This window comes from Phycodurus eques, chromosome 10 (genome assembly GCF_024500275.1).
Source record: "Phycodurus eques isolate BA_2022a chromosome 10, UOR_Pequ_1.1, whole genome shotgun sequence".
NCBI lineage: Eukaryota > Metazoa > Chordata > Actinopteri > Syngnathiformes > Syngnathidae > Phycodurus > Phycodurus eques.
This window is the reverse complement of record NC_084534.1, coordinates 20,420,705-20,492,793: the sequence shown is the minus strand read 5'-3', so window position 1 is coordinate 20,492,793 and position 72,089 is coordinate 20,420,705. Positions and strand designations below refer to the sequence as shown.

Sequence of the window (72,089 nt, the reverse complement as noted above, 5' to 3'; positions counted from 1 at the left end):
CCCCCCCTGACTATTCACTTCTGCCAGTCAATCAAATATTGCCTCAACCAAGTGTAGACACAGTGTATTTTAAGAACATTCTTGCTTTGCGGTCCCCCCTTTTTTTTTTTTCCTTTGGTCATTTTCCAGTGGTTACACTCAATTCCTAGAGGAAGCGTTGGTATGAGAAGCGTCTGCCAGACTCGTGGCCTGACGAGTCACTTTGAGGTATACGTGAAAATACTGTCATGGCCGAAGGCACTGGCAAATTGTCAGCCGTGCAGTCTTTAACCATAGAGCTGCAGGAAGGAGTCTTCCCCTCTTTCAAATTAAATGACAGTGCATACATCACTTTTATTGTGGCGCTGATTTATTCAGGTCTCAAGTTAGTGAATCATTACCATCACATTTAAGACCAAGGAGCATGTGGAGGTATGCTTGGAAAGCTAAAAGAACAGCACGATTGATAAATGCATGCTTTAGACATGGCTGATACGTTGGAGTATAAATTATAGTCATAAGTAGATGATCAGGATTTTTGGGGCCGATCACCGAGTTTAAAAAAACGATAACCGATCACCGATCCAATCACAAGATGGAGCAATGTGTCTATTTAAATGACTTGTTAGTTTACTGTTTATACTTGTGTACTGTATACTGAGTATCTTAAAGTATTCATTCGCTCGTCCAGTGATTCCCAGCCAGTGTGCCGTGGCACATTAGTCTGCCATGAGCAATCCTCTATTTATGCCAGTGAGGCATAGTGACAGACAGAACGAATAAATGCTCTTCTATTAGATGGCAGGAAGTACATACAGTAATTACTGTGTATCTATTTTTTTGTGACATGTTTGTTTGTTGGTATGCAGAGAGATTTTCCAATTGTAAAATATGTGCCTCTGCTCCATAAAGGTTGGAAATCAATGCTCTAGTCAGATCGTGTTGTCTGCCATAGTGCATTCATTCATGAAAGACCAAATTTGTCTTGTCTCTGATCCACACATTACATGTTATCTGTCTCAGACGTGTTGTCTATCCCACACCGCCACGTTTTTTTTTTTTTTTCTTTTTTAATAACTTTGTTGGTTGTCAGATATTTACAGTAATACGACCAAAGACACGAAAAGGCTAAACATAAACTAGCTTTTGAATTCAACTATACTGTACACGATGGCGACGCGGAGTAAATGTCTTTTGCGGATTGATCGGATCGGCAAATTATGACATTAAAGCTGATCAGGTGATCAGCATAAAATGCAAATTATCGGTAGATACCGATCAAGCTGATCAGTCGGTGTAAAGTCTAGTCATAACAGAATAAAATTATATGAGATAAGATGTTCTTCTTGGAAGAATAAACTCATACTATCAGGACAGTAAAATTAAATTTTACAAGGATAAAGTTATGCGACACGGTGGACGACTGGTTAACACATCTGAGGACCTGGGTTCAAAATCCAGCCTTGCCTGCGTGGGTTTTCTCCAGTTACTTCTGTTTCCTCCTACATCCCAAAAACATGCATCGTGGGTTAATTGAAGACTCTAAATTGCTGTGGTCTGAATGTGAGTCTGAATGGTTGTTTGTTTACATGTGCCCTGCGATTGGCTGGCGACCAGTTCAGTGTGTACCCCGCCTCTCGTCCAGAGTCAGGTGGGCTAGGTTCCAGCACGCCCGCAACCCTAGTGAGGATAAGCGGTACAGAAAATGAATGCATGAATTATATATATATATATATATATATATGAATTAATAAAGTTATCATTTACTAAACAAAAATATAAATGCAAGGCACACCGCCAAGGCATACCTGTGCAAATTTCATGATGTCTAATCAGCATGTTGATATGCAACCCCTATGAGGTGGATGGATTTTTCTCCGCAAAGGAGACGTGCGCTATAACACAGATTTAGACAGACTTGTGAGGAATGTCTTTTGTGGGCATAGAAAAGTCTTTGAATAAAGATCATGAAAAATATGAACGGAAAACAAAAGTGTTGTGTTCATATTTTTGTTCAGTATATTAGGAAAAAGACATGAGAAAAATGTCAAAATAATATGACAATGAAAAATGCAGCAATTTTAGGAGATTCTTTTTTTAACAAAGTTGTAATGTTATGAGAAAATGGTTAAAATCTTAGGAGAATAGTCTCATTTTACAAGAACATAGTCAAGATGGTGATATAAGGAAATTATTGCAATATTACACGTCACTTTTTTTTTTAGAAGGCACATTTTCAAGAAAAAGTTTAGAAGAATAGGTCTAATTTTATCAGAATAAAAAAATGTGAGAAAAACTATTCTCACACGAATTAAGCCTTTTTTCAAAATAAAAACTTTTAACCTTACATAATTAAGCATTAATTTTTTTCCCAGTCTATTATCAAAATTATGAGCATAAACATTTACTGCTGGTAAAATGAGGAGTGGTGATGATTTGATCACTTGAAACAGTATTTATTTTCTTTTTAGTGTGGCTCAAATACTCATTCGTAGGTGACTCAGTGATAATAACAAAAAATATTTGAGGCGTTAAATATCTCCAAGCAGAAAATGAAAGGGTTACTGTTGAGTGTTATCTTTCTGTGTGCAAGAAATTACTTTTTTTTTTTTTTTTTATCATGGAGAGTGGAAACTGATGAACTAAATGCAGTGCAGAAGGTCTTCTAAGCAGAGCGAAAGATTACCTTCCTCGATTATGCAGTCATTTCAAAGAGTGGTAAAGGTTAATGATGAAAGGAGGGCCACCGTCTGTGGTCTAAGGTCTCATACTGGCAGAAAGGGGATCGCTCACTAATGTTTTATAGGAATAACTCAGCACCCGAAACTGTCTCTATGCTTTCTGGATCTTGGTTCCTTGGATTGCCTTGTGCAATTAAAAAGAAGCTAATGGACCAGAAGGCCCGCTCAGCTGGCAAGGCCGGAATATTTCTTTTCATTAACAGTCCTGATGCTGTTTTTCTTCTACCACTCACCTTATGTTCTTAGTGCCTGCCATTTTGTGTTTCAAAGCTTCAAGCCTAATATTAGCAGACCTTTGCCATATTGTCCACCTGTAATTAACCTACATGCTTTTGTTAGTACCTTCTTCATCTCATGTCCGACTGTCCATAGATATATTCCATCCATCCATTTTCTACCGCTTAGCCGAGGTCGGGTCACGGGGGCAGTAGCTTTAGCAGGGACGCCCAGACTTCCCTCTCCCCAGCCACTTAACTCCAGCTCTTCTAGGGGGATCCGAGGCGTTCCCTGGCGAGCCGAAAGACGTCTCTCCAGCGTGTCCTGGGTTGTCCCCGGGGTCTTCTCCCGGTGGGACTTGCCCGGAACACCTCACCAGGGACGCGTCCGGGAGGCATCCGAATCAGATGCCACAGCCACCTCATCTGGCTCCTCTCGATGTGAAGGAGCAACGGCTCTACTCTGAGATCCTCCCGGATGGCCGAGCGTCTCACCCTCTCTCTATGGGAGAGCCCGGACTCCCTGCGGAGGAAACTCATTTCGGCCGCTTGTATCCGGGATCTCGTTCTTTCGGTCACGACCCACAGCTCGTGACCATAGGTGAGGGTAGGCACGTAGATCGACCGGTAAATTGAGAGCTTCGCCTTTCGGCTTAGCTCCTTCTTCACCACAACGGACCGATACAAAGTCCCCATCACTGCAGATGCTGCACCGATCCAACTGTCAATCTCCCGTTCCATTCTTCCCTCACTCATGAACAAGACCCCAAGATACTTGAACCTCTCCACTTGGAGAAGGATCTCATCCCCGATATGGAGAGGGCACGCTACCCTTTTCCGACTGAGGACCATGGTCTCAGATTTGGAGGTGCTGATTCTCATTCCAGCCGCTTCACACTCTGCTGCGAACTGCTCCAGTGAGAGTTGGAGATCACGGCCTGATGAAGCCAACAAAACCACATCATCTGCTAAAAGCAGAGATGCAATACTGAGGCCACCAAACCGGACCTCCTCTACGCCTCAGCTGCTCCTTGAAATTCTGTCCATAAAAGTTATGAACAGAATCCGTGACAAAGGGCAGCCTTGGCGGAGTCCAACCCTCACCTGAAACAAGTCCGACTTACTGCCGGATATGCGGACCAAACTCTGACTCCGGTCGTACAGGGACCGAACAGCCCGTATCTACAGCCGAGGGTGTAGAGCTGGTCCACTGTTCCACGGCCAGGACGAAAACCACACTGCTCCTCGTGAATCTGAGATTCGACTTCCCGACAGACCCTCCTCTCCCGCACCCCTGAATAGACCTTACCAGGGAGGCTGAGGAGTGTGATCCCCCTGTAGTTGGAACACACCCTGCGGTCCCCTCTCTTAAAAACAGGGACCACCACCCCAGTCTGCGAATCCAGAGGCACTGTCCCCAATGTCCACGCGATGTTGCAGAGGCGTGTCAACCACGACAGCCCCACAACATCAGGAGCCTTTAGGAACTCTGGGCGAATCTCATCCACCCCCAGAGCCTCGCCACCGAGGAGCTTTTTTTAATGTCATGAATGCTGTCGTTCCTATTAGAACTAAGACAATCTTGAAGTGACGTAGAACACCGTGGAGGAGCACAATGACAGGAAAGACCTCTAAATCAAAGTGTAGGAAAAGTAAGTGGAGAAAAAGTAAACTTCAAATTGACTATGACCACTACAGACAAAGTTTAATTTTAACCAAGACTTAGTCAGGGCTAGACAGCAACACTTTTCTGAAATCATCAGTAAGAACTTCAACATTACACGCACTCTGTTTGCTGTGGTTGACAAGCTCACCCCCCGAATTAGATAGCTCCAGAACTCCTAACAGTAGATAAATGCAATGAATTTGCTTGTTATTTTAGTGAAAAAAAAATACAATCCATCAGTTTAAATATCAGCACAAATCAGGAAAAGATAAAAGGATACTACATCTGAAACCACCAAGGAAAAACTCTATTACCATGTCAGAATTTGATAGTAAAAAACTAGAGAAAATGGTTCAGCAGCTGAAACCATCAACGAGTTGTCTTGACTCAATACCATCGGACTTTTTCAAAGCTATTGTGAAGTCTGTGCTAGCTGATTTGCAGCAAATGATCAATTGATCACTTCAGTCAGGCGAGTTGCCTAAAGCTCTTGAAGTAGCTGCCATTAAGCCTCTTTTAAAAAATAGAACGATGGATGCTTCCATGTTAGCAAGCTATAGACCGATCTCAAATCTTCCTTTCATAGCAAAGATTCTTGAGAGTTATTTTTAATCAAATCAACAATTTCTTGAACTTAAATGGACTTTTGATACATTTTAATTAGGTTTTTTCGAACTCATCACAGTACAGAATCTGCTCTTATCAAAGTGCTAAATGATATAAGGTTGAATGTCAGTTCTTGTCTTTTCGTGTACATACATGCATGTTTATGACAATAAAAGGTCATTCTTCTTCTTCTTTTCTTCTTGAGCAACCACCGCTAGTTTGTTGCACGAACCCACCACCTGTTGATTTCTGCGAGGTGTCCATGTTAATGCTAAAACACGATTGCTAATGAATCGACCACAATAGAACTGTCATTGCGGAGTGATAAATTTGATGTGTTGACATTGCCAAGTGTGGGTCTGTGAAACACTTCGAGACTCTTTTGTGATTAAGGGCTATACAAATAAACTTGACTTGTCAACTTGTCAGTTCCCCTCTAAACTTAACTTTGATAACAAGCTAGAAAATTCATGGTGAGACTGTCAATGTAACTCTCAGTATTGTTTTTTCTTCTTTTCATATCTCCTGTTATGGCTGCTTTTTTCGACTGTCTCAAAAAGCTTTCAATGTGCACTGAAACTGAAGTCAAGTGAGGTACAGTACACTGAGATGCATGACGTCATCCATGACGGTGGTTCGACGTTTTGTGCGAGGGTATCTAAGTGAAGCAAATGAAAGCCTCTTAAGTACCATCCCAGAACCTATAGTTTTAGTTTAGAGAAGGTATACTCATTTGTCAGGAATCTTTTTCTACAATAATTTGTGTGTCTGTCTCAGTGTACTACGCAACCCGAGAACAAATAAAAAGAAAAGATCCATGTTCCAACAAGCAAACAGGACTAGTTTGCACAATTTGCAGATTTGTGCAAGCAAATCTTCAACATGAGCAGGCATTTGTGTGATTAAAAACCGCCAGTGATCAAGTCAATCTTATTTAGTACTTGCACTTGCAATCAATTCAGAAAATACAATTAACATGATGCTTTTCTTTTTATGGTGAAGTTGCTTAGAAATTATGTATATATACACAGTATATATATTCTGACAAACTCAATATTAATCGATAAAATAAATTGTTCACCTCTAGTTCAAAATCCACAAATTGTTTAAACTTGAGATATTTTTTCCCTTTTAGTAGACTTAGAATTTGGGAATATTTTGACATTACGTTTTTTGTTTTAAACATACTGTATGTTGTTTAGTGGCTCATCTCAGCTCTACTTGTCATGGTTCTAGATGATCACTTTTCCACATCAAACAATACAGCGAGAAGCTGTGAAAGCCATGCATCTTTGAACGCATCATTCAGAACAAGACGCTAATGAGGCTCTGCTTTATTTACTTCTCAGCATGTAGCTGGCCATGGTAAGGAGAAACATTTTATCCAAGAGGAGACTGAGTACGGCTGATGACTGGTTAGCACATCTGCCTCACAGTTCTGAGGACCCGGGTTCAAATCCGGCCTCGCTTGTGTGGAGTTTGCATGTTCTCTCCGTGCCTGTGTGAGTTTTCTCCAGGTACTCCGGTTTCCTCCCACATTGCGAAAACATGCACGGTAGGTTAACTGACTCTAAATTGCCCATAGGTGTGAATGTGAGTGGTTGTTTGTTTCTATGTGCCCTGCAATGGGCTGATGAGCAGTTCAGGGTGTACCTCGCCACTCGCCCGCAGTTAGCTGTGATATGCTCCAGCACACCCGCGACCCTACTGAGAAGCGGTTCCAAAAATTTATGGATGGATGGAGACTGAGGACAGAATGAAAACAGAGCCCTTCAAATGAATCAGTATCCAAGAAGTAGCTCTTGGTTTAAAAAAATGTTGGTGAGTCCAATATAACTCCCTCGTGTGATATTGCTGAATTGTTGCTCATTTGGTTTGGTTTAATCATTAAAGAATACCAAATAAACAACAATAATTGTTAATAAACAGTAATCCGAAAAAAAATATTTTGCAATAAAATTCAATGCAAAAATGTTTTTTATTAAAAATACGATTATTCGATTTTCTATAGCATAATCAATTCTAAAAAATATTTGATAGTGGCAGCCCTACTTACTTCCCACCACTGCTGAATAGATACAGTAGTGTGCAGTAGAGTTCCTAGGATAAAAGATACTTTGCACAAAAGTGTCTTTGAATCAGCACACTTGTCCAAACCTATCCCTAATGACTTTAGACAATTGTTTGTGGTCCAGCCTCCCTTAAGGGGAGATCACCGTCTGCCATCAGCCCGCCTCCCTCTGACCCGTGGCTCATCCGGCCCGGCAGGCCCAGCAGGACACTCTGGACCTCGGTGCAGCATGTCGGCGCTGGCCCTGCAGGGAGTGACCGGCGCGCTTCAGGTCCTGTCGTGCAGCTACAGAGAGAGCCGGTCACAGCTTCTCTCTGTCGAGGCCGGTCTCTCCTCCTGGTTTGACGGATGACCCACTGCTCCAGGCAAAGGCGCCTCCTCTTCCTCCTATTGTTCTTCCTCCTCCTACTGCAGGTCAAACATGGCCTGGTGTGATAGTCACTGTTGCTATTTTGTTTTTCATAGAAATCTGCCATTTGTAGGCTGTTGTTCAATGGACTCTATGCACGCAGTACTTCCGTGTCCAATGTAAGGTGGCATATTGACATGCGGTTGGCATATTCAGTACATTCATGGCAACAACATGGGAAATGTGTTAAAACTCCAAACTGGGTTGAAGCTGCACATATTGGCACACGGCAGACTCCGCAGGGGTGGCGGGAGAAGCCATACTTTCGTCTTTGAAAAGTAAAAACTTTTGATGTCATTTTGACCTTGAAAAGTACCAGCACTAAACAATTGAATATACCCATTACTCAACCACAGTTGACGACAGAGGTTATTTTTCAGTCACATGGTGTCCCAGTAGCCATTACCTTTTCACCAGAAATGCTTAATACATTGCCATGCATATGAAGACAAGATTTCCAACAATGTCACCAGCTTGCATTGTATACCAACAACAGCTTGCTTGTTAACCAATTCAATCAAGGGCGATTATGATTGTTTTTGCAGTAGGGGAAAGTGTGGGTGTTGAACTCTTTCACTGGAAAAATTGGAGTGTTTTCCTCCATGGTTGCGATACCCTTGCTGTCTTTCCAGTAAAAATGTTGTAATGTTAAGAGAAAAAAGCCATATTACAGTGTTCCCATGCTGTATTGTGGTTCATCGTTCACGCCGCCCCTATACTGCATTTTTCTAAGCAATAATTTTTTGGATGGGTTTTTACAATCTATTTATTTACTGTCATGTTTTGATTATTTTAAGTGCGTTTCAGTAAGTTGAAATTTAAGTTTAAGTTTCTTAAGCCCCGTGGGAGGGATACAGTTTTATTTTTAAAAGTTTTTTTATATGGTCTTTACAAAGAGCACATTTTCTCCTATTGCCGGTGGGTCCAGAACATATTCCCCGCGATAAACTCGAGTTCACTGTAAAAAAACAATTTAGCTATTTTAGGAGGGAAAAAGTTCAGAGAAAAAGTCAAAGTTACAATAACAAAAGATGTGCAGTTCCGAGAAAAAAGCCATAAAGCTATAAGAATAAAGCCATTATGATATGAGGAAAAATTAAAAGATCACCTTTACAGGAAAGAAATGTAAGCAGGAAGAATTATAACTGTTATGAGAACTAAGTCGTAAAGCCTGAAGAATTTGTTTTTCTGAGAAAAAAAACACCACGCCTGTTATGAACTGAATGGAACACATGCAGACCAAACCGAAACAGCCAAACCGAACCATTTGGACGGTTTTCAAAAACCAAAAAACCTATTGCCCCTGCGAGCCAACATCTGATAAGTGGAAGAAAATGGATGGATGGATGGATATATACACACCATCCATCTAGCCATACTGTTAAATTACCACCTCTCTGGCAGTGTAATTGAAAACAGATTATCGTTGTAAAGAGAAAAGCACTTACAATGGCCTCCATTTTGATCTCATTCAACTGTGAAGGTGTACCTAATATTGTGGCCGAAGAGTCTACAAATATGTATGTATTGCCAGGGTTGGAGTTACATGTAATCTAATGGGAGACAAGTCCCCAGGAAGCGCACCTGAGTGCTGATGAAGTGACAAAAAAAAAAACAGTGACGGAAAACAATTAAACGTGCGACCATAAATTTGATTCTTCAGACGCTAGTGAGAGACTGCCAGCAATGAAAATGTGCAAAAACACTTGAAATTCTTTCATTTATCTGTCTGTTTACCAAAACATTAAGTCCTGACTTTAGCTTTGCCAACACAATCCTTTGGCAGCTGCCAGCACTTGTCATGTTGAACGAATTTTGGGAGAGAAAGCCATGAATACGATCAGATCTTTTTTTTTTTTTTTTGTCTACGCAAACACTGGTGGGATACATCACTTTCAGTCCAAGGTAACAGATTTTGTCTGTTTAGCAGCTTGCGTGAAATGTTTTTTTGAATCCATAGCTTGGTGTAAAAAGCTGTGCCAATAAAGGTATAATTTGTGAAGCATTTCTGTGTACAAACACGAGCTAGAGAAAGGATTCCCCCCCCCCCCCCCATGCCCCCCCCCCAATTTACAATATCTGCTACTGAATTGCATTAAGGAGCGTTAGGCCAACATTGAAAAGGTAAAGCAATAAAATAAAATAACCAGGAAAACATTGCGCTACTCACAAAAAGTTAGGCCAGTTACACACAAAGAAAATTAGGCTTTTTTTGTCCCAAAATTCCCCCTTCCTGACCAAGGACGACAAGCACACTACATGTCAAAACAGTTTAGCAATTTTCCTAGATTATCCGTAGTTCTCCTGTTAATTACTACTCATCCTCCCTTTGTAATATCAATATTTGACGGAAGTGCGTTGCCATGGAGGTGATGAGTAGTGACTCTTAAGCTTCCTTGACCACAGACGCGAAGCCAACTTTCACCTCCGCATCGTTTTTACCTGCGTTTGCTCCTCGGTAACTGGGGCGGCCCAAAATAGAGTGCAAGAAGCATTCCCTGATATGAACAGCAGAAAGTAGGGAGCTTGGGTGACTGTTGAATGAGGATGCCTTGTTTTGTTTTGTTTTTACAATATAGTGTACACAACGGCTTGCTGGCTGCATTTTTTGCTTTCATCATCACAACATCCTGTTTTGGCTGTCTTCTTTCAGTGACAAAAGTCTTGGGCCAAAAGTGCACTTTTGGGGGAGAAAAAATTAATTAATTAATTAACCGAATTTTTGGTGCATCCATAATTATATGTGTTTTCACACAGCACTTCATCACCTAGCCAACCAATTACAGAATACTTTTTCCGCATGCACATCGTCAAACACAACCACGTCTGCACGTTTACCGTATGTGTCGGTTATCAAAACCTATTGCTGACAATGCTGTCGGCTAATGATGATCTGTGCAAACAATGAAGCGCTGCTTATCTTGTGGTTTTGACATGATAGTGCTCTGTATTGGGGTAGTATCATGTAAATTAGCCAAACTGTTGGGACACAATTGGGGAAAATTCAGAATGGCTGCATTGCAAACATGTTCGGAATTAGGCAGCTAACAAAAGATATACCGTACTTGGTTGTTTAATTTCACACTTGATGAGGTGGGCAAGCACACCAGAGACCAAACTATTTGTATACAAGCAATTAAAAAGTCAATTTTCCATAATACTTCCTCTTTAACGTTTGAATTAAGATGCTCAGGCATTGCCTTGCTCAAAAGCACCTCAGCCGTGAATGCAGGGGGAAAACTTTAATCATATCAATATTTAATCTGCCACTATAATATATTGGAAACTGTTTTGAATTTCAAATCAGACAGCAAAAAGATTACATTCCCTCTACAGGTCCTGTCAGAGCTGAGGGCGATTGTGCACACACTGGAACATGTGTGACTTTTGCTATTTTCAATTTCCGCCTGGTAGAAAATGATATCAGATGAGTTTTCTAAGTTGTTGAGCATTTGTGACATGATATGGCTTAGTGTCTTTTTCCCCTATCATTTCCTTTCTGGAGCTCTGCCATTGCAACCTGCTACAGAACTCTCAAGCTATCTTTACACATATCAGACAGGCAATATCAAGCGTTTTCCTGGTGCTTGCCGTGGTCTTCGCCATTCCGCAGATTACCCATTTTACCAGCAGAGCCTCCAACCGTGCATGGGAATTATTTCATGTCACTTTTCAGAGATGGGGGGTGTGATCTAACATAATGGACGTGGTGGGCAATCCGAGGGAAAAAATAAAAAAAGAAAGGAAAAAAAAAAAAAACTAATATATATATATATATAAAGGCCTGCTCATCCTGGTTTTGGACAAACTAAGGCATAAAGTGGATACAATAAGTCTTCACACCCCTGTGGAAATGTCAGGTTTTTGTGATGTAAAAAAATTAAACCAAGATAATAACAAAAAAGAAAAGAAATACCATTAAAGTTTTTTTGATGGAGACATTTTGACCCTGGAACATACTCACAGAATGGATTTTATAATTTCATATGGGAATTTTTGACTCACATTGTGTTTAACCTTCGATTTGCCATGTGCCACCAGATTCAAAATCTGCATCAGATTTGAATCAGCATACACATTACAAATTGTGTTGTGCTTTGGGGTGAACGTTTGATCCACTATTGCTGCATTTACATTGCATTATTTAAGACACAATGCCATTTTTGGCTCACTATTTGGAGAGGCATCAAGGCAACATAAACACGTGAAAGCAGGTAGTCTCCCATTGGAATCGTGCCTCTTCCAAATGTGAATAAAATCATTCATCATCAATTCATTCATCATTCACATATATACAATATACCCGCCGAAACATTGGAAATAAACACATTAAAAAAACTTATATAAATATATATATATATAAAGCAAAATCATTAACAATACCATTAAATATGGTATAATAGAGGCTTGTCGATCTTTAAATAACTGAAATAATCGCCGACCACGGCCAGCAAAGTGACCAGGCTAACTAGTCTGTCACATTTGATATTTGTATTATTTGCCTTGTCGCTGCCTAATGTAGACTTGTCTGTAGTTATTTACGTGGAATTTGGTTGTCTGCCCATGCGGGTTGTTTCACACAGTCATATCGGATATGTGTCAGCTGAAATTATTATTATTTCCGTCATGTTGTAATGTTGATCTGACCTAAACTTTTGTCAGTGGCCAATCCTTGAATGCCCCCTAGAGGTCATTGATGTTTTAACTTTTGTCTAAAATGCTAGAGAATAATTCTGAGCTCGGATGGTCTCCAGCACGCCCGCGACCCTAGTGAGGACAAGCGGTACAGAAAATGGATGGATGGATACAGTCCTACACAAGTATATGGAATAAATGAACAAGTCATGTTAAATGGACACATTGCTCCATATTGTGATCGGATCGGTGATCGGCCCCAAAAATCCTGATCATGTAAAGCCTAATGTGTGTGTGTGTGTGTGCGCGCGCACGCTCGCGTGTTTCTATCAAACTTTCAATAAAGATCTTGACCCCAAAAAAATACAGTGGTGCCTTGAGATACGAGTGCCCTGACTTGGAGGTGGGGGAAATACAGGAGTTGGTGTATTACATCATCATGGCCTGAAAAAAGCCATAACTGGGCGAAGTAAGACAGATCATTAGAATCATTCAACAAAAGCCTCGAGAAGCTCTTAAATATGAGATGCAACTCTATCAGGGGGAAAGTCTGGCAGACTCAACACCGGAACACAATCCCAGGCTGACGTTCTGACAGTCAACAGCTGACAGGCGGCTCGCAGGGCAACAGGGTCCACGTCAGAACGTATCAGTTTCAAACTGACGGGTCGGGCAAGAAAGAGCTTGCTAAAGTGACCCAGTATGAACAAAGAAAAAAAAAATACAATGCAGTAATATAATATGTTTACACAACAGTAGAGAACAAATTTACAATTATGACTGAAATCATACTTTGAATAACATGTCCAGACTCCAAGACAAATGTGTCCTGGCTGGTCCGCAATATTCAACACAATTAACATACTGCAGATGATCTGGGTGGGATTTCAGCCAGTACGCCATCCAAGTGGGTTCATAGTAATTATTTTAAATGAAAAGGTCGTTTCTGCCTAATTTAAATTATGTTAACATTTTTATAAAAAGGGGAAATACATACAATTAATCCAACAATAATTAATACCCAAGCTAAATAGTGATTTAAAGTCATTTTGAATAAAATAAAAATGTAATGAAAAAAATATTGGCTAATTTTTTACATTTTGATAAAATTGAAGAATAAGTATGAAGAAAATATGCCACAGAAATGTAGTCACAGTTTAAATAATTTTGTGTTTAAGGTAATTGGTTGTAAAGTCAAATTCAATAGTTTAAACATTTTTGGTTTAGTGTGTAAAATAAATTTTCATTCAAAGTTGAGTGTATATGAGCTGAATGTCCGTTGGGGTTTAGTTATTTCGATGAAACTACCTTGGTGATAATCTTGAGACATGAATAGAGTGCTTGGATCGGAGACCTCATCCAATAAATAAGGACTTGTGGGGGCAAATTAGCGGATGGAATGAATGAGGACCTTTTGTTCAAAGCTTCATTTAAAGTAAGGATAGAGACTTGGTGGAATACAAAAGGAGGTCAAAGTAGTTAAAGTTTGTCCCACCGGCCGCTGGTAGAGAGAAAAGAGAGGCGCTAATGACCCCGATTAAAACTGAGTGTCTGTGAACTTTATAGTCTTCTCCAGTTGATGCTCCAGAAATAGATGACGCACACTCAAGGCTGGGCATTTCATATTTCCACATAGCGTTAAGGTGACTCGAAGTGGCAAATGTTCCAGGTTAAAAATAAATAGATCATGCATGCAAATGTGAAAAGAGCATGAATGATTAAATTGATTATGTTAATGGTTGCAAGTCAAGCATTTCCTAATCCCAATTTGGTCAACAAACACTATGTGAATATGTACAGTACATATAGATATGTATATTTTTCCTTTTTTCCCCCCGTGTTTTTGAGATCAGAACTAGAAATGTCAATCAATCACATACCATTATTTTAGCAAGCAGAAGCCAAATAAACAGTTAAATGCGACTTTCAATTTGCCACAGCGAGTTACTCTCATGATTTGTTTGTCATAGATTTCTGCAGGAGCCACGCCATCAGCATGAGAGGCAGCAGCATGTACCACTAAACTACCAGCGCTGAATAGCCAAACAGCATGTAGAAGATATAATCCGTCGTAAGCAGAATACCACGTGACCAAAGCCAGAAAACAGGTTAGCGAATTTCCTGTGTATACTGCAATAACGAGCATAACTACAGGTTGATGACATGATGGTTTGAAGCCACGGGTCTGTATTTTCAGAAAAAAGTTGAATACATGTATTGTATATTATTTTTTTATACAAATATGATCTGATATTGTATATGTAAACACGGACAACGGCTAAACATTAGATATTCTCATCTTTGGTAGCTCTTTTAGACATCTCGTGTAAAACAGAAGACACTCCAGACCTTCCAGGACAAAGTTCCTTACAGGTGCTTTGTCCTGGTTCCACCATTTACCCGCGCCAGAAGGAAGTGCTTTGACCTGTTTTGCCGAATGTGGAAGTCGCTTGCGTATATACCCTATTCCTAATGACTGGCTTGACAATAAGAAGCCAACAATTGGCACATTTCACAATCAGTATTCTGACAAAGCAACCACAAAGTTTCAATTTCAAATGTGTTCTTACAATAATTTTTAAATTCCAGCAATAAAAACATCATTGGGTGACACCATTGCTCAGCAAACGCTTTCCTGTTCCCTTCCTTGTCAGGTGACTCCATGGATGACTAGTTTTACTCTAATTTAGTTTAATTTTACAGTGGGTGTTGTATTCGTTACACTTGTATGACAGTTTGAAAAAGTGAAATCTTAAAAGACTGCCTGTACAGTTTATAAAAAAAAAAAAACATTAAAATAAAATAAAATAAAAAAGCAGCTTCATGAACCTGGAACTAATTAACTTACTTTACATTATCTCCTATGGGATATTTTTGTTTTGAAATAAGAACGACCTGGAAGTCAATGGGCAAGATGCAAACACATTTGTCTTCCCCTGAAAATTCACTGTTCAAGATGGTTAGAAATCAATTGGAAAAAAATAAACGAAAGCCTTTACCATTTCATGCAAGTGGCTTGGCTTATGTTTGGCCTTTTGGGAAATGGTTAAAAGAGCAGCTTTGTGCCGTGTGATTTGTTTTTTCACTTTGAAGAAGGCGTGCAGTGATCTCTGACACTAGGGAGGAGAGTAAAGACTAAATAAATAGGAAAATGTTTATAATAGATGGAGATCACGTGAGCTGCATAAAAATAAACGTTCGCCTGCAATACGACTCCTATCTAAATAATGACAACAATGCTATTCAAACAAAAAGCAAAGTAGTTGAACATATTTAAATTGGCTGATTATAGCCGGTCCAATTATGCAAATATCATCACGACATGCAAAGTTTCATTAATGAAAAGTAAAATCTGGAATTTTGTCAATTTACATTGTATGAGAAACCCAAATTGCCTTTGCTAATTGATGTGTTTTGATAGATGCAAATGAACAGATTATTTTGAAAATAATGAATTATTAATCACAATCAAGCACGCTAACAAGTGTGATTTATTAACTGATTTCTCCATACCACATTTGTCAGTGCTCGTTGCATGCCAAGCTGTATTTTAATGATGCTGTCTGTCCCAATCAATGTCAAAGCATTCCTGTAGAGGAAAAAAAAGTCACTAATTAACCTATCATTGTGCTGTGCTCTCTGTTGCAAAATCTGCATTCCAGTACCATAATAAATCAGTGATACAGTGGGCAATCTTCATTATCATGGTTGGCACAAGAAAGGCTGGTATATAGTTAAATTGTAATCTCAGAAGTTGTGGATGAAGCCCATTCTCCATTAAGCCAAGCATTTCCAGCTCAGTTAAGTCCCACAACCGTTTCACACAGTACATTATGTTTGCGTGCTGAGAATTTTTTTTCCATGTAATTATAGTTAACTAGATGGAGACCCAGTGGGGCCCCAGTGCGTGGTTATCTACAGACGTTTGAAAAGCCACAATGTGACATTAGTGAACCGTCTAATTAGACGAGATACAAACTTGCCACTGCATCGGGAACGAGGAACAATGCAAGACAAGATCTGATGACCCTGGCCAGCCACAAACATTTTTGCTCAGTTACCATTTAGAGGGTTCATCGAGTGACATAAATATCACATGAAAACTGGAACCAGGTAAGAACAATCACAACTTGCAGAAAAAAAATGGATAGATCAATAGAACACAGAAGATGGACGATAAAAGACGGGGAAAGGAAGATGATAGGACTGTACCATTAATGCCTACACTGTGACTCAAACAGCAAAAACTCCCTTTCACAAAAATGAAAGAAATTGTGCACCGTCATAACTGTGGCTGTTTTTCCAGCTTGTTTGTCGGTTAACAATCCACTTTGTGGTTCATTAGAATTATGTACCATGTTAGCATGGGATGGACAGCACTCAACCATTTGCAGTCCAGTGAGGGGTGGCAGTTCCAACAGCAAAAAGAGAAAATTAATTATCCATCAGTTAATCTGCAGTATTGTCTACATTGCTTACCCTGTACAGGGTCACGGGTGAGCTGGAGCCAATCCCAAATGATTTTGGGCGAAGGGCAGACTAGACCCTGGACTGGTCGCCCGTCAACATGAGAAAATTAATTACAGTGGTGCCTTGAGATACAAGTGAGTTTTTCGAGATTTGAGCCGTCGTTTACTTTGACTCGCCAGCAGAAATTGGAGAGTTGTAAAATGTATGGTAGCAGTGAACTCATCTGAGCTCCCTTCACAACAAGAAGCAGCAGTTTGGCATAGTCAACAAATCTTCCAAAAAAGAGGCTTCAAGCCGTTTAATGCCACTCCGCGTTAAAGTTTACTGTCAAACTAAACATAAAACAAAGAGAATTACACTTTGTGTGTTTTGGGGGGGGAAACCCCATAACTTTGCCTTTAAAAGCGCTGGCTTAATCCTTAAACATAAAGGGAAACGCCAAAGATAGGCTAATAAATAACATCAATATGTTAGTGTAATAATGCTTAAAAGAACAGATGTTTGAACACAAATAATGCAGCAGCACAATAAACCAATACTCACAGGCATATATAATTTATTATCCACGATGAACGACTAATATTACTGCAGTTTACGGAGTCCCTTATGGTTGTTGACTGAAACTGTTCTTCGTTTGTCTGCATGACTGTATCATACTGCCTCCCGGAAGGCAAGCCGTGCACACCAGGAGCCACAATGAATTAATCATAAAGCACAAACAGTTGAAATCTTTACATTCTATTTAATTATTTGTTTTCGTTTTTTTGGAGGGGGTGGATGGAACGGATTCATGGCATTTCTCTTCATTTCAATTTGGGAAAGATGATTTGAGCTACAAGTATTTTGACTTACGATTGTGGTCACGGAATAAATTAAACTCATATCTCAATGCACCATTGTGTTCAAAATAATAATAACAAAATGCTGTATTTTTGTTAGCAACGATTATAACTCAAACAGTGGAGAGAAAATACATCGAGATTTTCCAATTTTCAGCTTTGCAATGAAATTTAATGGCTTTCTGCTCACATGTGCCAAGCTTCCGCATTTCATGGGAAACAATACCGCTTTCCTTCACACTTGGCAGAGGTAAAAAGCAATCAAAGGAGACGGTGATGAGGTTGATAGATGCGAAAAAGAAGTTCAGGCTCCTTTGAGCAAAATGAAAAACACAAGTGAGTGGCAGTGACCTACATAGACGGACGGGGTACAGACAGTACATTTAGTCTATCCATTACCGAGCACCTTCTCTAGTGTGAGAACGGCAGACATATGGCAATGTCAGGACGCAGTAAAAGCCTGTCAGTCTTCATGTGAGATGTTGAAAATCAATATAGAAAAGTAAAATATTGGACACTTTAAAAAGATGGAGCAAACACTAAGCTGCACCTTTACACACTGATACACTCTGTGTGTCCTTCCTTTGACTCAGCTAGCTATAGGTTGAGTACACGATTTTTGGTTTGATCGTCATTTATTTTATTGTATTTATTTTTCTACAAAACTTTGTGGGTAAGTTACATTTTAGTGAAGATCTGGATAAATGTGAAGATACAGAAACTAGTTTCTCCGTTAGCCGTTACAAGTCATATGCAAATAGAAGGGTTTTATTCTTAGTAGACATAGTAATTTCAATCAACGAGGAAGTAGTGTGCTAAATAGGACAAAATAAACACAAGCACAAAAACATGGCTCTGTGATATATTGCAATTACCAAGATATAGTGCTCCAGTTTTTTTTCAATTTTCCTTGGTTTTATCTAATTTTAAGTATTTGAGTCACACTGAAATAACCCCCCCCCCCCTCCCCCATTCAAGAATCAGAAATGAAATTATCTTTTTGTCCAAAGTCAACCTACATGAACAAGCAAGGGGCCTACGAATGTGCAGCAAGATAAACAAAATGTTTTTTCATTGAAGAAATATTCTCTTTTTGCAATTTCAGTCACACAATGGAACTCTTCTGCCCTCCCGTCCTAGAATACAAACGGTAGGGTTCTGTACTTACATTTTATGTTGCTTTACTTAATTTAGTCACATTGGAATAACAAACACAAAAACAAAAAGTTTACCTTTTGTTCATCTAATTATATTCCTTTTCCACAGACTGAGTTACGATTGAGTCTCCATCCTAGAATCAAAAACAGTACGATTCTGAAGTCTTAGGTCCCTCACTATGGACTAGAAAGTAGCCTGCTAACTAACAAATGGATAAACAAAATGTGCCTCTCCACAATCTTTACATTTGTTTTTTTTTTTTTTCCTAATTTTGCCATTTGAGCAACGATGGAACCATTCCTCCTGTCTCAGAATGAAATACTGTATTGGACATTCCTTTAGTCTACACGTTCGGCGCGACAAACTCAACTTGCGTTTGTTAACGGTTCAACCTTAGATGACATTCTCTCTATACTGTCACTGTAGTTATTTTTTGTAGTCACAGTTCTAAAAAGGTGTACAATTAATGTTTAATTTTAACCACTTGCATGTTTCTGCATTTGAAAAGCTTTTTTGATATCAGCTCCAACGAGTGACATCAAACATGTAGCAACGCAAAGAACAACAAAAGTCACTTTATTTGCGAGCATAACGGGACTGTTTGTGGTTTCTTTTGTTTTGATCGCAATAAATAATTAAGACCATGCTGCGTTTGAAGTCAGATGGCTGCAAACGTGAATGATTGTTACGCCATGAGGCCATCCTCAAGCTAATTAAACCCAACACAAGATACCTTCTTGATCCCATAATAGCTCGCCTGTTTAAGTAAACAAAACATCCAGGATGACACCTTGTATTGCAGCTAAAGATGCAACTTCAATGTGTTTCTATTTAAAACCAAACATCTGTGGGTCTGATAGAAACCTGTACACTTCCTGGGATGATTAAAAAGATTCACCACCACTTATTACTATGGTGACTTTTAACACAAATTGACATACTCATTTAAACCTAGGATTAAGGATGAATTCAGTTTTCCTCATCCTTATTGATATGCAAATGTGTCTTAAACTGACCACTACATGAACTGTGAATTGTTAAATTTATGAACACCATTATAACTTTTTACCATGTGTTAACCTCCCAATTCAAATTTACTCCAGGTTCTTATACATGATTCTAAACTCAAAAATTCTACCTTTTCTTTATGCTTTCTCCCGTGCTAGTTGCTCTTTACTTTTATGGATTCCTGTCTTAAAGCTCTTTATTAGATTATTCCGTTAAAACATCCACAGTCATAAATCGAAAGCACCTTTCAATATAATGCACTCTGGCATACAACACCAGCGTACCTGCATTCAATAATGAACAAAGTATTGATATTACTTTCCTGACTGACTCAAATAAATAAATAAATAAATAAACTATGTATGGGCTTTGAAAATGTAAGGATCTCATTACATTACTCAGAGTTTTCCATGCAGAAGTTGTTCAGCCTGGATGAAGATCACTTTTGAATTTATGGCTTGCTGTGTTCTTTATTCAAAATGGATATATTATGCTCATTGGACTTAATAATAAAGAAATAGTTATTTCTTGGTCATATTTTTGGTCTGTTGCAGCAACATTCTGAAAAGATATAACATCCATCTCTCCTCTATTGCATTTGTCTTTATTTGTGACAGATTGGGGGTGATCTGGAGCCTATCCCAGCTGGCTTTGGGCGAGAGGCGGAGGTGTACACCACAACTTAGTGGTGGGCAGATCGATCCAAAATGTAGCTAATATCGATACCAAGTCGGTATTGGATCGTATCGATACTAGCCTGAAAATATTGATACAGTTGTTTCAGTTTCACTCTTGCATACACTGCTTTGGTTTCATCAAACAGGCGATGCCAGAATCGCCGTTTCTGTCTCAGCACAGAGCTTCGCTCCTCATCTGCCCTCATGTGTTTCGATGTTGTGCCGTCACATGACTTAGAAGCAGTCATCGACGAACGCGAGCAAGCAACCCGCTGTCTCTGCCTGCCCACTAGCACAGCAAACACACACACACACACACACAAAACGTGTGCCATCCACAACACTGTAAGTCGACATATTTGCAACAAGGCTGTAAGGTAGTGTGGCAACACCACAAATGCATACAAACACATGCAAAACCACACCAAAGCAAACAATGACCAGCAGAAACGGAGAGAGAGAAATGCACCCCCGTGGCACCCCTGCCAGACCCCCAATTCATGCCAATAACATTGGCAGAAGCTTTTCAGGATGCCATAGAATATCCAGGTGTGGATAATAATGTCGGAAGTAATATTTTATCATTATCCATCCATCCATTTTCTGTATCGCTTATCCTCACTAGGGTCGCAGGTGTGCTGGAGCCGATCCCAGCTATCTTTGGGCGAGAGGCGGGGTACACCCTGAACTGGTCGCCAGCCAATCGCAGTATTTTATCATTAGTTACAATTAATTTTAAAATTTATAAACTGTATTTGTGACTTTAGCCAACTCAAAAAGTATCAGTTATGCCAAGACCTTTATATAATACATTGTGTGTAATACCATGGAATTTACATTAAAATGTTAAATGAGTTAAGTCACAGAACTGCATTAAAAGCAAAAAATGTAAACAATACCTTTCTTAAACAAAACTTTGTAAACAAAACATTTGTTTGGCACAGGGTGGCTTATTTTTCTACTCAAGGCCAATAGTTTTTTGGGGGGTTTTTCCCCCAAAAACAAAAGGAGTGCACAGAAGGAATAAGTTTTTATTTAATTTTGTATAGGAGTATTTGAACAGTATTTTTAGTGATCACTTTGTGCACTTGGTTTATTTAAGACGGGGAAAATTTGGTTTTGTTTGTTATTGTTGGATTTGCTTCTGGGAAAAAGTTATGATGATGATAAAGTATGTTCTATGTATGTAAATAAAGTATGTTCTATGTATGTAAAGTATGCAATAAACTTAAGTCTGTCTTAGATTTTAAATATTTAATCATAAAAAAATGAAACATGACAATAACACTTAAACGCCATAAACATTAGTTATTTAGCAGTTTATGCATCTTTTAAGTTTTGAAAAATATTGGTATCAGTGATACTGGCCCTGTATTACTTGGTATCGGATCGATACCAAAACGTGCAGTATCGCACACCACTACCACAACTCGCTGGTCAAGACACGAACCACCATTCCCAATGACATTCATAGTATGAATGGGAGTATGAATTAAATACCTATAGGTAATATAGAGTCTGGAATGTGGGAACACGCTGCAAGAACATCAATAATCTTCACACTGATAGGAGCGGTTCGAACACCGAATCTCAGAACTTTGAGGCAGACTTGCTAACCTCTAGGACGCCATGTTACCTAGAAAAGTGACGGGGATTTGAATACGTAAAGTGAGAAATTATTATTTGGCAATACCATTTTTGTGTCACTGTTGTACAATCAAAGTAAACAGGCGTGCTAATTGGTGGGCCTATACAAACAAGAAATGCACTATGACGCACTCAAAAGGACGTAATGTTTGACGTCATAGCATAGGTCAGCACTTAATGCACACACACAAATGTCATGCTCACACGTTCTTCACCCTTTACCTTTGACAAATAAAACAATCTTAGTGTATCTCCCCAAAATTATGCTTAAATTCGCATAAATAAACTTACCAGTACGACGTCGTTCTTGCGGTCATTGTGAACCGTCACTGATTGGTGCAAGTGCACCTGTAACAACATCTCTGATTGGCGGTGAGCAGCGCTTTTTCATTGGCTGACGCGTACCTTCTTTTTTTTTTTTTTTTTTTTTTCGGAGTGGCTCCAGCGTCTTCGGGTAACCATGGCGACGAATGTCGCGTGGCGAGCTCCACGGATGTTATGAGCTTGTTACTTTACGTCTAGGCCCTAACGTCAATGTGAAAATTTCTAGATATTATTTGATCAGCTAGCTTTCTCTCTGCTCAGGTGCCAGGCGTGGGGAAATGTTTAAACACAATTATCAGGTAAACGTACTCTACTTTTTAAAAGCAGTTGTTGTATAGCCTCCTGGAGTTCCGGCTAGCTAGCTAGCACAATTGATTGCAAGATAATTGTTGAGTACAAGTTGCTTGTTTTGCAGGGTGGAGCTGGGGTGGAGGTGTTCAGCGGACAAGGCAAAGATCCCGTGGCCAAGTGGAAACTTTGTGGAGGCCAGTCTGCCATACGTAAAGTGAGAGAACATATGTTTGTCTAAACAGGTTCAATATTGATTTAGCCAAGTATAACTAAATGAGAGATAACTGACAAACATATCCTAAAGGTGTCCTTGAAGTCATTATTGGAGATGCATTATCGCAAAGTAACACTCAGCTATCGAATTATACACTGTAGAGGACCCAGAACGTCACCACCATGAACTCATCTTACATCTCTTTACAGGAGTTTGATAAAGAAGTAAAAGGATTTGTTTACTGTCTGGAAGGTAGCAGCAAGAGTGTGAAGATGCAAATGCCGGAGAATGGGAAAATGTCATGTAAGTTGACAATAACAACATGTACCAGAAAGGTAGGAGTTAAACCCAAATTTTCTGGCAAAACATGGCTAAAAAAATCTGACAAAATGTGGTGTGCAAATCATTATCAACTGTGACGCAATGTAATTACAGCCAGAAATGAGCAAACTGAAGTGTGTGTTTCCCTTTTATCTGGCTTTTTTTGTGGCGCCACCACAGAAGGGAACCAGTGACGGACGGCAAAGAGGGAATGTGTAATGATAACCATAGAACCGAAAAAAGGACCTTGGTGTGATGTAGGAACGGGTCTGGCTGCTCAGTAAAATATGAGCTCTACAACTGATTAAATGTCAATCGTATTCATGCATTAAGTTTGCATTACCTCTATTGCACACGACACACTACTTAATTCCAGTAATACCTATAAAACGTCACTAGGTGACAGAGTAACTGTTTCTGCTCCATTCCATCTGTCAGGTGTCTCTAAAAGGTATGTTAGTTTTACGAATAGTAGTCATGGCAACACAGTGAGCTAGTGGTTGGCACAGTTGCCTCACAGTTTTGAGGTTCAGAGTTGAATCTTGGTTCCCTTCCTGCGTGGAGTTTGCATATTTTCGCTGTGCTTGTGTGGGGTTTCTCCCACATTCCCAAAGCACACATGTTGGAATAATTGAAGACCATTTGGTTTTGGTTATTGTCAATGTTTGTTTTTCTTTATGTCCCCTGCGATTGGCTGCCTACCCCGCCTCTCGCCCATATTAAACTGGGATAGGCTTAGGAAAAGGAGGAACGCAATAACAAATTGATGGATGAAATAACGCTTTAATGAACATGACTGTACATAATGTATATACTGTATATATTATATAATAATGTTATTAGAAAGTTGACAATCCCCTCAACGGAGTGAGTTCAACTTAGGAGGTTCCACTATATGATTTTTCTTGTTACTTTAATTCCATGTTGCTAGTATCTTCATACTTTCTTCTGTTATTTTATTTCTTAGTGGGACTTCTGCAAAGATTCTTGGCCCTTCAAGTGAATATTCCTCAAGGCAAAGACTTTTCTATGGAGCTTGTGTAAGTTTTTTTTTTTTTTTTTCTACTTAACATTCTTGACAATTACTCCATGCATCCATTCATCCAGGGTTCAACCGGGAGAGACTGTGATTTTCAATATTATTTTTGTATACCTCTTGTTATATATTACACAGTCAATTAAACCCCCTGAAATCTGTGATTGTAACAATATTGTAGTCATACAGTTAATTGCAACGAAGTGCAGGTTATTTCCTAATTGGGTATTCTGGTTTTTAAGCACAGAACTACCAGTCAAATTTTATGTTTCCACAAACTGTTTGCTGTCGGTAAGCACAATACTTTATTACCAATAATAGCATATTGGGTTTGTTGTTTGTTTATTCAGTGAAAGTAAACTAGCAATACAGGAAAACACTTCATGAATAAGCTCATATTTTTAGACTGAGGTGAAATGTTCTTGTTCGTGTGCGTGCGTGCCTGTGTGATTGCGTGATGTTTACGCGCCTGTGTGGGTGTTGGTGTGTGTTTGCCGCTGATTTCACAGAACTGACAACTGCCTCTATGGTCACAGCATTATATATTGCACCACTGTCTGGTAATTCACAACATGCCCCGTTCATCTGCCACAGAATAACTGATGTTGGCCACCTGAAACGACGACTCTACTTATCGACCGTGCATAAAGAGTTGTCTGCCACACTCTGGCATGCAAAACTACCTCTGGCAGGGTTGAAACGCAATATTGTGAGTATCTGACTCGTCCAAGAAATGCTGTCATTATTTTTAGGTGACCTCTGTGCCCTTTACCATACAAAATCCTTTTGCTTTTGTCTCAGTGGACCACGTTGTTTGTCGATCTTGTGTCCTTCACCGGAGAGTCGTTCAAGGCCGCCGGATTTTTGTCCCTGGATGGCATCACCTTGTTTGCCAGCTGTAAAGTGCGGAGAATCTTCACTGTGAAAACGGAGCCAACTTTAATGACAAGTGATGGTAAATACCAACAACTACACACTTGGGATCAATTTCAAAATTTATTTAGTTACATGCTGTTCATCCTAACCTCCTACCCGTTACTTTCGCGCTGTACAGTGGATACTCCGAAGACAAACAAAATATTGTTCCCTGACGCTGGTTGACTTCTAAGTTCTAATTACAAAACATGGAAATAACATGAAGGAAATTAATTTGTTGTAGTGGCAAACTGTCGCCATCATAAAGCCTTTATTAAATTTACAGGTATTTTTTTAATTAACATTAAATGTTCATAATTATCATACATGCATAAAGAGAAGTTAAACACTGCATAATAAACACGAAATGTCTTGTAAACCAAGAATATTTCTGTGAAAAAAAACTGCCTTTTTTTTTTTTTTTTTTTTTTTTTTTTTTTTTGTCCTGTTCGGCTGTTAGGTCAAGCAGAAAGGAGGATCTGTATCCCTTTTATGCTGGAACAGTTTTACTGTGTCACAGTGGACTTTTTAAGATGTCTGGTTTCTTAGTATTTTGGTGGATATTTATTGAGAATCAAAGTCCATCCATCCATTTTCAACACCGCTTATCCTGCTTAGGGTCGCAGGGCGCCGGAGCCTATCCCAGCTGACTTCGGGCGAAAGGTGGACTACACCCTGAACTGGTTGCCAGTCAGTCGCAGGGCATATAGAGAAAGCACTAGTTGTAAACAAGATGAGGAAAGTAAATCATTATGAACCTAGAACAATGACAAAGAAAAAGTATGGATGGTGTCTGTTGTCATGCCATCTACTTGGTAATATCCAATTTTGTTTGTAATTGATGTCTAACCAATTGTTTTGTTCAATCTGTACTGAGCAACCAGGGGATTTCCAATGTCATAGCGAGTTCCGTTTCATGTTCAATCGTATTACACTTTTCCTGTTTGCCATCACAAAAAAACACAATTGTGATGTTAAACCTGGAGATGCTCACTGAGCTGAGGTTTCACAAGATTTGCTGATACATCACGTGGCCTCATGCGCAATCGAGTTTTGTTTGACTTTTGGAACGTATACACCAGAAAATGTTATTCAAACCTTTAAGGGATTTTGTGTTATTTTTTTGTATTCGCGGTGTCGTACCTTTCATTTATTTTGGCGTCGTATTCTGCTTTGAATCTAGATATGTTTCTCAGTGGGGCCAGTGTTATGGATCAGATCCCACGCAGCTGCCAGTTTCCACCAAACGTTTGCCACGAGTGTCTGGTTCTGAACATGGCAGTCTTGCAGAAGGCCGATTTGAGGACAACTCATGCAAGCGTCGATTGTGGTAAGCTCTTATGGTCTGATTCGGTTGCTCTTCTTAAGATGTTTTGTCGTCGACTCTAATGACCTGAAAGTCGAGTCAAAGTCGATTAATCAATGACATTGATTATCCATCCATCCATTTTCTGAGCCGCTTCTCCTCACCAGGGTCGCGAGCATGCTAGAGCCTACCCCAGCTATCATCGGGCAGGAGGCGGGGTACACCCTGAACTGGTTGCCAGCCAATCGCAGGGCACATACAAACAAACAACCATCCACACTCACATTCACACCTACGGGCAATTTAGAGTTGTCAATTAACCTACCGTGCATGTTTTTGGGATGTGTGAGGAAACCGGAGTGCCCGGAGAAAACCCGCAGGCACGGGGAGAACATGCAAACTCCACACAGGCGGGGCCGGGGATTGAACCCCGGTCCTCAGAACAGTGAGGCAGACGCTCTAACCAGTTGGTCACCGTGCCACACATTGATCTTTTTTTTTTTTTTTAGCACATTACAGTGGTACAGTACAGCAGTCTTTTTTGCACCATGGAGCGGATTCACCAAAAGACATTTTGATGGACTGGCGTTAATAAAAAAAACAAAAACAATACAAATCACCATTATGCTGAATGTATGTGTAGTAATTGGGGGGAGTCACATTGATTCACGTAGCTTCTTTGATGAATAAAATAAAGCACACAGTTGTTGACGTAACATTTTGGCAATGAAGATGGTGCTTCACTTTTGCACCACTGCAATCTTTCCTCGCCACCAGTCCTGCAGAATATTATTAGACTAGCGGCAATCGGAATAGCCGAAACTAGCAAGGCTAACCACTGTCATCCATCCATCTTCTTGTCATACTCTCTGACCCACGGCGACATATTAAGACTGCTTTGCCTTGTTGGCCGGACATTTCATCTCTCCACAGAGCATTATCTTCTGGCACGGCAACAGACGGGTGAGTCGAAAGTCCTCTGTAAATTGGCCACTTTGTAGAGCAGAAGCAAACTTTAAACGTCGTTGCGGTAAAGTCGACTAATCGGTTCAACCCCTAATGAAATCAATGCAAAGTCAAACAATCCATAAATGTAACAGAATGAGTAAAAACCTCACCTCAGATGTGAGCCTGCCTGTAGTTGATTGTAAAAATTGTGCGATATCTAAAATGCCAAATAGTGAGGTGTGTAGGCATGGCAACTTGCCCTTACAACTAGCCGTACCACGTTTAATGACACACGGACTAGAGGGGAAAGGAAGGAGCTCCTCCACTTCTCCCTTGATCAGGCATCAGTTAGGATGGAAGGATAGTACACAGGGCCAAGCCAGTTGTTACGGCAACCACAGGATGATAATGCGCCTCAAGATTACTTTAGTAATCAAACTTTGCTTTGTTGCTGTGCCTTTTAAGTATCAAATAAGAGAATGTCCTAAGAAAGGTGAGAGCAAAATTTTACTTAACATATTCCCTCATGATGGCTGGAGGTATTTCTTAACCTAGAACAGAACAGAAAGTACGAGCTAGCTAACTAACTAGGGGTATGGCGTTAAGGAGCATATACGTGGTGATGGCTTTTATATACAAATGTTTATAATTCTTAGTATTATTCATCAATGTAGGGGATTTGAAGTCACCCTGGCAATGGCTGAACTGCTATTCTTCCTCAGTGCAGGTCTTATTTTAAATACTTTATAACAATCATAATAATTTAAAAAAATGCCCTTAATGCCCTTTTCAGGACAGTCAACGATGCTTTTACATTTCCACGAAATATTTTTGCTTGTAAATAAGACTTATAGAGAAGTGTTTCCAGATCAAGTGCACTTCGTTTTCCTACAGTTAAATGGGCGCATCATTTGTTCTTCCATTTGCACTGAGTCACTTGTACTTTATTTCCTCCTCATATACAAAGACACGCACCAGTAATCCAGTCCTGCAGCCTCTGTGGCCTCTTTTATCGGCACATATTTATTTGTTCTGACAGCCGTTTCAGACGTGTTGACTCAAGCGGCGGTGCCCGCAAAAGACAGCAGCGACCACCTCCAAGAATGAGCTTATCGTGATTAGCATCATTAGCATTACGTTCCCTCATCACAATTAAAAGGATTGCTATTAAAGAAGACATCCAGTTAAACGGCGACAGCTTTGCATGCTTGCCTCAGTGCCTTGTCAAGAACTGTTAGGTATGAAGTCACAATAAACAACCCAAACATCTCAATCCTACTCAAAATACATTTGATTCAAGGTCGCAGATTGTTTTTATTTACACCTCCAGGATTTAGTCATCTGTCATTGCAAGTTTATGTTTCCCACATTCTTTCATAAGTTATTGCAAACTGCTGCTTCACCACGTCTGTTAGTATCACTGTGCCTTTTTCGAAATCGCTACACAAAGTTTTTACAATTGTTAGAAGACTGAAACATGCCGCCAAAGTAAATGAATCGTGTGTAGATGCCGATGCTCCTATGTTGTCAATATGATGCCAACTTGAACTGTTCTTTATTCCTAGAATCAAATAGACTCTTCTGAATCCCACATGATACAAGGCTGGGAAATTGCCACTGACAGCTTTTTTTTTTTATTTTTAGAATTTTTGTCAATGCCTTTCACAGCGCAACCAGATTAATCGTACAACTCCAAATGTTATCATCATTGAGCATCATCATTTTGGGCATTAAATGAAGTGCTTATTATTTGCAGCCCAACTTTAAGCCTGAACACGCTAAATGTTAGCTGTTGAAGATCGATAGCCTTCAATAAGTAATGTGACTGTCTGTGAAGGACCTGACCAGCATCCTGCTGCCAGATCAGCCACTTCTCACAGAAGCAAGCTCCAGGCAGCTCCACGCACAGCCTCAGGCTCGAGAGCCGCAGCACCAGCAACACATGCTGGAAGAAAAGGCGGCCCAGCCACAAATGGGTTGGAAAAAGGAGAACCCTGTAACGAAAAAACGGTAATAACACAAATTTCATCATAGCACATTCTTGTTGATGATATAGGCGATCATGCCTTGTATAACTGTAATTATTTTTGTCTTTGCAATACGTCCCACAGGCATACTTAAATCCGACATTTCAGCAATTTAATGCACTCATTGGAGATGCAGAACCATCACACCATCATCAAGAGGGTAATGATTAGTTTCGCTCTCTGGTTTAGCATTTATATCGTATGTACATCACACTGTTTTATATCACCTTGATGCGTACAGGTAAGCAGTTCAAATGAAAGTTGGGTTCTACAATTATGGATGTAATAAAAGAGCTGTATAAACAGTTTTCTGCCTTTACAAATATTATAATGCAGTTTTGACAGTTTTCTCTGTCAGAGAGGTGTCAAACGAAACACTGAATGCATTTTTTTTCACAATATATGAGTTCCCAAGTGTCTTAAGAACATGTTTGCAACACGCTTCCGTTAAAATACTGTAAGAATTAATAAATATACACGTATATACACAGTATATTTCGTGTCTTGGTGAAATGAGCTCGTTTAAGGCTCAGATTTGTCTCATGTGGTGAGCCAAGGCCCTCATTCTGCCCAACATACTGCTGGGTCAATGATGAGCCCAGCTTTCTTTTGAATGACAACCAGTGAGCGAAAACTCGCTGGCTCCTGCAGGCTATTGGCCGTCTTCTCTTCCGCCTCTCCAGGCATTGAGTGTTTGTTAATTTTACACTTGATGGGTGGACAGCACTCCAGAGACCCAATTATTTGTATACAAAATTAAAAAGTCAAGTTTCCGTGATACTGTACAGTATGTTCCCTTTAAACATATGTATGTTATTCTGGTTGTAATTGCAGTGGTGTCGAACTGCACTGCAGCATACCGAGACGTGATTCTAATATTTAGCCTCTCAGATGTGGCATTCCAAAAAAAAAAAAAAAAAAAAAAAAAAAACATCAATATTAAATTTCAGAGTGATCCTACACCCTTCAAGGCTCAAATCTTGGTCCTCCTGTGTGGAGTTTGCATGTTCTCCCCCTGCTTGTGTGGGATTTCTCTGGATAGTTGGGCTTCTTCTTCAAAAAACATTAGTCAAAGACAACAGTTTGTCCACAGGTGTGAAATGTGAGTGTGAATGGTTGTTTGTCTATATCTGCCCTGCTATTGTCTGGTGACAAGTCTAGCACGTGGCCTCTCGCCCAAAGTCAGCTAGGATGGGCTCCAGCTCACCTGTGAACCTAATTAGGACAAGTGGTATAGAAAATTGATGGATGGATGAACTTCATATAATATCTCTTCAATTTTTAAAGAATATTATTTGTAATAATCCTGCTATTCTGTAACCTCATAATGATGCTTACAGGGTGCCTTTTAAAAATACACCTTACCAACATTACCAGATAAATTTCATTGATATCACTCTCATATGAAATCCCATTACCTTGTGCAAGTGTACCTAATGGTTTGGCCACTGTCATTTGAACAGAAATCTCACTTGGGTCAATGTAAAGTAGAATCAGTAAAACTCCTAATAAAGCTTTTGCTGTGAATTAATATAAAACCCTCTGTTCCTGTAATTCCTTTATTAATGGTTTATTTCACGGTTTCACGGTCTGCCGCCCCATATTGCACCCAGGAGCACCCTCTAGCTTGCAGCCACATCCTCCAAGAGGCAAAGTGCTCAACAAGCAAGCATCCGAGAGGAGAATGTTACGCGTCCCAAGAACAACACCAGAGAGGCTTGAAGGGCTGCTGGGTACGCTGCAAAGACTAGAATGCATGTGTAAAAAGGACAAAACCATTTGAGCTTTAAAATTATGTGTTCTTTTGCCCAAGAAGAGCATGCTCGTGTTGGCCACAGCAGGAGAAATGAGACCAGAGAGAAAATCCCTCCATCAAGTGGACTGGAGAGCAGACAAGAACCTTTGACCCCAAAAGAAACGACAGAGGTCCTAAAAGCAGGTGAGGTTCACATCTGCTGGGAATGCTGAAGCAGCATGATGGCACTTTCGGGCAGAATAATGACCACTTTTCCTCTAATTATTCAAAAGATATGTTGAGTGAGCTGTCTCTGGCATAGCAATGAATCCAGGCTGCTCTTATTTTTTTTTTAAATTTCAGTTTGCTTCAAAATGTTGCCGCAATTGTAATGAGACTCATTCTAGGTTGCATACATCACTGCTTTTCTTCCAACTTTTTAAATTTTGCATCACCCACGTCGAAGCCCTTTGCTGTGGATTTTTCAGCTGAGCTATTCCTAGTCTTCTGTCACACGCACACAACAAAAAGAAGTGTGTTGAGAAGGTCATTGTGCGAACACTGAGGGAGACAAACATTCTCACTCATGTTGTTCTCCAAAATAAAAATGCTTATTGTATCGCATCGGATTCAAACACAGTCACACAGCAAAATGTGACGCACATTAGGAAAAGGTAAATTCTACTTTTTCTTGGTTCAAACATATAATAACATATACATAACGTGATATAACACATACCATTATAACACAAATAACACATAACATATATATATATAAACATATAGATATACAGTGTAGCTATATACCGGTATAGCAGAAGGTACAATAAACCTTCGTTAGTTCGTATCCCTGTGTTGCCATTCATACATTACTCATAGCGAGGACGCTAGGCTTTGTGTTCAATTGAACAGGAGATTTCACAATGAGTAAATCAGTTTGTGTGTAAATCGAGACATCATTATTTCATCACCGTTATTTCAGTATTCACACGTTTTGTTACATATTGTCTTTGTTGATGTGCCGTGAGATTTTTCTAAAGTGAAATGGGTGCCTTGGCTAAATAAAGGTTGGGAAACATTGGTCTAGTGGTTAGCACTGAGGTTTGGGGTTCAAATCTCAGTTGTGGCCTTACAGTAATACTGTACATATAAAATGTCACTAGCTGATTGTCACTCTCCTGTCCTGTTACCTCAAAGGATGAGTAGTTTTATTTTATTATCATAAATAGTGATCAGGGCTAGGTCCATCAGTGTTTATCACATTTCTAATTTCTGAGGTTTGGGGTTCGAATCCATGGTCTGGCCTTCCTGTGTGGAGTATGGATGTTCCAGCTATGCTTGTGTGGGTTTTCTCCAGATACTCCCACATTCCAAAAACATGCAGGTTAAGTTTATTGAAGACTCTAAATTGCCCAGATGTGTGAATGTGAGTGAAAGGTTGTCCTTTTCTTTATTCAGTACATTTCATTATTCATATATATTTGGGAACCACCATTTCTAGTCTATAGATGTTCTTCTTTGAACTGCAAGTTCTTTTGGCCAGCCGTGCTCACAGTAGTTAGTTCATTAATGGTAATGTGGCACGTTAAATAAAAGTCAGAGTGACATCTCCCGGGTCCAGGGATTGCCACACAGTGGGCAATTAGAGGAAGCGATTATACTGACGAGAGGTTGAAACGTGCTTGCTCATTCATATCGAGAGGTGCCCCCATGTTTGAGCTCAGGCCCGCTGTGGAGTTTGAGAGCTCACCGTCTCTCATGTGCTCACATGAATGCTTGCAGCTTTTTTCTTAAGGCTGGACTTAATGAAATAATACACTCCCATTTTTCTCAGTCGATCTAGCGACTTATTGAAGACTGTTCTAATAGATTGAATCCTCTGTTCTATACCTTGGGAGTCTTATAACATTACTATACGCTCTTCAAATTTTCTAATGTTAAGTTTTAAGTATTTTGATTTTCTCCCTCGTTTCATAATCTTTTATCCCAGACGAAGGCAGTTTGAATTCGAGTTCCATAATTCCGCCACCCACACCAGCAGAGCCTATCCCTGGCTCGACCCGGCCGGCTTCCTCTCCTGACCTGCATGTCCGGAGCCGCTGGGAGAGTAATGATGAGGAGCCCGAGCTGCGGCGCACTCTGCGGGAGGAGGTGTTCACTTTCGCGTCCCCGCCCCACTCACCCAAAAGAGGCCAATGCCGGGGTGAGCAGAAGATGGAGATGAGAGGCCATCAGGTTCAAAGCCCAAATGGGACACGCAGTGAGGCCCAGCCCGAAGATGATTTCAATGGCAGTGAAAGCGATGAGGTACACTCACTCTGGGGGGACGAAGGCACTCTCTTCAGTTAGGATACATTTCTCACAATTGCTTTGACCTAAATGACCAGCTGCCTTGCGCTGCATGGTTTGTAACATTGCGTTAGTATTTTCGTGGCATAACAATGTGGAGATGAACGTCCAAAGTCAAACACAATCCCTTCCGTGATGCTGGCTGACTCCCTAATTCTAATTTCAAAACTATTTGTCTCATAGGAAGCAATATAAAAGGCAAACATGGTGGTGTAGAGGTTACCATGTCTGCTTCACAGTTCTGAGGTTCAGGCTTCCAATCTTGGTTCCTGTGTGGAGTTAGCATGTTCTCCCCGTGCTTGTGTAGGTTTCTCCGGGTACTCCAGCCGAATTTAAAAAACAGGCATGTTAGGTAAATTGAAAACTAAATTGCCCATAGGTGTGATCGCCAGTGTGAATGGTTGTTTGTCAATATGTGCACTGCGATTGGCTGGCAACAAGTCCAGGGTGTGTACCTTTTCACACCACACTTGCTCAGTGGGAAAGGTCCTCATGGCAGCGCGCAAGGACGACGGCACCCCCCATCCTCATATTTGGAAGTGCTGACGTGGCAGCCTAAAAGGAAGTTGGGAGTTTTTCCTTGCTTTTAGACAAGTAGGGTCAAAGAATTCCCTGGTTTTGCTTACTTTAAGGAAGAGGAAATCATCAGCAGCAAAAAAAAAAAAAAAGGGAATCCATTCTAATTTCTAATTTCACGGCAGGATCTTGGAGTTCAAGATCGTTCGTGAGCTACAGTACCATGAAGAGCACTTCGAGATATATTTCAGCTGAGCAGAGAGTAGTTTGAAAGCCTCCTGCAGATGTCTCGTTATATCATTTTTCTGTTGTCTCAAAGTTCAGGATAGTGGATCACCGCATTTTTTTATTACTTCTTCCATTTCCCCTTGCTGTTCACAGTACAAGTCCGCCAAAATAGCACTAAGATATTACTTCGCCAGTCCCTCTCAAATTTGGAAGCGCTTTCTGATGTCACCGCGACGCCACTCTCAAATAGAACATTTTTCTGTTCAAGGGCATGTCACACATATTCCCTCACCGTTGGTGTCCACCAACGGGTGCGGGGATTGCCGCCACGACAGGCACTAACCACCTTACGGCCACAGCTCCGGTCTCCCGACTCAGCAATGGAGGCGCGGAACATGGTCCACTCTGACTCGATGTCCCCCACCTCCCCCGAAACATGAGCAAAGAAGGAGTTGAAACTCCTTCTGACAGGGGATTCTGCCAGAGGTTCCCAGCAGACCCTCACAATTTGTTTGGGCCTGCCACGTCGGACCAGCATCTTCCCCCACCATCGGAGCCAACTCACCACCAGGTGGTGATCAGTTGACAGCTCTGCCCCTATCTTCACCCGAGTGTCCAAGACATGCAGCCGCAAGTCCGATGACACGACCAAAAATTCGATCATCGAACTGCGACCTAGGGTGTCCTGGTGCCTAGTGCACGTATGGACATTATTATTATTATGTTATGCTTGAACATGGTGTTCAAAGTACTCATTCTTTGACGATGCCCACTGACACATGTTGGAGGGGTAATAGGAAGGTATTTTCGGAGAGATCATCTAGTGGTCGTAGGTATTGCCGAATTGTATGCTGAGAGTGTTGTGTGACTGTCCGCTGCATTATGAACATTATGAATGTTGTGATGTCTTGGTCGGTATGGACTTTTTATAGAAATGTATTTTCAACATTGTGGTTATGAAATCACATTACAAAATAAAACATTTTATACAGTAAATTGGGCTGTTTGTTGGCAAGCTTCTCTGGTCTTTTTCATGTAAGCCATTGTGTGTGCTATTTACATTTGTAAAGTGATATTTTTTTTTAATGTAACTGATGTTTACTGAATTGTATTGCTTATATTTTACTAAGTGGACCCGTAACTATTTTGCATTAAGTTCCCTTTCTAATAAGTTCTGTAGTTATTATCATCACTGGTATTCTTTCATATTAACAACAACTGAAGTCTCACATGATTTGCCGGAGTCTTGCGCAACATCACACATGATGATGGTTAGAGGTTTTGTTTGACTTTTGAGGCATAGGTTTCCAGAAAAGTTTTGGTTGAACTCCAAATTCTCCCACTTTTGGGGCATTCCGCTTTGGAGGTTACACTGTAATACGGCAGTTCAATGTGAAATGACATCTCCCGCAGCACACACAGTTAGGTGTCAGTGTCACGATGCACATTGCCTCTCGGAGTGCTGTTTCACACTGCACGTTTCACAGTGGGGAATATACTTAAACTTAAAATGTCGATGGGGTTATTTTAATCAGATAATGTATTAATGGTTCCCAAATTTATCGAGTAATTTTCTTTATGCTGAGCAGGGAAATTAAACTGCGTTGAGTTTTAAGCCCACTGCCTTCAAAGAAATGCTAATTGCTTTTACTTATTCAAAACTCTATAATAAGTCTATAAGTAATTCCAATTTAATGGGAAATGATTTCCAACTGGCTTACAGTCATTATACATTGTAGGGTGTAAAAGCAAATGAACAATGTTTTACCTTCCCTCTATGTCGCTTGCACACATAGCTCCATATTCAGTGGCGCCTTTCAAACTAAACATTGAACAAGGATGGCTTGTTTTAAGGGTTTGTGTGGCAGTTAGCAGCAATAGCCCAACTACTTTGTGGAGGGGTGGGTTACATTTGGAAATATTGCAAGGCGTTTAGGATCTTACCATTTATTTTTTTAAGTGCTTTAATCTTGAAGGAAATTGGTATTTAAGAAGGTATACAGTTAGTTTGGTGGCACTAAACCAAATTGGGTTGTCCAGCCATGGCAACGCTGACTGGGAGCCACTCTCGTGTGTTTTTGTGTTTTTAATAAACTAAAGCCTACATGTCTGCAAATCATTAACTGTGCCAAACTCAAGGATATATACCAGCATAAATCATCAAAACCTTGTCCATTGGCTTCTAATATAGACTTTCCGTAAGGAAAGCGAAACATTAATTCACTGGCCACAACATTAGCTTTCACTATTTGGCAAGCAAGTACCACATGTGTGATGAGGGCTCGGTCTAGTGGTATGCAAAAGAATCACTCAGTACAGTTCAGTTGTATTTAACTTGTTAATATCATACATTTACATTTAATCGTTAATAATACAAACTCTTTGTTTTTAAACGTATTTAAATAAAATGTTTATTTAGGTCCAAAACATTTTATTTAAATTATTCAAGCTCATTTTTTTTTCAACAATATGTGTACTGTTGTGTTGTGCAGTGCACACCACTGCAAAAGACAACCAGAGAACTACTACATATCAAATTAATACCACAAAAAGTGGATTGCATTAGATTGTACTTAATTAGGTGCCCAGTGTGTGTAATGGTGGCAGTACAGTATTTCTAATAACGGGTGGCAGCTCTGGTTCAAAAACCTTGTTCATGTCCTAGAATAACATACAGGGTTGTGAAACAAGTTTGCAACACATGACTTAATCATTGCGATGCTAAGAGCTTTTCTTGTTATTGAGCTGCCAACATGGTAGGGAAAGCACACACGATTTATCTGACACACGTTGGCTTGATTTAGATTTTCAGTCATTTCTGACAGCTTGCTTATTTCTTCACTCATCTTTCAAGGTGTTGCATCAGGTTCATGCAATTCTTTTGAGCCATTTGTTCTTAAACACAGAGAAATATTAAAAGCACTGAACATTTTGCCTGTTATCTAGATAGGTATACAGTGGTCCTAGATAAACTGTGATTTCACTGCAAAGCAATTGTGGAAAAGAAGAAAAAAGCAGAACAGTATTGTATATTAACGTGCCTTCAACATAGTAACAGACTGCAAAGCAATATGGTCACAATAATACTCATTAATAGTTGTTTACTGGCTTGCACTTGAAATAGAATGATGAAGGATCGAAAGAAGGAGAAAGCAAATAACATATGGCGCTGATAAGCTTAAGCCTCAAAGGGGTTATTATAACCTTTCACCCCAGAATAAAGCTCCCTGCAAATGGAGCCAGCCGAGAGAAGAAATGGAGACGAGACAAGACAGACTATGTGTGCTCAGGGAGCTTTGTGTTTGTTTCAGGAGAAGTAACGACCGCATTTAACGACTTTACGTCTCTAGATTTGCTACTTGCGATTCTCACTTTTTTACTCAAAACTGACACAAACTAGTCTGGAGGGATCCTGCTTATTAGTGTATTCGTAGCATTTCAGTGGAAGGCCCCATCTGTCAACAGTACGGCACCATTATGCTTAATGTATTTGTCAATGTGAGAAACCGTATATACTCAAGTAATAAGTTCCTCACTGATCTCAGCACTTTTGCAGAATAATCACTTGTGCCTTCTTCTCTTAACTATGTGCGGTATTATTCTCACATACACTAACCGGCCACACCATTATGACCACTTGCACCATTTAATGAGCTCCAGTATCCAAAATCTGTATCAGTAATTGTGCTTTCACGAAATGGTAATGCTCAGTTTTTATACATATTCAGCGAGGTAGTAACTGAGCAATCTATTTATTATACTGGTTTATTTTGCTGTGGTGTACAATCGCACTGCATCATACTGAGCGCTTTCGTCATTATTTCGGTTACCTTATTTGGCTATATGACAGAATCAAAATATTCGACGCATCTCTCAGTATGATGCAATGCAATACATGCACACCACTGCAAACCACCCTTAAACAAACATTAAATGATTACCTCTTTGGCAGTGTCAGTCAAAACAGTAGCATCATTTGCCTTGGAGTATTTTTGAAACAGTCCTTGTGTTGGTTCTCATTATACTGTAAAAGTGTTGATCATGTTGTGATTGGTTAGTCTTTGCGATTTTCTACAGTTTAACAGTTGAAATCTGCACTTAGCTCTATGTTGCTGGGAGGTTGTAATTTGTTTACTGAAAGTCAGTTTATACGTGCCATTGTGAATCAGCCGTGTCTCTGTAGTATGTCATAACACATTTCTATGGATATGACTCATCAACACCGAATCTCGGTTTTTAATTATCATCATTTGTACAGCACAACCTTTAGAAAATTAAATATAAACACGCCCTCTGTGATGGTTAAAAGGAAATGTGCTTTGATGGAACTCATTGCAATGTAGGCAATCAGTACAATCTTGCTTAGTACAGTAAGTTTGCTAATTGCTAATAAAAGAAGGACTGAATCTACACTGTACATCCAGTTGTCTTAATGAGAAAAGACTCACCTGAGGCGCAACCAGAAGTCCACCATATCCTGTAATGGATTGTGGTTGACATCAGTGTTGTTATGTGTTGTATTATGGCACATACATTTGTGTTTGAATAGCCGTGAACTTTTTTTTCCCCTTGGCCCAGCCTACAGCTGCATAGTTAATTTAGTTTTACCCCACTGTGGTAAATACAAATCAACATCAGTCAACGCAAATTTGTTGCGTGACAAAGAAATGTTTTTACAATCTAAAACAATGTATTATATACCTCACAGTGCTACAAAACCAGTCGGTGTTGTGCCCAAAGTCAGCTATGATATGCACCAGCTCACCAGTGACCTCAAACACGACAAACTGTAGAACATGGATGGATGGTTTAAATAGAGCACCAATCTTTATTAACCTAATTCCTGTTCTTATTCCAGGAAATAGGCTACACTGCATTCTCACAATTAACATTCAATGCAGACTCCACTCCTGACATTTCCCAATGCCTTGATCCAAATTTGGGCCTTGAAGTCCAGCCTGAGGATCACAACACTGAGGACACATCAGTAGAAACTCTTTGTCCAGCTGCCAGTGATATGCACCTGCACTTTCCATCCAGCAAGCCAGCTGGAAATGATGGGATGTCTCCCGGACACCGTCACGCACCCTGTGGTACCAAACAGGATGAGAGGTGTGGGTCAGGTGGAGCAGGAGGAGGAAACCAGCGTGTGGATTGGAACAACAGCGTATCACTGTCGAGGAGCCTTCTTCAAAAAGTCTCACTGGATGATCCGCTCAAGGTAAGGTCTGCCTCAAGGATCTACTCTCATCCAAACAGTTTAAATGTGGGCGACAAAGACACACCTTGACACAAAGATGTCAATGCAGAGAAAACAATACGTTGCAGATTTACACGTGTTTTTATCTTTTATTTCCAACTAACTTTGATTTGCAGCCCTGGAAATCGCGTTCCATTGCTGAGCATAAATCGAACTCAGTGTGCAGAGAAAATAAACAGCCTGATAATAAAACCAACAGTATAAGTATTTCAATATTTTCCATTCCATTTCAAACAGGATGTTCACAGGGTTAGATGATATGATGCTTTTAACCATGAAACACAATGTACCCCTGTGTTTTTTTCCTTGCCATTTTAGCCTGATCTTGTGAATTTATATTGGCACATTATTTGGGCTTATATTGAGCAGAGTGGTTATGGAAAGACAAAGCAGTTCGAAGGCTTGTAAACCGATGAGGGTAGGATAATGTGTTGATTTTATTTTAAGGATTGTAAAGTCATGAAGAAAGGGATCATACTATATGTATGGTGTGATCACAAGCTTGAGGCAGGAATCCAAGATATCAGCATAGTCAGTTAGAGTGACGGTGAAGCCTGAAGGGAGATGTGTTTCACGGCGGCTTTCTTCCTGAGTTTACACAACAGTGCTGCGACACATCCTCACATCCCTCGTCATGGCTGTAGCGCCTGACTGCTGATTTGTGGCAGCTACTGACAGTATGCAGTGACACCTTTGACTGATAGGTTGTCATAGAAATATGACGTGTTTGAGTTTGTTCTCCCCAGGCCTTGGTTCATTATTTATTAGAATTCATTCACAGACTCACCACTGACACCAGGGCAAAGTCAGACTCATTTTGACTACTCTCCCAAATGAATTGATGGCCTTATGAAAATAAAACACTTGCCTTTGATATTTGAGCATTTGAAGTCTGCTGTTGTAAGAGATCCATACAGCATTGGAGGCTTTGTAGAATTAGATTGACCGAGTGCAAAGCCGTTTCATTTGTACGGTGTCAGTCTGCTTAAGTGATTTGTTTTTTGTGGGGTAATTATTTTTAAGGCGGAAGACAACACAATGGAGCCTGGTGATTCTGGTGATGAGCACATAAACCCAGCCAGCAGTCTACAATTGCATCAGGGGGATGATGACGAGCTCCAGATGCTTGCAAGTCTAAAAAGGCAGCAGGAGGAAGACAAATACAAAGCCTCTGGCCTCAGTGCATCTCAGATCCACCAGCGTAAGGTCAGCATGAGCCTGAGCAGTGAGGACACGTCTACCTGGACGCACATCTCCATGGTTTGTACAAGTTTCTATACTCAGCTACTTTAATCACAATAAGCATTGCACATGTGGACTCACTATTGGTAATGACGACTACACTTACCCTCTATCTCCCATCTTGAATAATTTTACTGACCGTGGCTGACCCTCACGCTTGCTCATTTCCATTTCAGGCTCCCCATCTACAGCACAGCGAAGTACTAACACATCTCTTTCTCTAGTGCGTCTCCTGCATTACAAAAGATTATGGAGATAGAAATGCATTAATTGGTCTCTTACTGCTTTAAAAGACACACTGGCACAATAGCCACCATTTCCCCACACGACAAAATTATTTGAGTCATTTGAAATTATCCTCTGTGGTCTTTTTAGAATTCAATGATGGTATAGAGGCTGTTGAAGGTCATTTGGATCTATTGACCATTAGCATAAGCACATTGCACTGAGGAAAAAAGAGTGCAGCCCTCTCCAGCCCCAAATGGCTCCTCTGTATGATCCTGAGTGAATGCGGTCATTATAGATGCTAATTTTATGAGCCTGTTACCATTTTGCTACATACCGCAGGTATCTGATAGTGATTGAGATCCAGGTAGAGCATACTGCATAGCCGTATTAGCACTAGGATTGACCCTGTTTTCGAATGCTACCATTAAATGTATTGTGGAATGGTTCCCATTTGAATCAGATGTGACTTGACTGCCATTTTGGATTCAGCTGCTCTGGGCCACCAACTAGAGATCACCATGTTCCAGGCAACAGTGAAGCGTGTCTTTCCATAAATCAATACAGGCAATATACATGTCTGTGTCACTCCTTAAGTAAATATGTCTGTCAATAGTAATGTCTTCATTTGGATCCCTGGTAGTGCACCCAGTTCTACAAGCATACACATGAGAGTAAATGCTCAAGGTTCAATTTCAGAAGCAGACTTGACTTACATTCACAAGGCTGAGCTCATGGCACTTCATAACACAAAGGGCTGAAACAATGACAAAATCACTTATAGAATGAATGAAGATGTTTTTTTCAAGATGTGGAAGGAGATGGAAATGTAACATTTTTGAGCACCAGATGAATAAAAAAAAAAAAATGACCGGACCAACATGGAGCTACAGGTGTGGCGAGGGATGACAAGGGATGGCACAAAATATCAGTATCATTATTAATTTCTTTTATGGTACAGTATGCGGCACGGTGAACAACTGGTTAGAGCGTCTGCCTCACAGTTCTGAGGACCGGGGTTCAATCCTCGGCCCGCCTGTGTGGAGTTTGCATGTTCTCCCCGTGCCTGTGTGGGTTTCATCCGGGCACTCCGGTTTCCTCCCACATCCAAAAAACATGCATGGTAGGTTAATTGAAGTCTCTAAATTGCCCCTAGGTGTGAATGTGGCTGCGAATGGGTCTTTGTTTATGTGTGCCCTGCGATTGGCTGGCAACCAGTTCAGGGTGTATCCCGCCTCCTGCCCGATGGTAGCAGGGATAGGCTCCAGCACTCCCGCGACCCTTGTGAGGATAAGCGGCAAGGCAATATACAAAGCCTCAAAGAATTTGACCCAAGGGTAGCATATACGCGCTTCACAGGAGGGGTCCAAGAACTGACCCTTGAGGGACCCCATAGGTCATTGCCATTCGATGAAATTGAACACTTCCAATGGTTACAAAATAACTCCTTTCCTCCGGGTAGGACCTGAACCATTTAAGGACTGTTTCATTTAGTCCTACCCATGTTTCCAACCTGTTCAGCAGTATATTATGATCTACCGTATCAAAACCCGCAGTAAGATCCAACAAGACCAGAATTGACACTTTTCCCGAGTCAGTATTCAACCTTTTATCATTTAGCACTTTGATAAGAGCAGATTCTGTACTGTGATGAGTTCGAAAACCTGATTGAAATTAGTCAAAAAGTCCATTTATGTTCAAGAAATTGCTGAGTTGATTAAAAATAGCTTTCTTAACAATATTTGCTATGAAAGGGAGATTTGATTTGGGTCTATAGCCTGCTAAGATGGAAGCGTCCAGCATTCTATTTTTTAAAAGAGGCTTAATTGCAGGTACTTTAAGAGCTTGAGGAAACTCGCCTGACTGAGTTGAGCAATTAATTATTTGCTGCCAATATGGTAGCACAGACTTTCCAATAGCTCTGAAAAAGTCAGATGGTATTGAGTCAAGACAGCTCGTTTATGGTTTCAGCTGCTGAACCATAACGTAATCATAAAACATTCAGCATTAAACGTGTATTTTAACCAACCATATACTGCCTTAAAAAAGGTCTGTTTAGCTTAATGCTAACAAACGATGTAAAACACCAACACATCCTAACGCTTAGCATGAATAGTTGCGGTTTTAAAAGATAGCTATTTCAACACACATAATGGTGGAACACATGATGTAACAACATTTACACATAATAGAAAACTATTCACAGGCACTGGGAGTCTATTCTTCATTTATGCCTGCATCACTGTATTATGCAGTACAGTACTGCTCCCTGGTAGCTGAAGCGGGCACACCTGAAGGAGCAGCACCGAATTGAATGCAGCAATAAATTATAATGCATAAACGATTTAATTGTTTACATTATATTTAACTATTCTATTACAGTATGTTATATTATTATGAAGTACAATATTATAGAGTGCTAGTTTTCCCAATAAAAAAAAAAATCAATTGCCATGCATTTTTATCATAATTCATATCACTGACAAAATATTGGTCTTACATTGCCACACCAAGCTTCAACCATAAAAGCTTTTTTCTTCTTCCGAACTGGACATGTCTTCATTCTGTTTTGATTCTTCTACTTCTAATTGGACCATGTCCATGATGTCCCCTGCAAAGTTTTATTTCTGATCTTTTTTCTTTTAGCATCTGCCCTTTTCCAAAAAGACCTCAAGTTGGCTTTTTGAAACAAACCATCTGGCATGTGAGATTACCCACATCCTATCGCCCTAAAATAATTGTCTCCATGCATCCCCTTTACAGAGAACTCATCTTCATCAGTACATAATACTGGCAGAATTCCAGAGGGTAGCATTTTAGAACAGTACCCACAGTTCAACAAGGCACCGAAGCACGCTGATAACTTAAATGGACTCAAGCGTTGTGAGGACGCCGACCTCAGTATGACTGCTTTTACATCACAGTTGTGCAGTGTAAGAGAATTTCACAGACATGAGACTTAAATAGTGTCCTGGGGTAATGATATGCTCCTATGCTCCTTCGCTTGGACAAGATGAAGGTAATGTGTTATTGTTTTTTTGTAGGGGGATGAGTATGTCTGATACTGGAATAGAAACCATCCACATGAAAATTTCAGACCCTTATTGAGCATCTCCATTTGTCTCATCTGTGATGCAGGATGTAATCTCACACACAGAGACTGCACTGCATCCATTTGCAAGCAGGCAATGAATATAGTCGTATGAATATTTTTTTGTGGTCTGCGTTGGAGAGTTTTTGGTTGTTGTTTCAACATTGCCTTTTTCTTGTCTTCCTTTTCCCCATTTCTAATAACGTTTACATACACGTACTATGTTTTCGTACTTATTTGGTACATGAGCAGAATTTAAGCAGAATTTTGATGAGCAATTTTAAGTGTCCTGTTTTCTTTCTGATCCAGCCAGCTAATCAGGGCCACCACTACCAAAAGGAAATGAACCCACTCCGGTCTTCAAATCCTAGGTAAGGAAGCTCCATTTTTACAAATGAGTACTGTAAAGATTGTATTCTAGTGTAACGTGCGTACGGATCGTATTTCTGTAAAGACCTATTCTAGTGTAAAGTGTACTCATATTGGTATTCATATTTTGTATGTTAAAAGCTACAGTCCCCTCCAAAAGTATTGGAACGGCAAGGTTAATTCCTTTGTTTTTGTTGTATACTGAAGACATTTGGGTTTCAGATCAAAAGATGAATATGAGACAAAAGTTCAGAATTCCAGCTTTTATTTCATGGTATTTACATCAAGATGTGTTAAACAACTCAGGACAGAGCACCTTTTGTTTGAGGTCACCCACTTCTCAAGTGAACAAAAGTATTGGAACATGTGAATGATGGGTGTTGCTAGTTGTTCTGGTGTTGCCTTTTAGATTGATTGCTTAAACATTAGATAGTGCTTATTTTTGGCTTAGGTTTTCACTTGTGAAAACTGAATTTGCTGTTAAGCAAACATGAAGACCAGAGAGCTGTCTATGGGAGAAAAGCAAAACCATTTTGAAGCTGAGAGAAGAGGGAAAATCTATCAGAGCTATTGCACAAACATTGGGCGTAGCCAGTACAATTTGGAATGTCTTGAAAAATAAACTACTGGTGTAACGAGCAACAGACATCGAACAGGTCGGTCAATGCAACAGCAGTTGATGACAGAAACATTGTGAGAGCTGTGAAGAAACACCCAAAGACAACAGTTGGTGACATCACTGCCAACCTCCACATGGCAGGGGTGAAGGTATCACAATCCACTGTCCGAAGAAGACTTCGAGAGAAGAAATATACAGGCCATACCACAATATACAAACCAGTCACCAGCAAAAAGAATCGGAAGGCCAGATTGGATTTGGCAGAGTACAGAGATGATCCACAAAAGATTAGGAAGAAAGTTTTATGGACTGATGAGACCAGAATTAACCTCTACCAAAGTGATGGAAAGGCCAAAGTATGGGGAAAGAAATGCTCTGCTTGTGATCCAAAACACACAATCTCATCTGTGAAGTAGACTTTACACCGATTTTATCTGCCTTATCGGTATCGGCTGATAATTAGAATTTTATGCTGATCGGCTTTAATGTCATAATGCGCCGATCCGATCAATAACGTCATTGATCGGTTCCGCAAAAGACATTTACTCCGCGTCGCCATCGTGCACAGTATATTTGAATCCCAAAGCTAGTTTATTTTTAGCCTTGTCGCGTGTCTTTTGGCCTCGTCCTGTAAATATCTGATGGCCAATAAAGTTATTTTTTTTTTTAAAACAAAACAACATGTCGGCGGTGTGGAACAGACAACATTTCTGAGACAGACAACACGTAATGCCGGATCAGACTACAAGACAAATTTGCTCTTTCAAGATTGCACTATGTCAGACTACTGCAATAAAATCTTGTATTCCGATACCGCCGCATCCCGTTTTTTATGATCATTGGGCTTTATCTTGTCAACTCAAATGCGACTGGATACACGCGTTACCTTAGCAACGACAACAAGAGTGGATCGCGCCGACTATATTATGAGGACAAAATGGGGAAAAACGTGTGTTGGTGCTCAGCATAGGAGAGGACGTTCGTTTAAGGCCTGCTTGAGATATGTTCACGTACTTTTAATACGATACGGCTAGCAAGCAGGCAACAAAACGTTATGTAGCCTAGCAAGCTACTGCTAGTACTGACGGTTGTACCGGCGTTCTGTTGAATCATGCTCTTAAGGTTCGATGTGGGTGAAGTCATTTAATTAAAAAAATAAAGTAATGTAATTACACTAAGTTAGCACCCATTATTTCTGTCATGTAATGTTGGTTTGACCTGACTGATTAGAATACACGATCTGACTAGAGCAGTGATTTACAACCTTTATGGAGCCAAAGAACATATTTTACAATTAAAAAATCTCACGGCACACCAACAATTGAATTCTGAAGTCTACAAAACCATTTTGTCTGGCAATTTACAGGAAATGCATCCAAACTAATCGGGAGAAGGTTCATCATTCAACAAGACAATGACCCAAAACACACTGCCAACACAACAAAAGACTTCATCGGTGGGAAAAAGTGGAAGTTCAAGTCAATCACCGGCGCTTAACCCAATAGAGAATGTATTTTACCTCATGAAGAGGAAACTGAAGGGAGAAACCCCCAGAAACAAACAAGAACTGAAAGAGGTTGCAGTAAAGGCCTGGAAAAGCATTACAATGAAGAATGCAACAGTCTGGTGAAGTAAATGGGTCGCAGGCTTGATGCAGTTATTGCAAGTAAGGGTTATGCCACAAAATATTAAATGTTGTTCACTTCAAGTTAATTTAATAATGTCTGTTCCAATACTTTGACTCACTTGAAAAGCGGGTGGCTTCAAACAAAAAGTGCGCTGCCCTGAATTGTTTAACACATCTAGATGTAAAGACCATGAAATAAAAGGTGAAATTCTGAACATTTGTCTCATAGTCATCTTTTGAGCTGAAACCCAAATGTCTTAAGTATACGACAAAACACAAATGAATTGACCTTGCCGTTCCAATACTTTTGGAGGGGACTGTATATCTTAAAATTTCACCACGTTCTACTTATTTGTCAATCTTCACCGGGTGCGACAACTCCTCTTGTATGAAAAAAGTATAGCTTTATATTATGTGTCTGAATTTATAAAAACCCACATCTACTTGGGTAACAATGATTGCAGAGAAAATTACAATTTGTGCAGATAAATCGATTTCCCTGCCTTGATGGGGTCTGTATTTTTGTTTCATTGCATCCACATAAAACGGTGAAATGAAACACATGATAACTGACTGCAGAATTAAGGCTAAATGTCAGCTGTCAGATGCAGACGGGGCCTCATCTCCCTCACAGATGAGTGCAAATAAATGCCTTTTGTGTGTGTTTTCTTCTCCCTTAACTGCTGTTTGTCTTTTTTTCACGTGCACGTTATTTTCTTTCCATTTTCTTTCGTGCCTGTCAGACCAGATCCGCTGGCAGCTATAATTCCATTTAAATAATGATAGAAATCACATTCTGCTGTTCAGAGTTATGCAAAATCCCAAAGTTTGAATTGCAATCGTTGCAAGGAAAATCTATCTTTGGGAAGGCCAGTTTCCAGTAGCTACTAAACATGTTTCACCTTGTTTACAGTTACCCAGTTTCAAGTAGAACACTAACATTAAACACCTATTGATGGGAGGTCAAAAGTGTATCCAAAGTGCACTTGAAGTAAACCCAATGCCATGAAGATTAGAATTCATGTATTTTGTGACACTGAACTGAAAAAGTGGGTGGTTGAAAATAGGGAGTGGGCCTTTGACTAAATTTCATGGAAAAATAAATTAGTTGTTCCATAATTTTACGATGGCAAAACACACAAAGAAAATCATGTTTTCCACTGATGTCATTTATAATTTAAAAACAACACAGCATCCTGGCTTTCAATGGAATTCTGTTCCTACAAAGACGACGTCTGATTTTGTCCGTAAGTTGGAACACTTACTGGAATCTCTAACCTACGCTATTGGAGTAGTTAATTTATGATTACAGCAAATATGTGTATGAAAAAGAGTCCTAGGCTGTAAAACCCTAAACCTCTTCATGTTAAACATTAATATACTGTTACCTTGAGATACGAGTGACCCTGCTTAAGTTTTTTTCGAGATTTGTTTTGATTTGCGAGCAAAAGATTAAGATACGAGAGCTGTGTGGTGGCAGTAAACTCAACTCACTTGACAACTAGCAATTTGGCAAATAGTGAACAATTTTTGAAAAAAAAGTCTGCAAGCTATTTAATGCCACTACCAGTTGAGGCTTACAGTCAAACTAAACATAAAACAAAGAGAATTACATGCGTATTTAAAACAACCACATAACTTTGCCTTTAGGTCTGCTAGTCCTATGCTAACCGATAAAGGGAAAATGCCATGGATGTGGCTAACGATTAGCTAATCTATGTGGCGGTGTTATGCTTTAAGCAATAGATATTTGAACACAAACAGCAACACAATAACAATACTCACAGGCATGTACATAGTCTTTATCCTCTGTGAAAAATGACTAATAATACAGCAGCTTGCTGAGAAACCTGCAGGAGTTGTGAAACTCTTCTTCGGTTGTGTCTTCATGTCTGTATTATAGTGTCCTCTGGTCACATTTGTGTTTTGTTTTTTCTTTGGGGCTGGTAGCCTTGAATGGATTAATGGATATGAGTGTAAGTTACGAGCGTGTTCACAGGACAAATTACAATTGTATCTAAAGGAACCCCTTTAGTATACTCAAGCAATCGAAGGAAAGAAAGAGCTCTCTCTGAATGTTCTGAGTTTCTTTTTCCATGCCAGTGTCCTATTGATGCCCAGAAGATGTAGCAGAGCCTTGGAGGCCTGCGTGGCTGTGACTCACCTTCCCCTGACATCATGTTGTTCTTCAGGCCACAAACTACGGTCGTTGAAATGGAATAATCTGATGGTTGCAGCCATGTACTGCACTCTATTCTTCCTTGATTGCTTAAAGTGATTAATGAACAATCAAATCCACACCGAACTCTTAGAGATCAGTTGAACAAATCAATCAATATGCCCATCCCTAGTTGTAAATGCCAAACAAAATTGAATGACGTTGACTGTAACCTTCATTAAAATTCAATTGTGTTTTGGAGATCCTCCTGAAAGAATGATTAGCGTCATTAGAGTAAAGTACCTCTTGGAGGAGATGAGACTAAATATTGATTTTAGACAAACTCTGCCCAGCAATGTGCTCAAAGCTAGCATTAATTCCGCACGTTACGGGTTAACAATGACAGCAGATTAGTCATGGAAGAAACGTTCCACTGTATGTATGTGTGGATGGAGAACCTACTCAGTGCTTTTGTCCCTCATCCTATCTGGTCACATCTCAGCAAGCGTGTAGCCTGTTGCAAAAGAATACAAAGGCATTGCATCATGGACAAATTCAACCTCCTGCACGGGAATACTTTTGATTTATTGATGAAAAGCAGTGCAATGATGTATAGGCTTGCAGCTTTAGATAGTTTCCTCAGTATGTTTCCTTGCTTATTTGTCCCTGGGTTGTTTGAATATCCATTGGGGCTGGGATTCTCCTCGCTGGACTGAATATTTGCTATTGACGAGTACCTCAAACACCTTCCAGTCTCGAGCTTGTTGTTTCTCTTTTACTTTGAAGCAGGTCTTGATTTACATATTGATGAAAAGCTTCCGTGGATGGTATTCATTCCTCTTCTTTTAGGCGTTGAATGCTGACACTGTGCTACGGTTGAGATCCGTCATGCGGGGTTTTTGGAGCGTCCTGCAAGGCATCCTCTCAAAGGAGAACAGTTTAACAGATAGTTGAAGTGCTCCTGTTGCTGTTTCGTGTTGCCAAAGTTTTTTTTTTCATTTTATTATTTTTTTTTTTTACGTTCCTAAAATGCCTCTTCACATTCTCTTCTTGCATCTGATTTTTGAAAGTAATTGCCAGGGTGATGAAGAGAGTGGCCTTGATAGCGCTTCAGATTTGGAAGCGCTTAATATCAATAATCACTGCCAAGTCCCACAGGACAATATGACAATTTGAAGTCCAATTTTTAGTTTTGCTAGCCGAATCGTCCAATGACACCGCTGATTTAGACGCAGACATATTCTGAGCATAATTACACACATGGAGAGATGTATTGTCACTGGACACTTCATTAGGTACACAAATACAGTCTACATCGGGGTTTGCCAAACTTTTAGCTCAAGACACATTAAAAATCGCTTCCTCCCTGAGGATAAAGATCATAACATACATTAATTTGTTTAAAAAAATGTTGCCCCTGTTTCAGTTAATAGAATAACTTCAAGTTTTGTACTATTACAATCGATAACCCAATAAACCCGAAACTTGAAACCATTTGGTTTCTCACTTTGCACCTTTATCTAAATCTGCACTAAAAAAAATATAATAATTGTGCTCTTTCATTGACAAAAATATGTTTCTTATTGTGGCTGTAGCTGTAGTTGTCAGTGGTTCATGCACTATATTCCCAGTCGTGTACGCACTATTTTCTCAGGGCATTGAGTTGATCGCAACTAGACTATTACGAATGAAATTACCTGGTTGAATGTGAATATTCTCAGACACTTTTCTTTTTATATTTACTTACAAGAGAGGCATTGATTGCAAACGCAAGCACAGAAATAAAACATAGTGTTTGATTAATGTTAATCCAAGCATTATTAGCCATCGCTCCTATATTGCTGTATTGGATATCATAAGACTGGAATATTGAGACTGGCGATTCAAGATCTGGTGTGAATAAGTTGTACTCTTTTCTTTTCTTTTCTTTTTTTTCCCTCTCCTACTCTAAGTTTAATATGGAAACATGTAGTAGATTAAAATGAGTGGCACCACCTATCCTCACTGTTGTTGTGATGAGATGGATGTTTGATTTGCCTGCAGCCAGATGAATATTAAAACATACAGAGGTTATCGTTTCCTCATTAAAGATGCTATGATGTGCTTTTATGAGATGCTTTGTCCAGAGGCAAAAGATGTAAATGGGTGATGATGCAACTGATGTGAATTATGTTTCAAAAGATTAATCTCTGCCACGCTGCCAAGTCACATTTCCTCTGGAGACCCGTTGTGTTGAAACACTGCGCAGTGACTTATGTATAATTGAAACCTGGGAGAGTACGCGCGCATGGAGAAAGAACTCTCAGAAGACGGGCAAGGTTGAGAGGAGCTATGTGGGTCAGAATGTTGTCAGCTTAAAGTCACAGTGCGAGTCGGGATGGAATAAATGATAGTTGGGCTAACGCGGTGAGGCTAAGTGTGTATTAGGAATGGCCCAAGGACAGTGGACCACTGGTTAGACCTGTGACAGTGCATGATGATGGGGCCTTCATTGGTAACATGTCATAGAGGCAATTTTGATGTGCTCGGCACTGCAGTGGGATGAAGAGTGTAATGGCACGTGTTGTCATGGCTGTACTATATTCCTTTATGGTCTTTTCCCAGGGAGTGGATGGATGTGCTCAGCCCCCCAATTCTTCCTCATAGCAGGCAGAGAAGGTCAGGCAACACAACTAACCATCAAGAGGATCTAATCCGAGGTACAGTAAACCTTAAGGTTGGTCGTTCTGCCCCTTTATGTCTGTCGAGGTCAGGGAGACGACACACAATCAATCCATCCCCCATCGCGTGAGCGCGCACACACAGTGAACTAATGGAAAACGCTCAAATATCAAACAGTGCAGCAAAGCATGATGGGAATGCACACGCAACTGTAATTAGGAGTAAAAACCCCACGAGAGTGAAGCTCTGTCCTGTGTAGGTCAAAAAAGACGGGGCTCATTACAGGTCTTTACCCGCCCCCTCAAGACACACCGACAAGGTTAATTGATGAAACCTTTCCAGTTTACAACATCGTTTTTTTAAACCTCTTATACAATGTGTTTCATAATTACTTTTCATTATCGTCGCCCAAGTTCTGATAAGATAAAATGTTCCACCCGGAGCCTTGCATAACCTTTTTAGCATTTAACTGCCTGTCAATTTAACAGCCAAATTGGTGTGCTTTAAAGTAGTGAGGATTACGGGCGGGGGTTGCTTTACGGCTTCATAAGGTGCTCGTCACTCGGCGAGTCTCAACTCTTGATTGATGAGGGGCGAGAAAATGGCAGAAAAACTTTTAAATCCACCTTAGTCTGAAGGTCTACTCACCTTCTTATCACCTAAACGTGCCTGGAAAATATAACACTCAACACAGAGACATTGGGTACAACTGCGCTATAGTGTTCCGCCCCAAATCACCGTTCGCGCCCCTGCTATAATCACTTTTGTGATGTTTTCTTGTGGGTTTTTACAGTATGCTTACTGTAATGCCCTCACATGTAGGAAAGATGAGCCACAGTCGCCGATATACTTTTCAGCCGTTTATTGAATCTGGGAGAACAGTAAAACTGAGCACCAGGGGTTGACTGACTAAAGACTTTGTGGTCAACTATAAGGTGATGAAAGTTGAGTTGAAGTAGATTAAGCGATGACGTCATTGATATTGTTTCAGCACAGTACAGCGGTCCCTAACCTTTTTTGCGCTATGGACTGGTTTCATGTGAAGACATATCGACTGACAGGCATAAAAACAAATGATTAAAAGAACGACTCACCATTTTGCTAATTGAGGTTGTTGTGATTAGTGGAAGTCCTGCGCATGATTCTCTTCAACAAACAAGCTGGTCTCATCTTGTCATCTTGTGTCGCCGGACTATAATTGTGTCGCTTTCAGACACTGACGTTGTTTCAGACACTGCCATCGTGGCATAAAAATTAAGCATTTCTCAGTTTCACTGTTTCTATTTTACTTGTGCTTTTATTGTATTTGAGGATAGACTTGCTTCCTTGTCTCATTTAGACACCGATAGACTGATATCAGTGTCGTAAAGCGACAAGTGTCGCGATGTTGCAGCAAGGAACCTCTATGATGAACAGTTCTTGTTAGCACACAGTCATTGTCTGTACATTATTAGACATAACATATTGGCGACGAAAATTGAGTTTTAACTTCATGCCACTACCCTCGTTCCTCGTCACCAGTCCGGAGGTTCCGCTGGTATGAATATTATAAGACTAGCAGCGATCGGAATAGCTGAACCTAGCAAGGCTAACCGCTATTCTCATTCACCACCATCGTATTTTCATACTCTCTGACCCATGCGGATGTACAGTATTAGGACTGCGTCACCTTGTTGGCTAGACATTTTGCTGCTTCACCGAGCGTTATAGTCCGGTGACTGCAGCAGACTGGAAATTTGCAGATGGGAAGACAAGATGCATGCCAAAAACACGTGATCAGTCGACTTCAAGCTTTAAACTTAAAGTTATAATGTCGACTCGTTTACTAGTCGACTCATCGGTTCAACCCCTAATGAACACACTAATACATGGCGGGGTCTGCAATGTATCTCCCGTGATAAACGGGGACTCACTGTAATCTGCTTACAGTACATCTAATATGAGATTGTACCAATTTTGCAATGTCTTATTTTGTCAAGCAGTGTTATTTATTCAACAGAAGAGAGTACCACGTGTCTATTAGGGTGATTATTATAAGTGAATGCCACTGAAGTGAATGCCTCTTTTTCCTCTAAATAGCATGTCCTCATTTTCTCCACGAATAAATCTTGCCACGTCAATGCTGAAAATGTTTTGCCGCATACAGCTTTACATATGCCACGTCTATTCAACACATTGACGTATCAGTCGTAGTACACCACCTGTTCTTGTTTTTCATCGGGGAATAAGATGGAGGTGTCTATTTGAGGTGCTGTTTTATTCATTCAATTGGGTGGCGCACACGCATGCTTATTTGGCTACATGAGAGAGACTGAATAATACAGTGGAAGCATCTTTGTATGATGTGCAGTTCTACACCGTGGCAAACTACTAGCGCCATAATAAATGTATTTTCTACATCTGTTTTGGATCTCATTACATTGTGTAGGTATAGCTAATACAGCAGACAGTGGGCGTCTTGGCTGTATTGTTAAGTGTGCTGTCTTTATTCATTACTTTGAGAATTACATCTAAAAAAAACTTGCTGAGTGATGTTCTTGCTTCACCGCAGGAGGGGATGAGTCTGGAAACGAAGAGGAGATGGAGGATGAGTATTTAAATCTGCTCTATGATCCTTGCCTCAACTGCTATTTCGATCCAGAGACGGGGAAGTACTATGAACTAGCTTGACTCAAAGCTTGTGAGATTCTAAGTCAATAAATCAGAGGACATTGACAGTGGATGAATGGCTGCAGATTTTTGTTATTGATCACCAATGAATACCCTGCTGCCAAGGAGCTTTTCATCTTACCGCTTTTTGTTTTTGTAATGCTAACTAATGACGTCACCCGTGGTCTTGTTAGCATGTAAAGAGAGCAAAACTCAAAAAAGGTTGTTGCTTTTTTTGTGTGTGGCACCCGCTCATTTTATTAGCACATCTGCTGGTAAAATCCCTTTTCGGGAAACTTTGGCTAGCAGATAAATGGTAAGATAGCTGAAAGAACATCCTGCAACATTTTGTTTTTAAATTCAAATTCTGATTTGGATTCATATAATGATTGTGCTCCTGTTATTCATCATTTGTGTAAAATAGTAAAAGAGATGTGTGTGTGTGTGTGTGTGTGTGTGTATTTGCTGAATTCATTTTACCTGCTTATATGCAACTCAATTGGCTTTGCTCAATATAAAAAACACATTAGTAAAATAACAAAATGCATTTCATGTGTTGAATAATAAATTATGTAAAATATCAGATTATCCTCTGTATTAATTGCATTTACTGAAAATACTTTTTTTTTTCCAGATGAGTAATGAGACCATCACAGTGAACAATGAATTTTCTCAGGAGCTTTTTATTCATTAATACTGAAATGAGGCAGAAAAAGTGATTAGCATTACTGTCATGCAGTTTTGAGGTTCTGGGGTCTCAGCTTTCTTTGTGGGGTTTGCATGTTTTCCGTGGAAACTCCGAATTTCTCCCACATTGCAAAACCATGTTTCTTAGGTAATTTGAAGACTCTAAACTGTCCATTGGGGTGTTAGTGTGAATGATTGTCTATACAGACCCTTTCCAAAAAAATGAAATTATCATGAAAAAGTTTTATTTATTTATTTATTTCCATAATTCCATTCAAAAAGTTAATATTTCATAGAGTATAGATTCAGGGCCCAGAGTTTAAACAATTCCATGTATTTATCTGTTTATTTTTTACATAATTTGGGCTTCCAGCTCATAAAACCCACGAAATCAGGACTTCAAAAAATGTGAATACTGTGAAGAAATCAGCCCACATTTTGCAGGCCATAAATGTTTTAAACTGAATGTCACACATCTACTAAACTCAAAGCACCTGCACAGGTTTCCCCAGCTGTCATTAAATTGCTTCAGTTTGGTTCAATTGTCTCACTTGGGTTCAATATGGGGAAGACTGCAGACTGCAAGCAAATGGTAATTTCTTCACAGTATTTACATTTTTTTGAATTCCTGATTTTGTGGATTTTATGAGCTGGAAACCCAAATTATGTAAAAAATAAACAAATAAATACTTGAAATTGTTTAAATTGTGGGCCCTGAACCTATAATCTATTAACGTTTTGATTGCAATTATGGAAATTAATAAACTTTTCCATGATATAAATTTTTTTTTGTTAAGGGTCTGTATGTCCCCTGGGATTGACTGACCACCTATCCAGGGTGTACGCCACCTCTCACCCAAAGTCAGCTGGGATAGATCACAGCTCACCCACAACCCTCATGAGCACAAGAGCTATAGAAAATTGATGGATGGAAATTAATGTTGAGAGACAAATACATTTGAATAAAATACAATTTGTAACGTGACAAGATATCCCTAGTCTAGTTGGATTGGCCAGTTCAAACTGACTACAACGCACCAAGAATTTTGAAATTTTGAAAAAATAAGTTCCCTGTGTCAGAAAAAAAAAAAAAAAGCCTTTTTGGGGAACGTTTTTGTGTGATATCTCCAACAGAAAATCATATAGCCATATACCATATATGCATATAAATAAATCACTTACACTTACCATCACCCATACAGTATGGAGAATTTAAAGGGCTCTAATTTTGTAAAAAAGCGCATTTGCAGCAGGGGCACGAATGCTGGCATAGCCTGATTTTTGTGCAAGTGCAAAACGTGTTTACCAATTTGGCAGACCGGTGTGCTCTAGAGGCTGACAAGGGAGTGGATGTTGACTCCCGTTCCGTCCCATTCCCACAGAGGTTGATCCAACTCCCTCCCAATCCTGTGTTGTTGTTTTTTTAAATCCCACCCACAATATGTGTGTTTAAAAAAATAATAATAATAATTCCACCCAATCACACTCACTCCCACTCCCACAGAGTGATCTCAATCCCGAGTGAACAATGTTTAGGCCCGATGCTCAGGGCAAATGTTCAAAAATCGATTTGATTAAAGTTAAAATAAAATATAATTGCATGATGTTTTTCACTTCTGTCATGGCTTCCACTCCCACCAACTCCCATCCCTTCAATTTCTGGTGACTTTGTCATCACAATTCCTGCTCCCGATGACCTTCGCTCCCGCCCAATTACGTGATTAATACTGAAGTTCCCATCCTGCCGGAATCCCGCGGGACCCACAGTAGCCGGTGGGATTCCCGAAAAATGTCAGCCTCTGCTCTGCAAGGCACAAGGTAGACCCTTTTTCTAACACGACTTTGGTGAATTTGATCGGGGCACAGGTAGACAGATACTGAGCTCTGTGGACATATCACCTGCGGATGGGTACCTTTCACATTTGTTCTCAACGGTACCAATTTCCGGTACTTTTGTGTATTTATGTGGTAATAAATATTTTGTTCAATAATACAATCTCAAAATTGTTCAATTTAACTTTTTTTTCAATAGATAAACTTTGACAAATATAGCAAAACAACGTCCTAAGTTTAAAACAAATGCGCAAAAGAGGATGGATTGACTAAAAAGAATGAATACAGTCAACCCAAAAACTGTGAGGCAGACTTGCTAACCACTAGATTCCAGTGCTGCACTGTTTTAAATGTAAAGTGCCCCAAAAATATCTTTGGATATTTGCAATATAATACAACTTGCAACTTGCTGCAATATATCTTTTGTGTTTCATCCTATTAAAACTTAGTTTTTGTTGAGGTCACTCAGAAGGCAGTAAGTTGTGCTCCTGTTTTCTGGGTTAAGATGAGTTTTTTGTCTCATTTATAATTACAGATAGATATGAGATTCAATCTGTGGGGGGCTTCGTGTGGATCTAAAAGGGTTGTATTCTGCGGCGTGTTTACTAGCTCGAACTGTGTCTCATCACAGGCAGTTTGTTTGAGCGGTAAGCGACATAATGAGAGCAGCCGGGGCCAAGCAAAATAGTCATTTGTTTGTGTACAAGACGTCTGTCTGATGAGATGAACTTCAAGCTCCCTCCATTTCCATCTTAACTGGAGTCAAAACGGGCAAATTGGGCGTGGCTAAGCAAGCCGACAGGTGAGCGCAAACCAGAAGTGACCACCTTTCGCCAAATACACATGGCGCAAAAGCACCACTTAAAATAATGAAATATTTACTTTTTCTAGCCGAAACGATGTTCCAGTTCGGAAAAGATGTAGCACACTGGACTTGAACGCACTCGCCATTTTTGCTGTTCGACAGCGTCGTCAAAAACAGGTATGTGAGCGCATTGCATTCACGCTTTGACTAGTCCTGTCATGTTTTGGTCGTGATTGTTGTTTATGCTATATTCGCCCATCCTACTACAAGTATATTATAATATTATTGTATTTGATATACTGTTAAAGTCCTTTTATCCTTTTGATCTTGTATCTGGTTTGCAAGATTATTTGGGTTGTCTCAAAAGTGTTCTCTGTCAATTGACTGTCTGTCGTCGTACTGGAGCGGCTCCAACTACCGGAGACAAATTCCTTGTGTGTTTTTTTGGACATGCTTGGCAAGTAAAGATGATTCTGATTCTGATCTGATTCTGATTCTGCTTCTCAGATTTTCTAGCTCTTCTAGTTCTTCTGGCAATAGAGACGGACAGATTTCTCATTAATATTCCATATGTAAATAAGCTTCGCTCTGATTCGATCGCTATTATTATCATTAAGATATGGAAAACAGCTTTTCTCTGATTGGTCCATTATATGTGATTAATTGGCAACACTATGTCACACTGTCGGCGATTTCAAATCCACCCGTTTTGCAAAGCCGTATGCGTCTATTGCCTTTTGCATTCAATCAAAAAAGATGTCAAACTTAAACCATGTCACAGATTCAATTTGACCGTTATGCATAATAGGAGAAAAAAGATTTTGATGGCATGGGACCGTTCAATAAAGATTGGTGTAAACAAATCTCACACTTGTACTGCGCTCTAGCACACATCATTGAACCCTGGTAACATTTTGACTCCAAAGTGCTTTGAACCACATTCATCATAAAGATTAACCTAAACTTTATGAAAGGAGCGAGGTGTTAAAAAAGCAAATAAGATGAAAGCAATTCAAATGCTCCTTTTAATGCTTCGATTCACGAGAGGGTTATCCTATATCCCATGGCATCTGATGTGTAAGTAGTGTGCGAATTACCCACAGAAGCCGATATGAAGAAATGGATTGTCTAAACGAATTGGTTTGTTTATTTGAGGCTGGTGGAAAAGTAACATTGCAGTGAATAATAATGTAAATTGAAGCACCTCCACGAATGTAGAGTACAGGGGTCCTCGGGTTGCGGTTAATGACCCCATCGTATGATGTTTGAAGGTTGCAAACGGAGAGCAATTAACTAGTTTGCTCGGCAGCGTAAGAATACGTCATAATGTGGCACGCTTCGTTACTGCTGTATGCTTTATTTTTATATGTATCCCTGCGAAGGGATTCATACAAATATTTGCTGTTATTATGACCTTACTATTGTGTGGGCTTATTGTCTATGGCTTGCCACATGAATAGTATTTTATGTGTTTATGGCCTAGTGTTTTTCATACAACTATTGACCAATTATGTCTTTACGACTTCATTAGCATAATTACTTAATTGTCTATGGTTCAGTTTGAGATATGGCAAACTCAGTTACTGCTGTACTTCCAATTTATTGTTTTGTATGCATGTGTCATTACTGTAATTATGACTTAAGTACAGTTTCTATTAACATTGTTTCGTAATGTGTCTTTAGGTTCCAGCTTTCAGTGCCCTCGGAATGGAACTCGGTTGAAAACCCCTCTGTTTATCATCTATCCATTTAGAATCAATATCACTAACCCTGTGTTGGTTCATGGGCGTCAGCTGACATTGGGCGAAAGCGGAACAGTCGGGAAAGCAATTCACACTTTTTTTTTATTAGGATTCAGGTCTTCACATTTACCGCATCTCTGTCAGGCTTTGATATGACATTGGCTACTGTAGCTCACTTGAGGCTTGTCAGATGTTTTCCTTGGAGAGCTAAACAGGTGCAAAAATGGCTTCAAGGATACCCTGGAAACCTCCTTTAGGAATTCTGGGATTCGGGCTGAAAGGCTGTGAAAGCCTGTTTGAGGTGCAAACTGCCTGGAGAGGAAAGTGTAGCTCTCTGTTGGCCTTTTTACGTTTCACACGTGTGTGTGTGTGTGTGTGTGTGTGTGTCACTAACACCGCTGTCATAATTTCTTTTTATCTGCGCCACAACCTATGACGTTCGCAGTTGACCTTATGGGCTCTTAACCTACCCCATGTTTAAAACTTATTGGATTCATTTGTCTTTAGGTTGGAATGAGGCTTCACCCCGTAATCAGCATTTTGGTGGTCTTTATCTCACTGGCAGCATTGGCAGCTGCTGTCTTTGTTATCCGGACATACTGCTTCCCAGCCAAGTAAGCGTGTTGATCTTGTTGTGCACATTCGGTATTATCTCTCTTAAACCTTCACCCTAGTGTGTTATGTCTAGTCGTTTCATTGGGACCAAATATCGATACATGGTGCTCAAACTTCTGAACAAGGAGTGTCCAGAGATGACAGAGGAGAGTCCAGTGATGACAGAGGAGGACGGCAACACGGGGACGTCAACGATAGAACACGATTCAGACGAGGTGTGTTCATTTTGGGGCCAGAGGAGGTTAAAAATGTGTGAAACAAAATTGATCAAGGAATTGATTGACGTTGGCGCAAGTGAAAAATTTGGAGGGCAGCAGAATTTGTCAAGTAAAAATAGAAGTAGTAATGAAAGTAACAATCTCAGACTTGGCCCCGCTCACCTACCTATTTAAGATTCTATGCCCGTCATGGACTCAGCCAGCAACAAGGTCTCCAATGTCCGGATTGCTGCCATTTTTTTCCCCCCTTCTTAGACCAACCTTTACATCCAGGCACGTGCCTAGTCGTGCTCCGGCACCTGCCCTTTTGCCCTGGATGAGAAAAGGGCCTTTTTGCCTGAAGCCCTTTTTTTCTTTATTCATCAATGTTTAAAACATTTCAAAAAATGCACCATCTCTGTCATCAATTCCCCCTAAAAAGTATTTTGATATCTGACGGGCATTTGAGTCCTTGAGAGAATTGTGCCACGGACTGATTTGCGGTGCACTTACGCAAATGAACCACATTACTACACAAAAGATTGTTACACCGCTGAAAACATTATGAGGCTACTGGACCAAGGTTTCCCAAACGCACCAAAAAAAAAAATTACTCGCAACTACTGTTATACATTTTTATATTTGAAAATATAATAATCACATTATTTAGAGATATATTTTTCTACATACACTGTGTGACCTGTTATCTTGTGTATTGAAGACAATGGTAAAAACAATGCTATTCGATTTCTTTTGTAAGCGTATGTAAATCAGCGATGGAGGGGGGTGCCATATAAAATCTCGCCCTTGGGTTCCTCATCGGGTAGGTCCGACTATGTCCATATCCGACACGGTAAATATTCCTCACTCCACATTATTGGCCACACTCATTTTCAGGATTCCCTCGGGGACCGGTGCAGGGCATGGGGATGCGGCAAGCTGACAATCGGTGCTGTTACCTGGCCCAGCTGTTGCACTCCTCTACACTGCCCGTCCTCGAGTTTTAATGCAGTAAACACTCCTATCGCCCACTGTTTTTAATGCACCACATACAGTACATGTCTGCTTTAGGGTGCTGTGTGGTTCGAATCAGTGCAGGTCACTGCCCGGTAGTTGTAACGCCTTAGCCCCGTCAGCCTTTCCAGATTTTAACAAACTACACGCCATTGAGGCCCACATATAGAATGGTTGACAGTTGGGGGCCCGGTGATCATATTAATAGGTGACATGACGCAGGCGTGTCACACCCATGGGGGATATTGAGTGTTTCTGCATGGTAGTGCCTCTGCATGATAGCGTTTCAGGCAGCGGGCCGTTGCTGGAAAGTTGAGCGAAAAACTCTGTGGGGGGGCGGTTATGTATGTTCGACTACCTGTTACATAACAGTGGGGTGGAAGTATAGAACGGCTGAGTCACACATTTTCAGAAATAGGCAAAAAACTAAAGATTTACTTGGTTGTTTAATTTCACATTTAACAGGCATTCCAGGTACCCAACTATTTGGATACAAGACATAAACAAAAAATAATAAGTCTCCTCGGGATGTGCATTCCAGACACCTACAGGATAAATGGATCGGCATGGAACTTAAAACTTAAGTCTGTGTCTTAGTCTGTGCACTTAACAGAGCGCAGCACGTCATCGACCAACCCATAGGTTGCGCCACGACAAAACTTGGCGGCAGGCAAGGTGGGCGTCATGGTGCCTTACTCAAATTGAAAAATGCTCAGCAATGGCTGAAAATCACCACTACGTTGAAAATAAAAGATTGGTTGAAATTGATAGAAATGTGATTTTGTCATTTTTAACAAGGGTAATGTTAGCTTAATAATAGAATATAGCATAGCTACACATGTTTAGCTTGTATCACGCCTCCTCTACATTCCTTACTATAAGTAAAGCTAAGGCTTTCTGATGTAACTACTTGACATCCAGGCTACTGCCTGTTTGGTAGCTTAGCAACCAATGCAAAATATGGACATAGTAGTGCAAGGCGCAGTCGCACAAAAATGAAGTGCGGTATAAAAAGGGCTTCAATAATTAGCGATGACTTTCCAATGAATTACATGTGTGAGTTTAAATTGGAAAAACAACATTTCTAAAGTCATCCCGTTTAGCACCACTCCCTAAGACACTGATTGGTCTGGTCATTTTTCGGACAACCACTACGATCGTATCAGTTTGAAGCTTAACGAGACGGACTGGTGAGATTAAATGTCTGTATTCTCACGAGTCCATTTGACATAATGCAAGATAATGCAGCCCCCGTTCCCACATCAAATGTAATGGGCTTTTACTTTTCTTTTTGTTGACAGGATCTGCTGGAATAAATCTATGGCCACACTGCAGCCCAATAAGTCCTGGAAGAACCATACAATGACACCCATAGCACTCTTAAAACGCACGGACAGGTTAACCAAATCCCCTTGAAGTCTTTTCAAGGCAGTTTGACATTCTCCTCCTCTCCAAAAATCTTGACAAAATAACCCAGGGTATTATTTTGTTTTTGGTACTGTTTGTGTGTTTTTGGTAGACCATAACAACACTGACAATCCATGTTACAAATTGTTCCCGACACAGCTGCCTTGAAACATGCAAAAAAAATAAAAAATAATAAAAAAAAGGCTCCTATTTCTGATGCGGTATCCCCTCACTGGTCAGTTCTGAACTTAGTGGCACCTTAATACGCACGAAATAAAAATAAACCTCAAGCACTACTAATAAACCTAAATACGGTTAAAAAAGAAAAAAAAACGATTTCACTCCCAACACAGTAAAGGTCACGATTAGTGCGTGTGCATTTTCATTTCTAGCGGTGGCCTGAAAACAGTCCCATTGCCATTGTGAATATATAACATTATCCTATTATGAAATAAGTGGCGTCACGTGGCAATTTGACATTTCGCGTGTCTCAAATGCTGTAATTGACTGCTAAAAATAGTCCACCTCTGTACGTGAGCAGGCCTGCTTCCCTTTTCAAGCCTTATTTTCCTTTTTGCGTGCTAACATTAGCCGACTTGAAGGAAACTCTTTGGCTGCGCCGCGTCGCACAAGACAAGGAAAAACTATCAGTGTGACTGCAGAAGGATGCCGGTCAGACGCTAGAATATGCTCATTCTTCAGCGTGTTGCAAAAGTAAAATCATATTTTAACATTTCATATTCTGTGTGTGTCTAGTTACCGATGATCCTTGAACTTGGAACTATCCATCCATTCCATTTCAATAGCGCTTGTCCTCATTAACGAACAGCAGATTTTCTGACAACAATACTTAAGAATTATAAATTAAATATGAAATATGTGACATATGCCCAACATTTTGTACAATGACTGATGCTTCCATGAACACGTACTTAGAGCAAACTTGACAACTACAAATAACATTTCCATATCATTATCCATCCATTCATTTTCTATACACTATCCCAGTTGACTTACTGTAACTACACAGGAGGGCTTTAGCTGAGATTCAAACCCAGACTCAACCGTAACTGAGAGTCAGACGTGCTAACCACTAACCACCATGCTGCTAATTTGAACTAAAATCTTTCATTGTGTTGTTTTAGTGTGCCCTTTTAGAGCCCACATATATTTATGAACAAAAGAAACAATACACTGTAGTCATTCAACTATACCATAGAGCTACATTTTGCACATTATTAAATGTTGGGAGGCCACTGCTTTTCAGCCTAATACAACCCGAATACTCATTTTAATGTGAGAATGGCAGTGCAAAGACTCCCTATGCTGGTCGTGTGCAGTATTACATCAACCGACCTTGTTCATGAATAACACTGAACCTCTCCACTCACAGTTAAAGGCACACACTATATGTACAATTATGTACTATGCCACCTTGTGCTTTGTTTTAGTGGCGTTTTTCACAGCAACCATTAGTGATTGTATGTGTGTATGCTCTTTACAAATATGTATATGGCCAATAAAAATGCAGTGTAAAGGGAGATCACACTAAATCAGTTTTTTATGTTTTTGCACGTTTTTGGTTTCAGATTGTCTTCTAATGGAGACTGTAAAATACTGACATATTCATGGTCAATATAACAGTGCTTATAGGGGAAAACATGTCATTCTGGTACTGTGCCACTATTAAATGTCATTCATTCTTCTGTAGCACGTGTAAACATTTGGGTTGTGAGCAAGCTGGTGAGCATATCCCAGTGGACTTCGGGTGAACTGGTCACCAGCCAACCACACGGTACATAGAGACAAACAACCATTTATACTCAAATATTGTTTTAATAAGCTGCTACTTGTGTAGATATGGTATATTTTATGATTAAGAAATAAACATTATAATCAGTCAGGTTAAATGACATTGACATGAATTTTAACAACAATACCGACAGAACCTGTCCCCTCATTGCCTCAAAATGGTTTGCTCCAAATCATAGGCGTTTCTAGTCCATTTTTGGGCATGCTGAAGCATCCCTAAAATGAATCCCAGCACCCATAAACCTCTGATCCTAGAATTGCCCCTGTTAGTCGTTCTTAGTTATTACAGGGGCAAATTCCTCTCTTCCCTCCACCGTGCAGGAAAAGGGAATGTTGCTAACATGAGAACCACAGTTCGCCTTGGTGCTATACGTTAAAAAAAAAAAGGAAAAGTCACTAAAAATAGCAACGCTGATAAGTAGCAATGTAAAACATGGCCGCCATCTATGGAACTTCTATTTTTTTTTTTAAACTTTAAAAAAAAAAAAAAAAAAAAAAAAAACATTGAGAGCTCTTCAAATGCCTCTAAAATCCTCCATAATAAATACACTAAGGAAAAAACAATTGATCCAAAGCACCTGACCTATTATACTGTCCACACTGCTCGGGACGACGGCACAGCAATTTTGGCAGGTCAATTTTGAGAATCCCTTTTGAATTTTGGCTTGCACAAGCTTACTGGTGGATATTTTTACCTGAAACTTGTCAGCCAATCAGAGAAAGGGTTCCCCGAGTAGCAGATGAAATGAAAGGGTTGATGGAATAGGTTGAGAAATAATCAAGTTATACAGTTTTCCTCTAATTTGGAGGCTTCTTTTTATAAAATTTTCTCTATGCAATATCACACAAAAATTTTCCCCAAAAAGGAAAATTTTTCCCCCCGACATAAAAAAACTAAATTTCTCCGAAACCCATCGTCAATATTTTCAAAATTCATTGTCTTGTTGAAGTTGCCATTCCAACCATACTTAGCATTTTGACTGACTGTCATTTTTGGGAAATCATTGCACGTTGGCAACACCAAAGACAAGTCGTTGCTCTCGTTCACTTGCACTGCCCACATGCGCATAAAAATAAAAGCGGCACATACTTGGTTTTATTTTGACTTCATTTAGGCTGCGAGGGTGAGTCAAGAGCTTATACTTCTGCATGCTGCCCCACTTTTAACTCAATAACAACAACTTGGATTTTATAGAGCCGTTGTAGGGACCCAATGCCCTTTGACGGTATTTAATGAGGCAATTAAAATCAATTTATATCACTGAGGGGTGGCGCGGTTTCCTGGTGGCTAGTAAGTCTGCATCACTGTTCTGAAGTTGTGGTTTGAATCTCGGCTCCGGCCTTCTTGTGTGGCGATTACATGGCAAAAAACATGCTTGTTAGATTCATGGCAGATAGAGTGCGAATATTTTGTTTTTGTTTTTTTTATGTGCCCTGGGATTGGATGGCAACCAGTCAACGGTGTACCCTGCTTCTCAGCCAAACTAAACTGGGATAGGCTCCGGCTTGCCTACATCCCTAATGAGAACAAACACCATAAAAAAATGGGCGGATGGATAATGTTATGTAGGATGATATTTGTCGTCAAGTTGTATGCATCAGGCATATGTCACATATTGTTTATTGTCAGTAAATCTGCTGGTGCAGGCAAATGATGTTTGGTGAGCACATTGAGATGTTGAGTATTTTTTTTTCATACCTTAAATCATGACAAAATGATATTTTAACGTTTTAGGTACAACCTTGCTGTCCACTGTATTTCTTATCCTGTCTTCTTAAGCCATTACAGATGAATGTCTCCTTCAGAGATAATCCCATTGGGTTTTTTGAACAGTAACTGATTCACACCAACAAAAGGTCAAAATTGAAGGCTTTTTTTTTTTTTAAAGAATTTAAATCCTTTAAAATTGTGGGGGATTATTGTTATATGTCCAGGGGAAAAAATACTTTGAAGCTCAACATTACAATTTTCTGTCGAGGCAAGAACACTATCAATTTCATACAAGGACGTATAAGGCCACAATGAAAAGGAAACGACCTTTGTAACATTGCGAAGGAACAAAGTTTTCTTTTAAACTGACATACGAGGTGTGATAATTAAACTTTTTTCACTCTGCTACTTTCAGGCTTTTGTGTAGCACACACAGCTGTCTGGATGCTCTTAGAAAAAGAAAAAAAAAGACCTTGATCATGAAATGTTGCCACTAGAACTACAATTTTTTAAATTTGTGAATTATTTTCTCAAAAGATTCTGACTAGGACTAGTCTATTCAACTTTATTCTTGTCATAAAGTTCCACAATTTGTAATGCCACCTATCCATCCATCCATCCATTTTGTAAAATGAAATTTTTCGTAAAACCTTTTTCTCATATTTCAACTATTTTCTCTCCCAAAATAATGACTTAAAAACAATCGTGACAATTAAAATGTTTTTTTCGTCTTATTTCAAACCCCATAGTGACTTCCATCCATCCATTTCCTATACCACTTGTCCTTATTAATGTTGCGGGTGAGCTGGAGTCTATCCCAGCTGACTTTGGGCCCAAATCGGGTACACGCTGAATTGATCGCCAGTCAAAGTGCCTCTGATTAATCCCAAATAGAAATTCAGATTTTCTAGTCGGCTTTTCCTGACATTTTCTGTAGTCACGTTACAGTACAAGCCATGGTCTGCAGAGTGCTTCCAGAGCATCAGCATTATCTCATTGTGCAAACATATTTGTAAGGAGAGGGGAACAAAATAATTTCCGTGGCATTAACTTGTTCACTGCAAGCCCTCCTAGTTTGATACTCGTAGTATACTATACAGTAGCTGCCCGTCAATGGCAGTGAATGAGTTTATATACCAAGGGACACAGTGAAGACAGTCATCAAAGTTACCCCAGTTATACACTATTAGAGGGTGTTCATACTTGTGCAACCACATTACATCAGTTTATTTTTTACTTCCCCTCTCTGAAAGATGTTTTTTTTTTCTCAACTGAGTTGTGAATGTTTTAGGTGAAAAGGGTTTTGACCTCTAATAGGACAAGTAGAAAGTCGCACCAAATATCTTGATCTATGGACATTTGATAGGGGTGTGTAGACTTTTGATATCCATTGTACAAGTTATTCTACATTAAATAACTTCACAAAATTGAAACTACCCACCAAAGAAATTTATCAAGGTAAGATACAATTAAATGACCAAAGTGTATTGCATTTAATTCTAAAATCTTTGGCTAATCATGCTTCTTCCTATCACTGCATATCGATATCTCTGATTAATGCAGTGACAGCACTGTGTTATAACTGAACAATGTGTACTCAACAAATAATGTATTATAGCTCCAGATTAAGTCATTGTTCTCTATTCAAGCTTTTATTAGATATAAAATATCAACTTATTTAATAGACTACAAAAATATGATTTTGTGGGGAAAATGGCTTGCACAAATAACATTTCTGAGTGACATAACCCAAAGACAGAAACATGCTCAAAAACCGAAACATGCACGGTAAGTAAAGAAGCATTTCCCCATCCTTTATTTTATGACAGAGGAAGGCTCCGGCTATTGTTTGCTTTTAAGCTGTATAACCTGCGAATGGATGCTGTCCCATATTTGACATTGTGAGTAGGAGAAACTTGATCGTCTAGTTCACTGTAGGTGTGTGTGCACGTACAATGACACATCCTGCTCGCACTGGCAACACAAAGCACGAGCGCTGTTGCATATCCAAAGGTCCTTCGCATGCATATGCGTGGCGAGGCAGACTGAACAGATGACATGACGCCAACCAGCTGTGCTGTTGACAGCAAATAATACATCAGGAGCAGTACAGACTCATTTGTTGGAGACATGATGAGGCATCGAGGTGAGATTTTGCTTGCTGGTGATGTACATTTCATGGCCCACATGCTGCATTACTTCTGTTCTCTTGCTCTTTGTGGTTGACAGTTGCTCCCTACGCTGCTATAATTGTTGTTCTTCTGGTAACGTGGGCCATCTTGAACGACTCCGTACAGCAGAGAGCAAGAGACCTTTTCAGTGAGCTGCCTTTTGAGATTTTTCAGTCACATAAGTCAATATCACCATAAGGTGCCTTTGAGACTTGCCCATTATACCAGGAGAAAATTGACATTTTACCTTGAACTTCATATTCATTGTATTAAGTAGATGTTAGAAATGCATATTGGTCAAGCTCCCACACATTTTGTTAGAAATTCACTTCACTGCAAGCAAAAATAAAGGATCCAAACAGCAAAATATGTGACCTCGCTGACAGGGTGGACATTTTTGGCTAATGTTAGCATTTATTGAGAACGTAGTGGAACTTCAGTTAACAACCTGATTGAGTTAGCAAGCTGAGTGTGTACTGTTTTAAAAAATATAATATTTCAATTTCTAAAATGTTTGTCAATTTATATTTCACAATGACAGAGTGGCCTGATGAGTACACCAAAGGCACTTTATAGTGATATTGACCTATTACAAAGTATATTGTCACACCGTAATGTGTTGATGGTGTTTCAAATTTGTTTTGTATTTGTTTGTTTTTTTGCAGGGATGAAAATTGCTGTGCAATTCAAACCAAAATTCCAACCAAGTGAGCATTATGTAGTTTAGATATTTTTGACACTTTTTCCTCAGCTGTCCTTGCAAAAGCACCTTTTCCTCACAAAGTTGCACCTTTTTTGTTGTTCAAGAAAATCTGTAATGAAGGAAATTCATGTAATTTAACTTTAGTCTCATATATCTAGTAGCATTACACCTTTTGGGGAAAAAGACCAAAGATTGCAAAATTACAACTTCTAACAAAATGAGTAGATTCTAGCTTCTGATGCAGATGCTATTCTCATAAATTTGACTTTTTCAAATTTCAAAACTAAATTACGACTTTCTTCTCGTATCTTTTTCAGGGAAATTTTTTGTTTTATCAATATATTGCAACTATTTTAATAATTTTCTCTTGTAGAATGACAACTTTTCTCAAGAAAAGTTATGACTTGTAAAAACGGCAATATTCAAACCCTCTTCTGCCACATTTGAACTTCATTTTCAGAATTATGACTATTTTTCTCGTATTTCATCTATTTTAATAAAATTGTGATTTCTTTCACACATGACGACAGTATTCAGTCATTTTATGCAGTAAAAATATTTTCTCACAAAATAAGTATTGTTATATCTCATCTGTATTCTCATAATTATGGCCTTTTCCCTCATAAGATTTTAACTATTCTCATAAAATTGTGCTTTTTTTTTTTTGCAATAAATACAATAACCTTGCAGTAACGCCTTTGCCTTCACCAGAGTGCAACCTCTCCAAAAGGTGCCCACCCGATCACTTTGCAATCCACGTGCGCAGTGGAGCAGCTAATGTTGTCGGGCCCAAGATCTGTTTTGATGGGAAAATGTAAGTCACCTGTACGCAAGAACCCTTTTAGGAAATGTATGGCTCCCCTGTGAAGTTTTAATGCTTTTTATTTACTATATGTCTGCAGCATCATGAGCCATGTACTGAACAATGTGGGACCTGGGCTCAACATTGTTGTTGTAAACAGTGAGTGGGAAAAAAAATTTCTAACCATTTTTTGTTTTTTTACTATTACTTTTAACTCATAATACAATTAACTCAATACACTTAATAGGTCATATGTAATGTACGTCATATGTTAATTTTCACAATTTGCTCTTTATTTTGTGGGTTCGACCACGCGGGCTCGAGCAAATCAGTTGCTTCTTCTGCCATGTCAAAGACTGTCAGTGCGCTTCTAGCAAGGTGCATTTAAAGGGAGTGAGAAAAGCCACTTTGATTGGACAGGATTGAAGTTGGCTATGATCACGCCTACAGCAGCGCAAACGTCCCGCTTTTAAATGCGCTAGTGTGTCCTGGTCCACGAAATTACCAACACCCGCCTCTGCACACAGTTAGACCATGTGAAAATAGAGTCCTGAGTGTTAATGTGTGTGGTTTTTTTTTTGTTTTTTTTTTTTTAAAGTGCTCCACTGAATTCAACTTCCAATATATTTTCCTCAGTAATTTCTACTTTGTTAACTTACTCCTGTAGACATGTTTTCTCTATCAGCAAAATGGCTTTTGATGCATAGAAGTAACGGGCGACAAATGTGAGATGAAAAACGAGAAACTTAATGTGTTTTTTTTTTAATTGGACCAACTGTTATCTGCTCTCAAGGAAGATGATGTGATGATGAAAACAAGCTGCAGAAGATGATAAAGGTTTTGTTTGTTTCATCTTAGGTGAGAACGGAGCTGTGGACAGATGTGGCTATCTGAATATGAACGATGGAGGTAGCAAAGTGTTATAAATCATTTTTACAAAGATTTACTTACATTTTTTTAAACTTTACTATGACTTCTTCGGCTGCCAAAGTCCCAGAGGACATTTTGGCGTACCTAAAAGAGATTAAACCTGGAGAGATTGTCATTGTGGCCTCCTTCGACGACGTGACAACAAAGTAGGTCCAATTCCCAGATGTACATCTGCTAAAATGATTTCCTGCTCCACAAAAATTACCTTTCATTTTTTTTCCCCTTTCACTTCTCGGCGGCAGGATGACAAACGAAATGAGGGAGATTTTTGTCGGGATGGGCAGCGCTTTGATCAAGTCCGTAAGTTATCGCGACAACTGGGTGTTTGCAGGGAGAGGCGGGACAGGAAACAGGAGCTCCTTCGAGAAGGTCAGTGACCTTGCCCTCGTTTGTTCTATTTCTGCACGTGGAAAGAGACAGCTTTGACAACTGAACGTCTTCTCGGCTGTTCATTTGTCAGCGAGTTGCTAATGACGACACAAGCAACGTTTATGAGGGATGGCCTGTGGCGGTGGAGGTGGGCGGCTGTTTCCCAAGAAGCTCTTAAAGGACATTTCTCATAAACAAGAAGATAGGAATAAATATATAAATACAGGAGTTATGTGTTTTGCACTTCCGACCACTTCCTATTTACTGTCTTAAAGGATATTTGCATTTTGTTCACAATTTAAAACCGTTCCCATGTGTCTTCGGAACATGTCGGTGTGAATATCCCAATAAAGTGCCTTTGGTCTCCTCATCAGAATCACTCAGTCATCATGAAAATGGAGCAAAATAATGAAACTCTTGAAGTTTTATTTTAAGTGGACAAACATTTGTGCATATACCATTACAATGATAATGTGTTTCCTTTATTATTTACCATTTATTTATTGGATGTACGTAACTTTGGCATGTCCCACACACTGGTCTGCTAAGTACTGTGTATTGTGTCTAATACGTGGTTACATGTTACTAAATAATTTCTTACATGGTTTAACTGTCCACAGCAAGTTATTTGATAAGTCCGTTTGATCATATATATACTATTTTCTTAATCAAATGGAAGATTTTGCATGTTTCCCTGGCGTTGCTGTGCACCGTCATTATGGGGTAACTGCCCCTTTTAATAAAAAAAAAAAAGAATAATAATTCAGTGACATTATGACCAGCATTTGGTCTTCCTTTGATGGAGTCTTAAACTGCAGAATATTGACACTGTTTTCTAATTTTCAATTGTGTATTTTGATGTTGTCAAGCTTAACACGTCCACTCTGTCATAGTGAAATAATCAATTGATGTAAAAACCTTTCAGACATTCAAAATATATTCATTAAACAGTACACAGTTTGCTAACTGAATCGTGTTGCTAAGTGAAGGTGAATAGTGTGCTCATTAAATGGTAACATTAGTCACAAATGTCCATCCAGTCAGCAAGCTCATATATTT

General features: G+C 39.7%; 2 protein-coding genes across 2 annotated transcripts; both read left to right on the top strand.

Annotated features, from left to right (window-relative positions):
* Window positions 1-22,614: 22,614 nt before the first annotated feature.
* On the top strand, window positions 22,615-54,653 carry cfap20dc (CFAP20 domain containing). The gene is made up of 17 exons (XM_061688343.1): window positions 22,615-22,744; window positions 22,861-22,950; window positions 23,160-23,253; window positions 24,239-24,311; window positions 24,902-25,016; window positions 25,109-25,262; window positions 26,406-26,552; window positions 29,314-29,486; window positions 29,588-29,663; window positions 31,117-31,236; window positions 31,320-31,442; window positions 33,229-33,545; window positions 39,190-39,552; window positions 40,615-40,851; window positions 44,459-44,520; window positions 51,527-51,621; window positions 54,135-54,653. The coding sequence occupies exons 1-17, from the start codon at window positions 22,724-22,726 to the stop codon at window positions 54,251-54,253; spliced, it is 2,379 nt and encodes a 792-aa protein (XP_061544327.1). The 5' UTR covers window positions 22,615-22,723; the 3' UTR covers window positions 54,254-54,653.
* A 13,348-nt stretch (window positions 54,654-68,001) lies between these two features.
* On the top strand, window positions 68,002-71,643 carry si:dkeyp-67f1.2 (uncharacterized protein LOC556106 homolog). Its single transcript, XM_061688464.1, has 9 exons — window positions 68,002-68,201; window positions 68,285-68,374; window positions 68,892-68,933; window positions 69,641-69,743; window positions 69,832-69,890; window positions 70,590-70,640; window positions 70,723-70,807; window positions 70,904-71,030; window positions 71,122-71,643. The coding sequence occupies exons 1-9, from the start codon at window positions 68,186-68,188 to the stop codon at window positions 71,206-71,208; spliced, it is 660 nt and encodes a 219-aa protein (XP_061544448.1). The 5' UTR covers window positions 68,002-68,185; the 3' UTR covers window positions 71,209-71,643.
* Window positions 71,644-72,089: the final 446 nt, after the last annotated feature.

Excerpts from the sequence above, each read along its gene's own strand:
- cfap20dc (XM_061688343.1), top strand. The coding sequence starts at position 22,724 with ATGTTTAAACACAATTATCAG. Across the intron at positions 22,745-22,860 it reads TGTTTAAACACAATTATCAG|GGTGGAGCTGGGGTGGAGGT; the intron begins GTAAACGTACTC and ends CTTGTTTTGCAG. Across the intron at positions 39,553-40,614 it reads CACTGGATGATCCGCTCAAG|GCGGAAGACAACACAATGGA; the intron begins GTAAGGTCTGCC and ends ATTATTTTTAAG.
- si:dkeyp-67f1.2 (XM_061688464.1), top strand. Across the intron at positions 69,744-69,831 it reads ATCTGTTTTGATGGGAAAAT|CATCATGAGCCATGTACTGA; the intron begins GTAAGTCACCTG and ends ATATGTCTGCAG. Across the intron at positions 69,891-70,589 it reads CAACATTGTTGTTGTAAACA|GTGAGAACGGAGCTGTGGAC; the intron begins GTGAGTGGGAAA and ends GTTTCATCTTAG.